Raw genomic sequence first — 72,089 nt, 5'->3', positions numbered from 1 at the left:
ATGGGTCTGGAGACTATCATGCTAAGTGAAATAAGCCAATCCCAAAAAACCAGAGATCTAATATTCTCTCTGATACCCAGATGCTAACACACAACAAGAGAGGGAGGAGGGAAAGAACATAAATTCAGTGGATTAGAGAAGGGGAATGAAGGAAAGAGAGGAGGATGGGAATAGGAAAAACAATGGAATGAACTGGACATAACTTTCCTGTGTTTATATATGAATACACCACCTGTGTAACTCCACATCATATATAACCACAAGAATGGAATTCTAATTGGAATAAGTTATAGTCAATGTATGTATATCATGTCAAAATACACTCTGTTGTCATTTATATCTAAAAAGAACAAATTTTTAAAAAAGATATATTTGATTCAGTTTGTGTATTCTAAAGAAAGATTAAATAATTAATAATATGACTTCTCAAGAGAATGAGAAAACAAGTCAAACTGGGAAGAAACATTTGTAAAAGATATGCCCAATTAAGGCCTATTATCCAAAATTCATAAAGAACTCTTAAAATTCAACAATAAGAAAAATGAACAACACAACTGAAATATGGGCAAAATACCCAAATGCATACATACATCACTAGAGAAGAGATGCAGATGGCGCATAAGCAAAAGAAAAGATGCTTCACAACATATGTCATCAGGAAAATGCAAATTAAAACAAAAATGAAATTACACTATATGCCTATTAGACTGACAAATAAAACACAACACTAAATGCTGCTAAGAATTCAGAGCGACAGGGACTCTCCTTCATTACTGGTGGAAATGCAAAATGGTATATTCACCATGGAAATTGGTTTGGCAGTTTCTTACAAAACTAAATAATACTCTTACCAACAGTGATGCTTCCTGATATTTACACAAAGGAGTCGAAAATCTACGTCCATGCAAAAACCTCAACACAGATGTTTATAGCATCTTAATTCATAATGATCAATACGTGGAATCAAGCAAAAAGTCTTTCAGTAGGTGAATGACTTGGTACATCTAAACAATGGAATATTATTCAGTGATAAAGAGGAATGAGCTATCAAGCCATGAAAGATATGGAAGAATCATAATTGCATATTACTAAGTGAAAGAATCTAATCTGAAAAGGCTACATACTGTATGATTCCAACTATATGATACTCCGGAAAAGGTGTAACTATGAAAATAGCAAAAAGATCAGTGGTGGCCAGAGTTTGAGGGGTGAGAGAGATGAAGAGGCAGACCACAAAGGATATTTAGAGCAGTGAAAACCATTCTGTAGGATACAATAATGGCAGATACATGTCATTATAAATTTGTCAAAATCCATAGCATATATACCACACCAAGAACGAATGATAATGCAAACCCTGAGTTTTGAGTGATTATTGATTTGTTAAAATCAGTGGAAGCAGAGTGAGAATGTAAAAACCTCTATATTTTCTGTTCATTTGATGTGAAAATAAATTGTTTTAAAAATAGTCTTTTTTAAAAATATGATTTATAGTGAAATTTTAAAATGTGACTTCAAAGACAGTACATCAGCAACAGCAACAATAACATAACGATTTTTAACTTTGCTTAAATGATTGATAAATATTTTTTGAGGCAGGGTTTCACTGTGTTGCCCAAGTTGGCCTGAACTCATGGGCTCAAGTGATCCTCCTGCCTCAGCCTCCTGAGTAGCTGGGACTATAGGTGTGTGCCGCCATGTCCAGCAAATACATATTTTTAAGCATTTGTATTCAAATTGTAGGAGATTTGGAGATGTATACAGGGAAAGACATTGTATTAGTAAATGTTACTTAAGCCAGGGATCTATGGCAGGCCCTTCTGGATTTAAAGTCATTAATTTCTATTATTGTCACAATGCCTGACCAAGAGCCCTTAATCTGATTATCTCTCCTGCTAGTCTAACCAAACCTATTCCACCTCTGTCTTTTATCAAGTAAAAATTAACCCCTAATATAAAGATAATAACTCCTAATATAAAGCTAATCATAAGAGCTAATAGAGTTTTAAAATTTTAAAAAATTTGTTTTGCTATTAAACTTTGGAGTACTTTAGAAGTTGATTAAGAAATCATGCTATTTTCCCCAGCTGTTTTCTTTGCCTGAATTCAAGTTATCATCCATTAATCCACAATCAACAATATCAGGACAGCAGAATTAAAATTAATGTCCTAATTATTTCCTAATTGAAAAGTTCCCCTTTGTAGAAAAGACTTTATTATTTGCATCTCATTATGAATGTTTTCCAAAGGGGCTCCAAATTCATAGCATCACTGTAACTAGTTGGTGATGTTATAATATGCTAGCTATGGTGCATGAATAACAATACATGGAATCTTTTACAAAGTACATAATATGAACAACGTATTATGTTTCCTTAAAAATGCTTGATACAATCAATTCACAAGAAAGGTTGTACAATAAGATAGTAAAGCTCTTAGAACTATCCTTTAAGCTATGAAAAGAAAACAAGAAAAATTATGATACAGACTTAAGTAATGAATAATTTATTTCTTGATGAGTGAGGGGATACAGCCCACAGGTTGTGGGTCACTTATAATCATAAGTAATCAAAAATAGCCTAGAGCAGTAATTTTCTTTCTTTTTATGATTGTGGAAAGAATATTCACTCAGCAAACTACCTAACACTCTCTATTGCTGCCACATTTTTACCAGATCTGAGGATAAATAGACTTTTAAGAAGCTGCCAAGAAAAATTCAAGTAGTTCACATTTGCTAAACAATTCTTTGAGTTAGACTGTACAAAACTGTGAGCAATAAAGGCAAATGTAAGAATGACAGCTGTACTAAAGGGCTAGTGAATAACACACTTTTCATACCTCAAGATGGAAAATATCTAGAAACAAAGAGATTTCATAGGTTTATATTATATTCAGGACATTGGAAAATAAAAAAAATTAGAGAAACAAGCAATCCAAAACTCTAAAACAACAAAAACTAAGCAACAATAAAAATGTGTAATCATGGTAGCGTACTTTGATCTAAAGATCACAGAATTTGCACAGTCTAAATAATAAAAATGTCTTTTACTAATTTTTAAACTTTTAGAATATCTTGATACAAAACATGGAAGTTATATTAATAGTGTTGATTATAATAGTAAAATAGAATGTAAATATTATATTGATGGTGTAAAATTAAAAATAAAGAAGCTAGAGTTGTAGCTCAGTGGAAGACCACTTGCATGTATGAGGCATGGGGTTCAATTCTCAGCACCACATATAAATAAATAAAACAAGGCCCATCAACAACTAAAAAAATATTTTTAAACATAAAATTATAGCATAGAAATTGGAAGGGGGAAGAAAAAGTAAAGAAAACATACGAGTATTTATATTTACATCTTACAGAATATGAGACCAAAAGATACGTCTATAGCTCGTGGGGGTAGGAAACACAGGTTTAAATATGTCATTTATACCTAAGGAAGGTAGGTGAGCATAACTGATCTGAATCCTTATCCGTATTGATAGGATCTTTTATAATGACTCAAGTTGGCTAATCATGGAATAACATGAAACACACATTTATCATTTAGAAATATAAATAATAGACTACCAAGGAATTAAGTATATTTGGAATATAAATTAGAGACAATCATAAGAAGTACAAGTGGAAACAGAAACGATTGCTTCTGAGAAATAACTGAGGATGGAGAGGAATGGAGTGACAGACTGTTGGAGTCTATCACAAGATTCTGTAACCCTTTTTGTGTGTGTGTGTATGTGCTACATTTGTATCCTGGAAGTCTTTAAGGTACTGAATCCTATAAGTCTATTCCTGGTGACAAAGAAGTCAAGTCTTCTAAAAATTTTCTGTCATCTGCTGTAATACCACCTGGATGACTCCTAAGAAACTGTACAACATGAGTTTTGTGTATAGAGAATATTCTAAACAACTGTCTACACTAGAGATTACACTACAAACCAGAGAGTAAGAGTAATCTTCTAAAAAAATAAGAAATGGGGGGAATATTCTTAAGAGTCAAATCAGGTGTAGAAGAAGTGTGAGGCATGGGGTTCAGAACCACATACTCTCGGCCTCTTATTTCAGTACCATGATGGATAGCTACACCACCACTGACAACATCTCATCTGAAGGTAATTTTGGCTACTTCTCTGTGTTTGCTGCCTCGCATCTGCTTAGCCTGAGAATTGGCACGTTCATCTCAAAAGCCAGCGCCCCAGGGTAGCTGATGAAATACAGAAGCCTGTAATCTATGCCCAGCCTCTCATACTCCAGATACAAGATTCTAAAAAGATTCCTTTTTTTTTTTTTTTGGTACTGGGGATTGAACTCAGGGCCTTGTGCATGGGAGTAAGCTATATCCCAGCCCCTCTATAAGGATTTCTTTATGGCCCTTCCAAGAATCCCTAGTAGATTTGTATTTGAGTAGTTCCTGCTGGTAACCAACCTAAAAGATTCCCCTTCAGTAGCTTTCCTTCTTTCCCTATTTATTTTCTTCATAAATTTACTCCAGATTGCTAGAATCAACAAACGTATCTGCATCCAAAACCTTGTCTTAGGCTCTTAAAGAAAACCCAAAATAACAAATTAGAGGTCTAGGAATCAGGGCTAATACTAAGATACATGGGTACTTGAGTAAGACCATTTATTTAGCACTCCTTAAACTACTGAGAAACATTTCTCTTCAGCATTTTAGAAAAATTCTGGGGCACCGAGAGGGGAAAATTTATAACAAAAGTAAGAATGTCCATTTTAGAATCCTAGAGCCATGCAATATTTCATTGTGATTACTTTCTTAGAATGGCATGTTTTATATTATAATGTACTTAATTTAAGTGCCTATGAGACTTTTATTATTCTTCTATAATATTCAGAATTCAGTGCAGGAAAGAAGGAAACTAGTGTTTTCAATCAGAGAGGGTTTAATAGAGGAAATTGTGTGCTTACATAATAGTGTTAAATTGGAAGAAGAGAAGTCAAGGGACTACCACTACATGTTGGAATCCATGGTACCACTATTTTGACTGAAGCCAGAGGTCAGGAAACTGTTGTTACCATCACTACCACCACCAATGATATCCTAGCTGCTCCATGTCAATGAGGATGATGATAAATGATAGGCATGGGATTCAGGTACTATCAATGTTAAGTCTGAGCTGTTTTGACTCTTTTCCCTCTGAAAAACTCACTCAAGTACATTTCACTGGTAGAAGACCCAGAAGTACTGAAGATCCAGGACTCTATCCTCAAGAAAGCCAGAAATTGTGTTTTTTAGCACACTAACTCTTGCAATAGATCATATGAAGGAAGGTATAAACAATGGAAACGGATGCCAGGTGCAATAGATAATATTGAATAGTCTGATGAGCAGCTACCCAGCATCCATAATCTGCTGCCCATGTTTAAATGCCAAACAAAACCCCCCAAAATCCCAGCCAGGCATGTTGTGGCACATGACAATAATTGCAGTAACTCAGAAGGCTGAGGCAGGAGGATCATGAGTTCAAAGCCAGACTCAGCAGATTAGCAAAGCCGTTAGCAACTTAGGGAGACCCTGTCTCTAAATAAAAAAGAAAAGTTTGGGGATGTGTTTCAGTAGCTTATCCAACCTCACATAATACAATGGGGGTTCTCACATAAACAAAAACAAGCTTTCTCCTTAAAAAAAAAAAAAAGGTATACTCAGAGGTTCAGAGTCTGTTTATTGTGTCATCTAGTGATACTCGTTTCACTTCTAATTGAGTTAAATCCTACATTAATATTTTATACTAAAGACTAAATTACAGATTTTACTATCATTAATATGCCTTTTATCAAATGAGAAAAGAGAGAGGGAGGTAACAACTTGTGGCTGACATATATAAATATGAATATAAAACAGGGGAAATATGCAAAACTATCCCAGACCCTATCACAGTAGTTATCCTAAACTGAGTAATATACATGAAGACAACTAAATGCAATAGGTCTGAACCTATTGCATTATTTCTTCTATTATAAAATAATTTTTTGTATATGAAACAATGTTCTGTGAAATACTATCACTAACCAAACCATTCAGTGAGTTCACAAAAGGATGATGTTGCCAAAAAATCCATTCCAGAATGAGCGTTCTATTAAGAATGAATCTGATGCACTCTACTATGATGGAAGCCACCAAGTGGCTGTTATTTCAAGTGTGGGTCTTATTCACAAGGTCAGCACTGGACTCTGCGGCGGGGCAGGAGAGGTGCTAGTCAGATCAGCCTTGCTAAGAAATCCATTCTGTTTGAGACCATATATAGCTTCCCTCCTTGTATATATTGTTTTTCTGTGACTGCTGTAAAAAATCACTACAAACCTGGTGACTTAAAACAAGAAAAATTTCTTCTCTCACAGTCCTGGGGTCCATAAGTCTGAAATAAGAAGTATTGGTCTGGATGCTTTCTGGATGCTCTAGCAGAGAACTCCTTCGTCCCTCCTCTCCCAGCTTCTGATGGCTGCCAGCATTCCTGAGTTGCACCACTGCATTGCTGCCTGTCTTTTCACCACCTCCTCCTCCTCCTCTCTGCATGTGTAGCATCTTGCTTTTATAAAAACACTTGGAATGGCATGCAGGGCTCGCCCAGATAATTCAGAGTTGTCACATTTCAGGACCCTTCACTTAATATATCTGGGTCATGTTCATAGGTTTTAGAAATAAGGCCCTGATCTCTTTGGAGCCACCATCCAGTCCACTGCACTGTACCTTGCCTTTTTTTTTTTTTTTTTAAATGAACCGTTAATCAATCATGGTACATTCAGGGAAAGAGACTAATTTCCATAGAATGGATCATCCTGGCCTTTTCGGCAGGGGTGTCTTTGGTGGGAATTTACATGAACACAACAAATGTCACTCAGAACTTTTCAGAATTCTTTGTCGCCACTCTTTAATATTATCCCAAGTCTTTGATCATTTGGCCAAATCATTACCAAATCCATAACTTTGTTAGTTTTCCTTCTAGGAAAAGTCAGCCATTAGATGTACTGCCTAAAGTCCTCTCATAGGGATTATTTTTCCTTCCACACATCTTTTGGGACCACTCTTAAGTGAAGCTGTAATGCTGCCCCAGTAACTTCCAGCTGGTGTCTGCATATTATATGGAAAAAGTTATAAACCAAGTTAAATTGTTTCCTTTTTCAGTTTCTCATGAGAGGCCCAGCATATATTAGAAGTTGTCCAAGACTTTAAAGACGCTTTGATGGAGGGACTGAAAATAAAGTGCAGACAGTGATCAATACCAACAAGGGGTGGTGAAGAAACTGGCAAGAGTATGCTGCTGTTATCATCCTTAGGGTCAAGGAACCAGGAAAGAAAACTCTTTGTGAGCTCAATGACAATTAGAACCATGAAGTGGCTTCCCAGCTGAGGCTGTGGTTGTGGAGGGAGCAAGCTAGATTTGGCAACGCAACACCAAGGCTGGGAAAGAGCATGGAAACATCCTAACCATTCTGGAAGCTTTTGATCTCTTGTTGGTATCTCTTAATGGTTAGACCAACTACAAGTCAGTTAAAGGGAGCTGGTTTAGTCCACTTTCTGTCGCTACAACTAAATAGTACTAGCTGGTATTTTATAAAGAAAAGATTCTGGAAGTCCAAGAGCATGAGATCAGCATCTACTTGGCATCTGGTGAGGTCAAGATATGGCAGAGGGCATTACAGGGTGAGACAGAGCAAGCCAGGTGGAGAGCTCCTTTGTATAATGAAGCCACTCTTGAGATAATTCACTAATTCACAGATAGATGAATTCGTTCATTAGGGATGCCCCCCATACAATTCACCTCTTAAGGTCCCACCTGCAAACACAATTAACACATGACTTTGGGGATTAAGTTTCCAACACATGAATTTTGGGAACACATTCAAACTATAGAAGGAGCCAGGACAATTTTGTCCATATGGTTCAGCATTTCAGGTCAAAAAACAAGGCAAAATAGGTCAGAGGTGAGCAAACAGTCACCAACATACAACATTCATGAAGTTAAATATGTGAGCTGAGAGTAAAGTGGCAATGCACCAAGAGCAGATGTGACAGTCATCCAAGAGCTGCTCTTGCCATTTACCTGTGTCTTCATAACTCCACCTGATGAGGGATCACTGTTGTTTATGCCCTAGTTTGTCACACAGGGTCAGATAACACCCAGTCCATGATGGGCAGCTCAGTTTACAAGATCATTTTTTATTCTGAGGTCAGATATACAATCTCTAGCATGGCCCACAGACAATCTGGCACACAGGATCTGTTTCTTAATGGCTATTTGGGGACAATGTCATGACTTTTCTCTAAAACTCTAAAGGATTTCACTGTACTTCTAAATAAAACGTTGTCAGATGCTGCCTACAGAATTGCTTTGTGCCAAACACTTCAAGAACCATTCCATTTGATGGATTTTATATCTCAAATAGCAGAGTAGCTTGCATTGTGATTCATAGTAGTCACAAATAATTCTCTTACTCTGGACCTAATTCTAAACCAGTAGTTTGATGGGTTACTTGATAAATGAGTCAAAGCAACACCCTCAAATGTGCATATGTTGTTTTGAAAGTCAACAAGATGGTAGCAATCACTGAGTCTGTTTAATAATGCTAGGTGGTAAACTCTTAACAATTTTCTTTCACAAAGGAGGAAATATGTCAACCTACTATAGACCACTGGACTATCATAAATTTTATTGATGTCATTGCCCTTGAATTACACCGTTTTTTCCCTAACACCTCTTGTACATAATTTCCTTTATCAAGGAATTCATTATACTTGCTACCTTCTGCTCCCATCAAATCACTTTGATGTTATCCATATAGAGGACTAAAGTAATGTCTTAGGGCATTAAGACAAACGAGAATACCATGAACTAGATTCTTACAGAAAACTGTGTGATTGACATGGTTCTAAAGTTAGATGGCAAAGATAGTAAGGATTACACTGAGTATTGAAAACAACTTACTTATCTCTACTTAAAAGGAGAAAAAAAAACCATTTAATGGATTTTAGCTAAATATTCAGCTCCAAAATTTTGTTGATTTGCTTCAATTAGCTGACTACATGTGGAACAGCTATTGAGCTTGGAGTTACATGGTTAGGTTAATAATGATAATAAATGTTATACTCCAAGTCTCTCCAATTTCTATTCAGGTTAAATGGGAGAGTTACATGAAAGTATAACAAAATGTCATCATCCCTGAATCTTTTAGGCCTTGAAAGGTGGCATTCACTCAGAAATGTGGCATTACCTTTGGTCATTGGTTTAATGAGGAAAAGACATTTTAGGAGCTTTAACTTTGTCCTTGATATCATAATAGCCCTCATTTAATGAGACCGCAAGGTGGGGGCCAATGTCAGCCAGAGGGTGTCTGATTTACCTTTAATTACAGGAACTGGGAAGTGTATATTTGGGGACTCACTGTGTCATTGTAAGCCCCCATTTTGACTGATGACCAAAGTAGTAATTTTGGTGCCTGATAATCATCAGCAGCTGAATCAGTGTCTTAGTAATGACCCCCACACTGTTTCTCTTCTCTTTTGGTGAAAGTTAGGAAGAAGATTTACATTTATATTTCTTGTAACATTATTGCAGGGAACTTCCTTAAATTAAATTTTCTTAAGGGAACCTGATGTTTCCTTTACACTGGGTCTATACACTGGATCTCATATGGGAATTTGTTAGGGACTGTGTCTTTCCATTGTGACAAATCAAGTCAAGCCTGTGTTCACCAGATTCAGAGTTATTTACTTATTACATAGGACTTTCCTAGGTTGCCCATCTATTTCAGACTTAGGTATAATCATAATATGATGCCATCTACCATAGATATCCACAGGCTAAGTCATTCTAATAATCACTGTGGCTCTGCTAAGCATGACTAAAATCATGGCCACATTGTCTCTGACATTTAATTACTGCAGTTTAGCTTCTCCAATCTGTGATGCTACCATTTCTGCTGAAGTTAGGTACCATTTCAGAGACAACCTCCTTCCTTTCTCTATTAGGAAACAGTCATTACAGAATTTCTCAAAGATGTTGGTCCTTACCAATATATTTCTCAGACATAGTGAGGGAATAGTCAAGTGGATAATACACAATAAGTCTCCAGTATTACTAGCTCCATAAACCTTTGATTCCTTCCACATTTTTCCAATTCTGAATCTTTTTTTTTTTTCCAATTCTGAATTTCTAACATACATCTCATTTTCATGTAGGCTATCCTTGAAAGTCCAGGTTTTAATTAAATAACTGACAAACCATTAAAACCATTCTTCACTGTTGAGCTCTGGCCCAAAATTAAGAATTTCTAGTAAGTGCGCCTATGTCAATAATTTTGGTGCGCTCCAAAGATATGTTTCTTCTTGTTTTTTTTTTTTTTTGTGTGTGTGTGTTGTTGTTGTTTGTTTGTTTGTTTTTTAGTACTCTGAAAATCTATTCCTATGCATTTCTGCAGATGAGAATTAGCCAAATCCTATCATTCTAAAATCTCCTTCCAGGATAGAGTTATGTATTTGTCCATCTCTGGGGCAGGTTATGAGATATTTCTCCTTATAGAAACTGACTGCAATGGCATGTACCTGTAGTCCCAGCTACTCTGGTGACTAAAGACAGGACAATCATTTGAACCCAGGAGTTTGGGTCCAGTCTGGGCATCAAAATGAAAACTGGTCCCCAAATAAATAATTAAAAAAAGAAATAATTCTCCATATGGATCCTCTGACATTGAAAGAGGAGAAAGCAGGTTTAGGAAAGACTAGAAATTCCTTGGAAGGGAACTACTTTGGTTGAGGTCATTACAGGATCTTAAGCAACACAGGACTAATATCACCTGAAATCGAGGATGTTCAAAGGGATCCATGTTCTCAGAGTCATCGGAATCTACCTGAATATCCCTATTCCAACTCTTTGGGTCCCAATCCTTCCATAGTCAATGCCACCACATTCTCAGCAAACAACTGGACTGAGGCTGTGAACTAAAGTTTCAGTTTTGAAACCCACAGGTCAAGCTTTAGATCTTGTTTTAAGACATTTTAGGTCTGCAGTTATGAGATACATGAGGTTTCACAGGGTAGTCACAGAAGCTCCCTTCTCTTAGGGAAGGCCTCTTACAGTCAGTCATAGAAGGACACAAATACCTCCTTGCTCTGAGTCAAGAATTTAAAACATGAACTAATTTTCTTTCTGTAGGCTCTGCAGTGCCATCAGAAGTAGCCTTGCCACTCCAGTCTTTACATTCCTCATTTGCATCATAATAGTGTCACTTGTCTGCCAAAGGCTTGCCTTTCACAGCCATTCCATTCCAGGTGACTATAGGTGATAATTTAGCTATTTGCTTCATAGAAAACAGAATTCCATTTTCCACTGAACATGAAGTTGTCACTGTCCATAAACTCAATTAAGTCAGACAGCCAATCCCATATTATTTTAGGAATCTGTTTCATCAAACTTCAGTGCGAAATGCTGCATTAAGCAAGGTTTAAGGAATGGAATAGTTTGCCACTCAAGGTATTTCAAGCAGTAAAATTTCTAATTCTCAGGATTAGATGCTTATAAAATTATCGGTCACTTGAAAAAATAAAAGTCAAAAAGTACACTTAGACTTCAAATGCTATTCCCACATGTGGCACAACTGGTATCACAATTATCACTGAATGCATTCACAAAATTGGTAAAATGACAGTAGTACATGCAGACCAGCTGTTGCCAACATTTTTACCTGTAGGAACATATTTATTGATTACACTACTACAGAAGATGACAACCACCTATTCTGCCTTCTTCAAATTTTATTTATGATTACCTCATGTTGACAAAAACTAGATTTGCAAGGGAATCACAAGCATGCAAGGAAATCTGAGAAATGTAATTTTTAGATCTCCAGATTCTAATACTGAAGGAGAAAAGAGAGAGAACATACTAGAAGAATGGTAAGTAATTCTTCACACCTATAAACTTCTAGTACATTAGCTTGAAGATGGTGCTGGATTTTTTTAAGTAGTAAACATTCAGGGTAGACCTCTAGAATGTATACTTCAAATCTCAACTATAACATGTATTAAAAATGTGTTCCCCAAATTCATCTGACAGTGCTCTTTTGCCCACAGGCTCATACACTTCTTTGCTTTATGGAAGAAGTATTAGATACCACTTTTACTAGGGCTGACCATAATAATTCTAACAAAATGAAAACATTTAAATGTTATTGACTAAATATAGCTTTGAAGAGCAGTCATTTGTTCTTTTGTAACCATGTAATGTCTTTATTAAACTTTTCTGACAAGAACTGAAATTTGAATACATTTGAAATTCAACTATATGTGAAGAGCTGGCACTCTATCATATTCTTATAAAAATGCAAATGTTGCATAGGATTCCCAGGTGAAGGAGATTAGAACATAAGCTGTGCTCAAAAGTGAGGCAAGACTGTTGGTAACATAATGTTACCTAGACTCATAACCTACCCACTCGCTCATTGCCGCACAGCTTGGTAGTCATTATTCTTGAAAGACTGGTTCTTAAGTTATCCTCCTCACAGGGAGGAGAAACTCAGTTTAAATATAATGGGTGACAAGGAATTTCAACTGAATACTTTCCTTTTCCCAAAATTAAAAAAAAAAAAATGTTTTTTTGTAAACTTAGAAAAGAAGCATCCCCCTGACTTGGCTAACATCGACAACAACAACAACAACAAAATGGATTCAAAGATACCCAAGACTGACAAAGTACCTGATATATGCTTATGGACTAATGATATACTTATTATTTATGAGTCATAGCATTGTATTTAAATTGAGAAATAATAATGTTGAGATCCTACCTTTTCAGAAATGGCTTTATTATTATTTAAACCTTCCAGGGATTTTTAAAATTTAGGATGCCTTTTAATTTGGATACATTCTCTGTGTAGATGTTTAGATATAATGGTACCTTCTGACAGCTATACCCCATAGTGTGCATTTAATCTCAACGGAGATACTAGTTTAAGACACACTCCCAGGGAAAACCTTGCACTTGAGAATGGGGAAAAAGAATCAATAACTCCAAAGTGAGTTTCTATTTAAGATCAAATAGGACTCCAAGGAATAAAGGTAAGAAGGAAAATTTGTTCACGTGTGGATGTGTTACCATGCCTTTACGTGGTAAAATGAAAAAGACAATAAACAAACCCCCTAAGGTCTACTATTTAAACAGAAAAAAAAAACTTTCTCAAAGGACACAATAAAATCTGTATCTGGAAGTTAGAAAGAACACCAAGGGTAACTCAATCACCTCTTGCCCACCTAAAAATTCTGTCACTTCAGCATTTGAAGTCAGCTATGGGCCACCTTCTTCAGTCACAAGGTTCTTCTGGTGATATATTCTAGAATCTGAATGATCATCAAATGGAAGTGGTTCTATATATTAATTAATTTTAATTCTTTTAATCTCCTTCAGGATTCAAAACATGCTATCAAATACAGTTTTTAAAACATGTGCCTTTCTTTTCACAGCTGTGCCTTCCCTCTGCCAACTGATATTCAGAAAGCCAACTTCTAACACTTATACGATTCGTAATGTTTTGAAACAAGAAATCTGTTTCTCCTGCTTTTCTTTTCCACAATGATTCTTGCCATTCAGAAGTTATCTGCATAGAATACCAAAGACAAAGCATGGATTCTACAATGTAGTGCTTAAACAATTGCTTTCCAAGTTTGATTGCCAAAATTACTTACATGATGAGTAGCAGGTGACGGATGTCCTTCAGATGGTCTATGGTTATTGCTCAGGTGTAGACAGCTCAGCCTCGTGGCGCCTCTCAACTCTGCAACTCCATTTACCACCCTGTGGGATGCTTTAATCTAACTCACCCAGGTCTAAGCTGAGCATGCCAGCTTATATCTGGTTATCTGTTGTCATCTTTTCCTCAATATGGATAGTGTTGTGAATACAGCTGGCTGGGATTATGGCTATAACAAGGAAAGAGTTGAGACAGTGTGAACAACTCAGTCTGGTGTCGCATCCTAATGAGGGTGAGATTCAAAAATTCTGCCCCAGTAGTCACTACGCAGTGCCTAAATTGTTGTATTAATAGATAACACACTGAAAAAGCACTTCTACCTCAGGATCTGTTTCTCATATACAGGGCAACTGAGTTGAATATATGAAACAAACCTGTACACTAAAATATTCCTAATAAACTAAACACTACTTGACTTCATATTCTAACATGAACATCATAATGCTTACTAAAATATATGAATGCCTAGAGTGTAGAATGAAGAAAAAAGAATAAATAAACTAATAACGTTAAAATCGAAACCAGTCATCAGTCAGTATCCATCAGCAAAACAGAGTCAAGATAACACAGAGAAGAGAAAGAAGAGCTGTAGTCACTGATATTATTAGGAAACTTGCTGTTCCAGATCACAGCTATTTCTAGCCTAAATGTACATATGCAAATATTTAATAAATTCCTGATTTCTGTTTAATAAAATGTTTAGTTAGTAACCAAGTTTTATTGCAAAGGAAATGCAATCTTTATCATGAATCTTAGATACAAGTCCTAGATATAAGTCTTAGAGATATTATGAAAGGTATTGAAAAAGGCTGTACTTATTGCATTTTAATATCAGCTTTGATAAAGAAATTTAAGAGTAAGGACTAAATGATGAAAACAAAAGAACACAAGAGCTCTCTATTTATGTAAAAATAATTTAGAAGAAAATACTATGTTTATGTCTGAATTCAAAGCTACTGATATTAAGTAAAAATATGCTGCCATTTTTACTAGAAACTACAATCAAGTTCTAGTTTTATTTATTTCCTATGTAAGACATTAGTAGCAGAAAAGAATTAAGAATATTAACCAATATTTATCAATATTAGTTATATAAGTAAACATCTAACAGATAATTTAATTATAATAAACTAACAAAAAATCACTTTTCCCATAGCAGTAGTATATTTATTGTGCTGAAATCAGGAGGCAGGGAATGGATAGCTCTGGGGAACCAGTACAGAATGTTCACAAAGATTTACAAATCTCTAGTCATTACACACTGAGGAGCAAAAACAAAGGTGTTGAATCTTCGTAGACCAAACTATGTGTGCTGCATATTTTCTGTAATTCTCATAACTGCATGCCTTTGGGGGAAGTTATATAATTTTAATGCACAATAAATATTTTATAGTTTACAAAATATTCTGAAATCGTTTGTACAAACAGCATACATCCTACACATGCAGTTTTGACATGTTGAAATACTTAGAAATATTCATGCTATATTTGTCACATTTTCTCTTTTCTATAATGATCCCTCTGTGACATCCTCTAACAATTTAACCTATGTAATGAAACATGGTACAAGTTTTCTTTCCCACTTTATTTCTAGTTTTTTTTCATTTCTACTGTATGAAATACTTCATTTGTAAATAGCAAATTTAACTCGATAGCTCTGACAACTCTGTTACTCATTTTGTGTTTTAACAATTAATACTTTATAACATCACGCACTGAATTTAACGATCTTTAGCACCAAGGAGTCAAGGATATTGCACCAGAATGGGTTTACACTTCATATTTTTGTTAATAAATAAGATTTTGCAACTTAGTCACAAGGGAAATATCACTCCAAAATTAAACACACTGAGAGAGAAGGAGAGTTTCACAGAAATGTCGGTGTATGCTATTTGTTAAAAAACAAGCAATACTAGTGGATTCAAAAGTTAAAATTAAAATTTACATTAGAGGACTCCTTGATTTGTTAATTAAAATTTATTTAAGTGTTCTTTCCAACAGAAGAGGTAGGTATATTTCCACATATGAAAAATCAGTTAACAGCTACAAATCAAAACAAGGAAAGCCTGATAAAAATCAATATACTCTCAGCTAACAGCACACAAATGAACTATCTTGTGATGTTACTAAGGACACGAGTTGCTTCATGTTTCAATCATACAATAATATTAGTTTTCATAATATGCTTCTGCTAGTAATAGGAGTACTCAAAGGCTGCCTTTTCATTACAAAAATTGTTTCCCACAGTGATTTGTGCTGAGAGTCATGGAGACTTTTGGGTCACTAGACAGGATTTTACTGTAATTCTTTCTTATTTTCACCAACACCATCATCATCAAGCCTCTAAGATTCTACAGAGATCAGCAGATTTTTTTTTTTAATTTAATTACAACCAAAAAGGTATATTCTGACTAGAGGTGGAGAGATTTGACCATTCTGGTCAACCAATGAATTCAAATGCACAAATTTAAATGTATCCAGATTTCCAGCTTTGGACAAGAAAATGTAAGGTAACTGATTTTAATCAATAGGTAACTGGTAATTGAGACAAATAAAAATTTTACAAAAACTCTGTGATTGTCTAAAATTCAGACTGAAGGACGAATGAATGTCGCGTACAAGAAAATTTCCCTCATTAGACAAGTGGATATGAACAGAGGGAGAGTGTCCAAAGTCACATTAGGACTGCTTTGGTCTGGACAACATCAAGGCTAATAAAAAAGAAGGTTTAAAATAAAAACTTCATAAATAAAACATCCGGGTATTGTATTTAACACTTTACTCAGTCTAAAGATTACTAGTACATAAAGTACATTTGCCTTTTCTCCCCACCCCCGACTCTCCTTTGCTTCTGTTTTCCCTGAAATTTTATATGACATTAGATTTTCCTCACTGTCAACAACAGTTAAGGCCCAGTTCAATTTACTCTCCTTTTGCTTTTCCATTTTTCTGATTTTTTCCATTTTCTATCACTAGCTGCTTTTCTGATTTGTTCACACCATTTGCTGAAATACCATTCATGGTTGTTTTTCCAGCTTTTTGTTTCTTAGGTTCATTGTATGTCCGAACGTAGAAGTTGAGAAAGAGAAATATGAAGCTGATTGCATAGGCAATTAGAGCCCAGTGCATCCATTTGGGGAAAGGGCAGTCAGTGTAAAGAGACAGAGCTGTGTGCCCAATGGTCACATGGAACTGAACCTGAAAAGCAAAAACAGTGAGTGATGTATTTAATCTGAATGGTAAACAACTTTTAACAACAATATCAGAATTTTCTACGTAGCTACACACTGCTCAAAATGTTTAATATTTCTGTAGTTTCATCTCATTCAGATTATAGCTCAAATACCATCTCTTCAGCCTGGGGTCTCTAAATCCTGTTACCCACAGGGTGTGTGTGTGTGTGTGTGTGTGTGTGTGTGTGTGTGTTTAGAGAAGAATGGTAACCATCTGAAGCTGTCTTCTATATCTGCTGGTTTCTTTACTGTCTACTTTTCCATCAGAATATAATTCCAGAAGGTGGGACTCTGTCTTGCTCAAGATGATTCCTGAGTTCTTGCCAAAGACTTCAGTGTTTGGACTATTTGAATATTGGTTGAATAATGTTATCTTATAAGAGGAAATCAATGGCCTAAAAGAGTAAAGCTGTAGTATCGGAGGCTCTTTGTTTCCCCCCCACACACATTTCAGACTGACTTTTGTCTGCCAAAGCATCAGCAAGCAGGAACGACTACTTGAAAATAAACTTATCAAATGGCTCATCATTTAACTCTTACAGAGTAGAAAGAAAAAATTTCTATCTGTATGAACACTATTCTTTAAAATCGAATGTTCTGATAAAATTTAATATTACCTGAAGTAAACATGAAAAGAATTAACTTCATTTTAATAGTTCTTCAAAAGAGAAAAGCCAAAACTCAGATCCTTAAAATAATTTTAAATTCTGGTATATTAATAGGTGAGTGGTTTGTGATGTAAGAGTTAGAAATTCTATGGTATTAACTTTTTATAAGATAAACTTAATTAACTGTTATGAGAACTTCTGGCTTGGAAATACAAATTGAACATTCTAGTTGGAATGGGCTAGTATGGCTTCTTTTTTAAGAACAGCATGATCAGTACTGTTATGTTAAATATTATTAAAATAATTTATTCCACATAAGCCAGAAATTTGTATCAATTAAACAACCTTTTCTAGTTTCCCATGGCAAAAATCCAAATATTACAAACTTTTGGTTTCATAATGATTCTTAGAACCTGCACTACAGAAAAAGGGTGTGTAAAAGGGCGTGAATTGAGTCTGGCATTACTCAAGGAGAGCAGGACCAGGCTCCAGCCAAATAGATAAAATACTTCATATGATTATGGTCATCTCTTCATTTTCCCAAGACAATTTATAAATTGCTGAGAAAAATGAACTATACAAACTGTATAAACAGCTTACACAAAAACTGGAGGAAGCTTCCTGTAGCATTTTGGTTACACATGAATTCTTTACACCCAGCATTCCCCAAAGGTTGTGCTTCCTGTTTGGTTAGGTAGCTGTTTAGCAACTTAAAGCAGAGATGGTAATGTTTCCAAAATGTGATTCCACTGATAAAATCGTGTACACTCTATGATTAAAGCAAATTATAATAAATTCTAAAGCTTGGAGATTAACTACCACTTTGGTTAGGGTTCTTAGTTTGATTATAGGCCAGTGCATAACTCTGGATGATGCTCTATGCGTGTACTCAGATGCTATAGGAAGTCCTACTGGGAAAGTGCTGGAAACTCTTCTGAAGACTAGCATTTGAAATGCCTGTCTCTGTTCTCTAAAGACAGGATTTTAAGAGAATTAACAGGTGTTCCCTGGTTCTTATTCCATTCCTTGGCTCTGTGTCTTCTTTACAATTTTACATTCAAAGTATGTGGGATCTGTTAACAAGAACTAAAAAGTGGTATAAAAATAAGAAAATTTGGGGCTGGGTTGTAGCTCAGTGGTAGAGCTCTTGCCTAGCACGTGTGAGGCACTGGGTTCAATCCCCAACACCATGTAGAACTAAAACAAAATAAAGGTATTGTGTCATCTACAACTAAATAAAGATATATATATATATATATATATATATATATATATATATATATGCAAATTTAAGCAGGACAAGATGAAGAGAGATAATAAATTTTTAAATTAAAAAGTCACTCAAGGGCTGGGATTGTGGCTTAGTGGTACAACGCACGTGCAAGGCGCTGAGTTCGATCCTCAGTACCCCATAAAAATAAATAAATAAAATAAAGATATTGTGTCCAACCAGACCTTAAAAAAAAATTAATTAAAAAATAAAAAGTCACTTAAGAGCAAGGTGTGGTGGTGCATGTCTATAATCCCAGCGGCTTGGGGGGCTGAGGCAGGAAGTTTGCAAGTTTAAAGCCAACCTCAGCAACTTACTGAGGCCCTAAGAAACTTAGATCCTATCTCTACATAAAATACAAAGAAGGATGGGGATGTTGCTCAGAGGTTAGGTGCCTGGGTTCAATCCTCCAAACCAAAAAAATAAAAATGAAAATTACTCAAGGAAAAAAAATACTATAACTTTTCTAGTCATACATGAATTTATGTACATTGTGGTATACTAAGATCTTTAACCATCCATTTCACAGGTATTTTTAAAGAATGTTTCTCTTAGAGGATAAGTGCTAGATGCAGCCTTTAAGGACTCTATAAAATAGGCAAGTAGTAGCCATGGCCAATAAACCTATGAATAGGTAGGTTAGAACCAAGCAGTCTCAATACTACAGCTAGAGGATAAAGTTAATTTTACAATAGAAAATTACCTAAGATGACTTAGCACTTTACAATGAATAATATTCAAACTCAGTTATGTATTTCAGCAGAAGAAACTGTAAAAGTATTTAACTCACCAGCTGCAACATAGTTAGGTATCGTTTCCACCAAAGATACTTCTGAATCCACGGGCCAAAGGCGGTTAACCCATAGTATGAGTACATAATCACATGGATGAAGGAATTCATCTGGGCTCCGAAAAATGCTATAGGAAATAAAAGGTAATTCCAAGATACAGAAAATGTTACTAGACAATAAACCATTGAGATAAAAAAATAAATGATATCACATTATTTTCTAACATTTAATTTTTGGGGACAGCCAAGGATTAAAAGACAAAGTAATACTAACAAAAAGTCCTTATCTCAAATTAAGGTAGACATTTTTAAAGTTTAGATTTAAGTTTTTATCATATAAAGGAAAATATGTGCTGCTCAGATGCAAAGGACTTTTAAAGAGGTACTCCAGTGAAAATTTACCTCTTTTGAAAGTCCTGACATAACACTATTGCCTTTAGTCCTTTTAATTCTAATATTCTCAGGTTAAATAAAAGGTTATGGTACATATAAAAAGTTTATGTGGACTTATAACTGTTCCATTGTTGTCTTTAGATGTACCAATTTACATCTCAACAACAAAATAGTATGTCTTAGGTTTCTATATGATTTTAAACATGACAGCACTACACACATTGAATAAACTGTTTAGTTTATTTAACTCTACAAAGATATCCCAGTTGGTCTAAATCAATGGCATTCTTTCTTTTCAAAATATTAACTATATCAGTGATTTATGGGCTCAGTGCAGTTACTAATTTTCTTTTTAAATAACAAAGCTGTATTATTTTATTAAATGGGCCCCCCAACAATAAATTATAAGTGTGAACTTCTAAGTTGCCAATCTCCATGTGGTCATGGAAAGAAAGCTGCAAGGTGAACTGTACTACAGCGACTTGTACCATGGTCTCCATCAGAGAAATGCTCTCTTTCCAGTTTAAAGATGTGAATTATCCTTACATTCCAGGCATTTGCAAAGACTGGAAACAGATCTACACTAAACTAAATTCATATCCTCATTAGCATTAAGGAGGCCATATTAAAATTTCACTTAAGTAATAACCAACAATGTCATTTAAAGCCTACATTAGAGCAAGAATGAGTGATGGGCTTGGATTGCAGATGAAATCGTCAGACTAAGAATTCTGTTTTTGTGCCTTTAGGGTCAGAACTTCTAGAACTATTCCACATCAAAATATTATTTTCTGAATTCAGGCTTGTTTTAGGCTCATCCCTGGGGTAAATCTTTAGGTATCAAAAATAGTCACAGATAAGAAACTATAACTTTACTTTCTTCCATTTAAAAAAAAAATGAACACAGAGATGACTAACCATTCAAGGTAGTGAAATAATATGCCAGATAAAATCACCAGTTCTTGGCACTTTCCACCCAACACATTTATATATTACTTAACACATGCAAATCTACTCCTGAAAATGCTCACCTTGTCCCCCTGCGACCCATTTAATTCCAATCCACCACAAGGTAAACATGGTACAGTGGTGATACACATGAAGGAAAGAAACCTGATTGTTTTTCTTCCTTAGGATAAAAAACACTGTGTCCAAATACTCAACTCCTTTAGATACAAAGTACCACCACAAAGCAGCAGCTATCTGTAAAAAGAAAGGAAAAGCATGTTGTAAATAACAAATGATACTATTGTGTGGGTTTCAATTCAATGCAAATAAACTTCAAATATATTACACCACATGTACAAGGCATGAAATAATTTATACAACTAGGTATCATCACACAGTGTTAAACTGCTGAATATAGAGCTGTAAACATATTCACACTGCTATGCTTTTCACCTTGGTAGAGAAACTGAGATTTTTACTTTGTAAAGACCCTTAGGTTTTTTACATAGCGTCTGCTACACTCCCAATAAACCTGCTGTAAGTTTATGCACCAATTGGACACTATCAGTGTCTGGCTCTCTCATTTTTTTAAAAATTTTTTATTAGTTGCTCAAAACATTACAATGATCTTGACATATCATACATTTGATTCAAATGAGGCACGTAATCTTAATCTTATTTTTCCACGTGTACAGATTGCAGGATCACATTGGTTATACAGTCACGTTAATACATAGGGCCATACTAGTGTCTATTGTATTGTGGCTCTCTCATTTTAATATGTACAACAAAGAAAGTATCCAATCATGGTGGCTTCTTATAAGGTAGTAAAACCTTAAAAATGATAAACTGAAGTGAAAAACCAAAAACAAATATTTCCTAGGTTATAAATATAATTCTGCTTACATGAATAAGTCTTGTGTTTTCCTAGGCTCTAATTAAGACACCAGATGGTGTGGAAAGATTACATTATGGGCTGAGATTAAGGATCCAGTAAGAGGTGACCTCTGTATAAAAGTTTTAAAACAGTTTAGAAAAATTCTATAATGATAACCACAATGACCTCTTTTGTAGACCATAACTAAAATTGATAAACTTTTGTGTTAGAGGCTTGAAAGAGTGATTCATAAATAGGCTTAGAAATTTCAGAATTGTATCTAGTGGATGTCATGGTGTTTGTTTTGTTTTTTTGCTTTTGTATGTGTATATGTGTGGGTTCTGTTTTTGTTTTTTTCCTTTTTCTGGTGCTAGGGATCAAACCTAGGGCCTGGCACATATAAGCACACTGCTTTACCACTGAATTATAACCACAGCCCCAAAATAACAACTTTAAAATGTAGGAAAAGAGGAAAGAGAAAGGTCCATTAAAAAATCTTGTGATTATAGATTAAGAATTTATTGAATTGGCTTGAACATATTGTGGAAAATGATAAAATTGGTTAAAATAGGCTTGACATGCTCTGCTCATAGCAATGCTACATTTACTATTCATGATCATGGTAGTACTTTAAAGTTACTATAATCATTATGACATAGTGAACTTCAGGAGGAAATAATGTCTTATTTTTCCTCGATATGGGTCTCTAAATTTGCCACAAAATAATAAATAAAATAAATTTTCCTTAGTTTATAAACTGCATTAGGTATCTTTGAAAAGATTGCACCAAAGTGAAAAGCAGGACTTCTTGGCTACATAACAAGGTATATAAAAATGAGTAAAATATTCATTATACTGCACCCAAACACTAGAGGAGAGCAGTAGGGGAAAGATTCACAATGCAATCTGTGCAAATCTCAGGTTCTTTCTCCCATATTACAATTCTCACAATGGCCATTTTTTTTTTTTTTTTAAAGAACTAAAGTTAATGCATGTCAGGAGGGCAGGTTCACAATTAAGAGTGGTAATTTTGAAACTCTATCCTAAAAATATTTATAAGTTGTGCCACTTTAAGGGTTTTGCCAAGTGTACTTCCAGGTAAAAGCCAGACATTGCCACCTCAATGGTAGCTGTCTACTGAGGACAGCATCTGGTAATGTGGTTATCAGAAGGAATTTTTTTTTCCTGGCCAGCAAATTCTCAGCTACATCACAAGTCTTCTCTTCCTCTTAACCACTTATTTACACGCTGACTGTCAGCTTCCCTACCCTCACTAGACTGCCAGCTCCACAAAGGGAGAGACCTCACCTGTCTCCACATGTGGTCCCAGAGCTCCCCACAGTATCTGCATACAGGGGATGCTTAGCATGTATTTTCTGAATGAGTAAAACCACATGACAATCAAAGGGATGATTTTTTATTAATCCATTAGCCTTTTACTAAGGAAATGAATATATGGACTAAAATGGTAATATATGAACATAAATTTCACATTAAAGCAATTTAGTCTTGAGTCTTGGTGAATATTGAGGTTTATGTTGTCCAAACTCCCATGATAGAAAGCTTCTTTTCTTAAAGGAATCTACTATATGTTATATATCACTTCTCTATATATATTATATATAAGGTAAAACAGAAAACATATGCTACATACATTTTATGTTATATGTAATTTTTCATATAAGCCACAGTATATAAAATAGTTCATTAAATACTTAATAATTTGTTGTTTCTCCCACTTAAGTTAAGTGGTAATTTGATTAATGTAGATGATTGAAAAATAAAATATAACATATTACTAGTGGTTTATTTTTCTACAGATGTAATAAAAACTGAATTCATATCTGTATAAATTGTGTTGTGCTTGTTTTCCTAAATATTATATAGCTCATAAAACATTTTCTTTTCCTCAGACTTTTTAACAAATGAATCAGACTCTATGAGTTTCTATTCTTGATCAAAAATAACTAAAATCTAAAATAATATCTTTACATAAAACGGTACCTTTTTTCTTTTTTTAATACTGCAGTCTAGTAATTCAGTTCTTATTCACTCTCACACAACCAAATTAAAAAAAAAAAACATACTAGAGGTATGAAAACCAATTTTCAATTATGTGCTTGTAAGTAAAAGCATAGCATTATTGACTTAGCACCCAGTCTAATTTCACTACCAAGCCATAGTACATTTTTCACTGATGGGGGCCTATGAAACTAAGCCACTCATATTAATTTTAAGTATTTTTAATGTACTTACCCTGACTTCATTAACGTTATTAGAATAATCCACAGTCTGGCAAATATAGCTATATCCTGCATTATATGATCCCATGAATAACTGGAAAAAAATGAAATAATATTTGAAGGAAAGTTTTAGTAGATTCAGCAACAAAAATAAAAAATTTGAGGAATAGACAAACTCTATATAGGGCAAAGGGGTTGGAGGGGAAGGGAGAGGGCATGGGGTTATTAATGATGGTGGAATGTGATGATCATTATAGTACAGGTATGAAGTACATTATAGTACAGGTATGAAGACACGAATTGGTGTGAATATACTGTGTATACAACCAGAGATATGAAGGAGTGTACTCTATATGTGTAATAAGAATTGTAATACATTCCACTGTCATATATAAATAAAAAATAAATTTTAAAAAATACTAAAAAATGTAACTACAAATAAAAAATTAAAAATCTGATATGTAACTTATCAAATTAATTTAAAAGCAACATTTTCTTTAAAAATGTAAATTATATTAAATACTGCAGTCTAAGTTAAAAAAACAAATGTAACCTCTGGACTGAAACATCAACTCTATTTACTTTGTAATATTAAGAAGTTTTAAAACCAACACATGGATCCAAGAGTGGTCCTGTCTTAATGGGTTTCTATTCTGGATCATTGTTTGCAGCTAACAAATTAGGTAAAAGTATCCAAGTAAAGCAAATGAAAGTGTTTATGAAGCTGAGACTCTATAGGCTAAAGTGACAATGAAGAAAGATTCTTTTTTTTTTAGAAGAATTACTGTTTGTTGTTGTAGCATCACTAGTCAGTTCTCTGGGATACCAGAGTTTCGTGAGTCTCTTAGGAAACAAATTCCTTACACTCTTGCAACTTAAAAAAAAAAATAGATGTGTCAATCAGCTTTCAGGATTTCCTTTCAAAAGTTCATGGAGAATTTGCTAATGCCCAGAAATGTACAAAATGATTAGTAGAAACAGTTGTATTCCAGGTAACTCATTTCAATTATAACCCAAAGTACATTATATGATAGGACTGAACTTCGAGTTGGTACTTATATCTATTTTGATCAGTTACAAAACCTGAAACTAATGAATAATAATTTAAGTAAATATTTACTGAGTACCTAACATGTATCAAACACTATGAAAAGGTTATCTCACTTAACTCTGATACTAACCCCAAAAGGGAGGTATTTCGTTCATGTTAGAAATAGAGGAGCCAAAAGAAGGGGGTTAAACAACTTCCAGTGTCAGAACTGTTAATAACAAACAGAAAGCTTAGAATTAACTCTCTGGTTCAAAGTTCATTTTAAACCACTGTCCTGTACTTCATGTTTAATATTTTATTGTCCAACTTTTTTCTAAGTGTAAAAAAATTTACTTGTAGAGTAGCTACCTTGAGGTACAAGATTTCAATGATGGCTTTATGCATTCTCATTTCTTAATTCTCTGTAATTCTGAAGAATTATTATAGAATGATCTTAATAAACCTACCTCTCTGAAGATGAAAAGGTTAAGCAAAACCATCCCAAAATTATAGAGAATGAGCACTAAGCGCATCTGAAATGGCTCCCGGTCCTTCATCCACTTTGGACCCAACCACACAAACAGGAGATAAAGAGTGCTTATGCTTAGTGTAGGCCATGGGGACTGCATCAGAGGCCAATCTTCCACGCGTTTATCTACAGAGAGAACACATAACAAAATCCACTAAACCATGCATGCTTTACAAAATAAAACTTTTAGGAATTAAAACGTTTCACCTTAATTTCCTAGTTGGACCAAAAAACATGTCCCTGTCTTTTGAGTCCCAGTGAAAATACATGGTATAAAAACCCAAGAAACAAGACTGATTTCTGCAGTAGCTTTTGAAAATCATTGATTGCTTTATGTTATACATTAAGTTTTATAGAGAACTTGAATAACAAAGTTCATTAAAATACAGGAGAAGAGCCTGAGCTGAAAAGATGATGAAAGACAAAGTTCATGAGGGAGTCTACTACCCAGGGAGTCTTGGCTATATCACTCACATCAAACCCACTCCAGAGTTCAAAATGAAATGAAGTCTCTGAAAGACAGGAGAGAGAACACACCTCACAAGGAGAAAATGACTTAAAAGGTGGTGTAGCTGGCTTCTGTCAAAAGGCCACTATGACCTTTCTGTGATTATTCACTTTTTAAATACTATTTTATCCTTCTATGGCCATATGTTCCCTTGCCTAAGGCCCCCCATAAAACACAGACCGTCTATCTGCATAGGTCTCTGTTGAATTAGACAAACTCATAATGTCTAAATGCCCTGGTTTTGGTCCCTAGAGCAGGAACTGCTGTGGTGTCCTTTCCACAAACACTAAGGCAAATACTGCTTTCAAACAGACTGATGCGAACAGCAAAAGCACTACTAATGGTATAATGTGGGTAACAAAGGAAGGGAGATAAATTAATCTGTCAGGAAATATTAATTTCTAACATCATGGATTATTTCTCACCTTTACTACACAGTGGAGTCCTATTGACAAAGAAAGTTCTGAGCAGCAAGTAGGAAAAAAAAATTAGAGAAACAGGTTTAAAATTTTTCCGGAAATTAAGGATAGATAAAAATATTCTACCTTTTTTATATTGGTGCCGCATACTGTATCATCCTCTCATTCAACAGAGAAATTGAGAGAGAACTTCCATAGAGCATGAGAGAGAGGCTGAAGATCTTACAATAAGAAATGTTAAGGGAGGCCAACAGAAGAGTAGAAAGGTGGGACAGGGCGGGCGGGGAATAGACAGGAAAAGGCACTACCAGTGGGCAGACTGGCTGGGTTCTAATGCTGGCCCTGCTACTGAGTGTAGGACCTTAGAGATGCAATCACTCTTCCTCTCCTTCATCTACAAACACTGAAGGGGTTAGCCTGGTGCTTCTCTAGCTTAAATGAGACAAAGAATCATCTACAAAGAATAGTTGAAATGCAGGTTCTGATACAGTAGGTCTGGGAGACAGCACATTTCTAGGAGAGTATATTTTCTGGGAAGCTCCAACTGAGGCTATGCCACTATCCATGGACCACAATTTAAACAGTAACAAACTAGATATTCCCTTCAGTTCCATTTAACTTTTAAAAACAGTAAGTAGAAGGAAGTATGACTTTAAAGTGAGGAAAATTGTAGAAAGGAAATTTTCCTTAGTTAGGGACCCATTCTACACTGACAAGGAACCCACCACATGTGCTTCTGTTCCATTGTGGCACTCACCACGTTACCCTGAGACCCTCCTTCAAGCTGTAACCTCTCTGAAGACAGGGGCTGGGGCCTTTGTTCTGTGTTGCAATGCCTATCAAGGAGCCTAAACATTTACTGGATTTAAAAAAAATAAAGAATGGATAATTTTTTCACAGTAGTCCTTTAGGTTCCATCCCTCCTGTCAAATCCAGCAGTATACACTGAATTCTTATAGTTTCTTCAGTGTCCAGCAACCCTTTCCTGCAACTCCTCTCTGATCCTCTTCTGTGGCAGCACAACTTGAACCTCAAACACTGCATCCCAGTATTTGGTGAGTATGTCACGCTATATGGTTCAGTGCCCTTTACACCATTGCTTACTCCAGAGAGAAAAAGCAATGCCTTGACTGCTTTGCTCATCAATGCAAGCATCATTTAGCAACCACTTAACAAATCCATTTTCAGCCTATAAAATGCTACATGAGATACCATACCCTTCTCCAAGGGACCCTTACAGTTCACAAGGGTCAGAGCACTCTCAAAAATTCCACCTCCTACAATTACTATGGACATGGGAGTAATTCTCAGCACCAAACCACAAATGTAACAATGCCCATCCAAATATTTGCATGAATTTTCCCCATGTCTTTACATGTTATTATACAAGTCATACGTGCTTTTCTGTACTTACTTGAATATTTCCTTTAGTGTTTCTGATGAGATTCACATGTCCTACGTGACTGCTATGTATTTTTGTATTAAAAAGGCAATTCCTGGGCTGGGGCTGGGGCTCAATGGTAGAGTGCATGCATAAGTATATATTTAAAATAAAGATCCATCAATAATAAAAATATTTTTTAAAAAAGCAAAAAACAAAACAACAACAACAAAAGGACAGTGCCATACAGTGACAGGTCCCTTAAGCCTTGAAAAAAACAAAAATTACAATCTAGTTTCAGAGGACAGACTGGTACCAGTGAGAATCATACAGTAATAAATTCCACCTAAATTTCTAATCACTGGATCTTTCCTTTCATATGTAGAAAGAATTGTCTTCTTTGGTAATAGGTTCCCCATCCTAACTGTAAATTAAATTTAAGTAAATAAAAGCCAAATATTACAATATATCAACTTCCAGAATAAAAGACTTTATTATAATAATGAAAATTACTAAGAAATATTGTCTTTTACTCTTCCAAATCCTTAAGGGTTAACTCTTTCTCAGGAAATAGTTTTCACTGAGAATAATTTGACTGTTTCATAAAGCTTATGACACACACGTTAAACTGATCTGTTTACAAACATTCATTTGGTCAGCAATCATAATTTTATTTATATTAAAAGGTCACATAATAGTTACACAACTGTATTTGTCAGAAATGGCAAAGTGTCTCCTAAAAGGAGTTAATTTACTCTATGAATATTATAATGTTTATAAAAGATGTGGACAAAATGGTCCATCTGAAATGGGACTTTCCTTCAATACCTTCCACCAACACATTTCTATTTCTAATCTGATTTGTATCTCAAGATCACAGAGCAGTGAAGTCAGACAGCTCTATCTCTTCAGAGCTAAGTGGTTTGGGGCAAGTTACTTTGTTCTTGGCCTTTCAAAGTTCATTATCCATCATAAGAAGAGACAGATGTGATAACTGAACAGCGATGCAACAGAATGAGTATCTGAGGAATGTTTTAAGTACATGGTAGCACAGGAAAGAGGACAAGACATGCTTCAAGAGCAGACATTTGAACTTTTTCTCAAGAGACATTTGCCAACAGATAGAAATAAAGGTCTTTTTTTCAGTGGGCAAAATTAGAGAAAATTACACAAGTTCCATCAGTAGAATGACAAGGGATACTCAAATGAGAATATCTGAATACCACAGAGAACAGAATGTATAAAAGCAGCCCAGAAACAAAAAATAAAACATTTTGGAACAGAAGGTATCCACAAGGGAAGTAGCATCAGGGATCCTTTTGAAGGTCTCACAACCTACAGGTTGTAAGAATTCCAGGAGGCTGGATTTCATCACATAGATCATGGAGAGATATGTGCTTTGTTTTGGCTTTTAAAAGATCATGTAGAGGCAGTGAGAGACTGAAGGGAAAGGGGATGTGTCAAGAGGCAGGGAAACCAATCAGATGTATAGTTCCCAAATGCCTGTCTTTGCTAGACTGCATACATAAAATGTGCATGCTTGTTAAAATATAGGTTCCCAGGCCCCACCCCGGATTAAATGAATCAATATCTCTGCAGGTGGGGCCCAACACCATGATCTACTATGGCGATTGCGATAGGCAGGGCAGATTCAGAGACCACTATTATGCAGGAGATGACACAGGGACTGCAGTGGTGACGGACAGGGCAGGCAGGTATGGATATTACAAGGGTCAAATCTAGAGACTCGCTATTACAGGTGTGACAGGTGAAAGTAAAAGTTTAGGATTACTCTCAGATTTCTGACCTAGCACCGATGGGGAAGTCATGATTCAGGACAAGACTACAACAGAAGAGAAGCAGATCTTGGAGGAAATGACCAGGTGAATGTTACACACGTCTTGTTTAAGGTACTCCTGGGACACCTGGGTGGAGGTGGTATCATCAGGCTCTGGAGCGACAAAGGAACTGCCAGGACAGCAGACCCACAGAGGAGTTATTGGCCACGAAACCGTACCAGAGTTTGAGGTCACAGGTAAAGAGCACACAGAGGGAAAGAATAAAAACGGAAAGGATTAAATCTGGGGACCCTTGAGGGGGAGAGTGGGTGAAAACGGCAGCAAATCAGCCAGAGAGGCAGGAAGAGGGGAAAGGATGTTTCAGAGACCAGGACAGCAAGAAGCTTCCAAAATGGCAGGGCAGGCAATGGGATCCACAGGGAGGGAATCAACTGTTCTCCACTTTTTCCATTTTAACGAGGGTTGATATGTGAAGATTAAATGAACTAAAGTTTGTAGAGTTCCCAGCCCATCAGGGACACCACCCCCTCCCTCCCTCCTCCTGCACCTTACCTTTTCCCTCCCTCACACTGGGTGCTCCAGTCAGGAATAATGTGAACCCCACCCCTTCAAGGGCACACCCTCTGTGTCTCCTGCACCATTTCTTCCCGGTCTATAGACTTCTCTAGGCCTTTCAACGTGAACTCTCAAATTGGACTACCAGCATTAGTGTCTTTACCTATCAGCGGAATAAACCTCAGGAGCGAGCCAATGTGAAGAGCTAAACCAAATTAAACAACTGAATCAGTATTTGAACTTTGAAGAGTTTACACTGACAAGACAGAACACTTCATAATTTATACACTGAAATGTCAACAATTTTATGACTTGGTCTTTATTTGGGAAATCAAACACAAAAATTCCCACAAATTGAATTTTTAATTATGTGGAATGGCTGTTTTTAATACTTCTCTTTAAAAGATAATATGTTATATTTTAATAACAAATCAAATGCTTGTAATCAAATGGTTTTTAAGTAGTCCTAGAAACTTCTACTTATATACAAGCAACTGTAATTCATACAATAAATTACCTTTGTATATTAAAGCAACTTCCTTAAAAGTGACAAATAGGCCTACTTTTTTGGGAAAAACTGGTATCTTTTCAAGCTTTTGGTAATCTAGGATTTTCACTATCAAAATGCGCTTTCCTCTCAAAGTAGTCTAATCTAGTAAAATTTACTATCATGGCCCAAAAGAAAAATTCACTAATTTAATTTTAATAAATTTTAAAAAATTAGAATATACAAGAGGAGTTATAATACAGAATTAAAATACTAGAAAAATTAAAAAGAAGGAACACATGTTGCAGTAGGAAATAATCTTACGTGACAGCTCAGGAAGTCACTAGGAGCAAAAGCAGCTTGGTACAAGGGCAAGGGACAAGAAATGAATTAAGAACTAGATTCTAGCTCTGCGTCTAGTCCTGTGGCTATGAACCTGAACTCTCTGGGCCACCATTTTGTCTTATGTAAATGGGGGTGACCACAGGTTTATCCAAATCACTGCCCTTCTAATTCAGGTAAAATGATCCACAGTTACTGATCAATATAACATGGTTCTAGGCATTATACAAAGTCCCTGCTAAGTACAATTAAATATTCAATAAAAATACATCACATCATTTGTTTTTTAAATTAACAACTTCAGCACATTTAAATTTTTTCTTTTTTCCTAATAGCACATAAAACTAGATGGCAAAAGAAACTAAGAATACTCCATTCTCTTGCTACTGAAAGTGTAGTTCTTGTACCAGTAGTTAAATTATCACTTGGAAGCTTCAAAGAAATACAGAATTCCAGGCCTCATCCCAGAACTACTCAGCCAGAATCCTTATTTTAATCAGACTGCAAGATAATTTACATATCAAAATCTAAGAAGAACTGCTCTAGCCGATTCAAGAGTATGAGCCTACATTATATATCATGTAATCATATTCTACCTGAATAAATCAGCCACCTTTTTTTCCTAACAGCATTTATATCTGTTTAATCTACCAGTAACAAAAGAAAAAATACTCACTAGGTACTAAACAGCTTCAGAAGTATATTCGGGCATCAAGAAGTATGTACTATATAGTACTCTCCAAAACTCTTCATTCTTCTTTAATAAGTTAAAGCCAATAGTTATGAATCAACTCCTTTTTTAAAAAAATTATTTTTTATTCTAATTTGTTATATATGACAGCAGAATGAATTATAATTCATATTATACATATAGAACACAACTTTTCACATCTCTGGTTGTACACAAAGTAGAGTCACACCATTCGTGTCTTCATACATATACTTAGGGTAATGATGTCAACTTCATTCCACCATATTTTTTACCCCCATGCCTGCTCCCTTTCTCTCTAAATCAACTCCTTTTAAAGGGGTATTATTAAAAGTTCATTTGATTTTACTGATTACACAAAAGTAAAGTTTACCCATTAGTAGTAAAATGTCACATTGTATATCAAAGGTACCTCATAGGAAAGCTGTCTTTTTCTTAAGGAACCAGTCAATCCCTTCCTCTATGCATTACAAATGTTATGATGGTCAAGGCCACAACCTTCATTCCCTGTTGTATCTTTATAACAATGCCTGGTATATAAGAGTACTCCTCCTTTTTGTCAAAAAAAAATAAAAATAAAAATAAATAAATAAATAATAAGAAGAATTTAATGAAAAATACAGACAACTGTTGTAAACAAGAGTTTGAGAAAGATCTTATTTCTATGACAGGGAGTAAACTATATACCACCTAAGACTTCTTCTGGGTTTTAATCTAAAATGTGATGCTAGACATATTCCTCAAGCCAAGGAAGAATATGTATACCAGTGTGTTGAAAAAGACAGAACTAATGAAGAAGCATTTTCAAATACTGGACAAAATGGGACCAGTAACAAGCTGAGATATACTTTAGAAATAAAGCACTGATTCTGAGTATGGTAGGTCAAGGACAGTCTGACAGCCTTTCTACTTAGCAGGGGAAATTTCTGTTCTAACTTCCACATACTCTGGAAAGAGGATGGAAAAGCACGTGGGTGGATTAGTTAAGGGAAGAGTAGCTTTTGTGGAATGAAGACGTGGATGAGGCAGAAGGTAGGCTAAAAACTGACAAAAGAGGTCAGAGTGGGATGGTCAGAAGGGAGGGAGGGAAACTTTGATAAGCAAGGGAGAGTCAAGTAGATGCCTGAGGTAGGAGGGAACTCACAGCCTGAGAAGAGTTCAATGTTATAGTTCGCTCAACAGAACAAAACTGCAAAGATGTTAGCTGTGTAATAGTCACCCAAGAATAAAAGAATGGAGAAAAGGGTTAAAAGCAGAGGAAATTAGAATTCTGGTTGCAGGAAGGACTGGGGATACAGCTCAGTTGGAAGAGTGCTTGCCTCACATGCACAAGGCCCTGCATTCAATCCCCAGCACCACAAAGAAAAAAAAAAAGAATTCTGGTTGCAAGCCTGCTTGAACAGAGATCATAAAAAGGCAAAAAGAGAGAAAAATATATAAAATTTCCAATAGAAAGTAAAATGGAATTGAAAGATAGCAAAAAAGAGGAGAATGAATCTGCGCATGATTCAACCTGAAGGTTGCTTACTACGGGTTTTAACTTGGGAGAGTTAAGTTATTAAGATGGATAAGATCCATTTTTCGGTCTACTCACCTGGAAAATGGGGCTAATAACAGTACCAACCTCAGAGAATATGATGTTTAAACATGATAATAAATATAAAGCACGGTATAATGTGCCTGGCACCTAGTAAGCACCAAAATACTGAATATTCATGCTGAGTAAATAGGTGGGCTGTGCTGCATTATAAACAGGTTAATTGTTTTAGGAAGGAAAAAGATCGTGGTTCTATCCTAGCTCTGTGACTTTCTGGCGGTGTAGTCTTAAGTCTATTTCTTCATCTATGGATGGTTAAATAATACCTAACTTGAAGGGATTCGAGGAAGACTAAATATAAGATGTACAAAATGTATTACTACAGTGTCACATAGTCTATAATAGGCCTATCAAAGAAGTTTCACAGATGGCAGTGAGCTTCACCTAGTGCAGACAGTTATCTGAATCATGATTAAAAGCAGACAGGGGCATTCGTTAAAGCCAACTCACAGTGGAAAGGGAAACATGAGAACAGGAGAAATACATATCTAGAAAGAAATTTGAAGAATCATGTCTCATATTCTAAAAGCCAAGATCAGAATAGCAGGTAAGCAGTTTCCCTTCCTTGTTTCCACATTTTTGAAGCTTCTCCTGGTAATAATATGGAAGTTCCAAGTGCAAACATGAACTCAGTGCTGTCACCTATCTCAAAGCTTTAAGAAAATTGAAATGCTATTTCCCTTTATTTTTTAAAAAAGACGATACCAATTGTGTATGTGTGTGTGAAGTGGACATGAAGAGAGAATGGGAGCTTTAGTTAAAATCTCTTGTCTTTAGCAGTTCCATAAGTTAAATATTTATTGGGTGAAATATTGTCAGTCCTGAATTTATTGTCCTTTCACTAATTAATCATATTTTCTAGGTCTTGTTTCATGCTATGGGAAAATACTTTCAAAATTCACTTTGAATATTCTCCCTCCACCCCAGTACTGGGGATTGAACCAAGGGGTGCTCTACCACTGTGCGATACCCCTAGCCCTTTTTATTTTTATGTTTTTATTTTGAGACAGGGTTTTGCTAAGTTGCTGAGGCTTGCCTTGAATTTGCAATTCTCCGGTATCAGCCTCCCAAGTAGCTGGGATTATAAGCATACACAAGACTTGAATACAATTTTTTATGATCCTACTACTTTATCACATGGAAGTGAATTTCACCTTCTCAAGCTAAATATCACTTCTTATATTTTATAATACATATTCATATACATAGTATAAATTAATATAAACATCAGTTTTTACCTTAATCTCACACTCCAGCCATCCTGCACCTGTGAGCATTTTAGATGTCCTTTTATCTGTTGGTATAACTTTGTTCAAATTTAGTATTCTAAAAGGCCTATGTAGATAAGGTAGCAACAGAAGAAAAATTATACTAAGGTAGCTGCACAGGTCAGAGGCCTAGCTGCTTCTTACCCGTTTGGCTAGTATGAAGGAAAGACAAGAGTACTGGACTAGAAACCACGCATTTATACCCATTTCCACTATAGTGACCATTTTCAAGTATTTAACGTCTACCAATCTCAGGGACACCTAAACATAGGAAACTAACAATATTTTAGGCCTGTCTCCCAGAGCTGTTGTAAAACTGTTAAGCAAAATACAATGCCAAAGCTGTCTTCCTTGTTGTTTGCTATTTTCTAGTCATGTGGGTTTTTTTTTTTTGTTGTTGTTGTTTTTTTTTAAGTCAACACCTTGGATTCTCTTTAAGGAGCCATTTTAAGATGAAAACAAACAAAAAAAAAAAAAAAGGAAAAAATCAACTATCTTGCCACTGACTATGAAGAAAGATCATTTATAGAAGTTCTGTTATATTAATTGTATAATATGTGGAATTCTTTTAAAAATTGTGGTAAATAGCAAAATTTACCATCTTAATCATTTCCTAAAAGTGTACATTCTAGTAGTATTAAGTATATTTAAATGTAGTGCAACCTCTAGAGCTTTTTGTCTTACAAAATTGAAACTTCATATCCATTAAACAATTCAGTTCTCTGTCTCTTCAGCCCTGGCAACCACTATTTTATTCTCTGTTTCTATGAATTTAACTATCTAAGAAAGTCCATATAAGTAAAATAACACATTATTTATCTTCTTGTGACCAAATGAATTCACTCAGCGTAATGTCCATAAAATTTAGTACATTGTGGCATATGTCAAAATTTCTTTCCTTTTTTTACATTTCAATAAAGTTTAATTGTTTTTTTCAATTTGCAGATGATGAAAGTAAGTGAGCATCTATCTATATGGATGGTTAAAACAAAATGATTTATCAGATTAACAAAATCAGTTTCTAGCAACTCTGTATCAGGTAACTTTTTATCATTTTTTATTTGTTCTAATTAGTTATACATGACAGTAAAATGCATTTTGTTACATTATACATAAATGGAATGTAGTTTGTATATATATATACCACATTGTTTTACTCTTCATTCATCAAAGGACATTTCAATTTTTTTCTACCTCTTGAATACTGTGAAATGCTGCTACAAACATGAATATAAAAAATATGAAATTTTTCAATATACATCTCTGCCCAAGTTTTAATTTGATAAATAAAAATAAAAAGAGAAAAACTTATTCCTTCAAATGCTCTATTTCCAAATCACAAAGGCTTTTATGTGATTACATCCAACAGTGAGTTACAGAATCCTTCAGGAGATTAATATATTTGTATTGCAATCCCAAGACTTACATTCTAATAAATCTGTAATCATAAAGTGCCATACTAAGATGTTTTAAGAATGAAAATATTCCATGAAAAAAATGACAGTGGATTTAAGAAATTGATATATTGATTAATTAAGGAACATACTTATATAAAAATAATTTATTCTGTTTTCTCCTTACTGTAAATACATGTTTTTAAAAATTTTACAAAAATTTTAAGCCACATTTTCAAACTTAAATTAGAAATAATAAAAGATAAAGTGCCTATAGTTGAAAACTTTTGGTAATGCTGCATAATAAAATTTAACATTTTGGGGGGGCTGGAGTTGTGGCTCAACAGTAGAGCACTCCCTAATACATGCAAGGCTCTGGGTTTGATCCTCAGTACCACATAAAAATAAAATAAAGGTATTATGTCCAACTACAATTAAAACAAAATATTTTTTAAAATTTACATTTTTATAAAAAATTAAGTAAGACTGAGTTTACATTGACAACCTTTGTTTTAGGAAGTATGCAAATTCGATAGAGTGGCTTTAAGGATTATACAGTTCAAATCTCTTATGGTACAGGTAGGAGACCCAAAGAAACATTAGTAACTTGCCCAAGACCACATAACAAGCCAACTTCAGAAGTTGTCTGTCAAATAATAAATGTTGCATGCTAATTGAGACAACTTTATGCTTTCCTGTTATTGTTCCTGGTTTTGACAGAACAGTTAACTCTTGGTAATTCAAGCAATATTGAGATAACAGGTATAGTGATGTAGCAACACACAGTGCTGTTTCAAAGCAGGTGTAAGTACTGATCCCCTATGTTCCTCTACTCCTCTACCAATTTCTTGTGCAACAATAAGAGAAAGCAACAAGAACTAAACACAAATCTGCTATTTTTACTATTTTGGCAGTCTGATAACAGATCATTGTTGAAAATTATTTCAATTACTTTATAGAGTGAAGCTTTTGAATTTCTGATCAAAGCATTCACCTGAAATAGCTCTGGATATGAGATCTATATCCAGAACTTTCGAGCCATGCAGGACCTTAGAGATTATCTATTCAACCCTATTAATATACAGATGAAAAAGTTGAAGATTGGATAAGCAAAGGGACTCGTTCAGACTTTTACAGCTAATTAGCAGCAGCCCCACCACTAAAGCTTGGGCCATCTAAACCTCAGTCCAGAGTGCTTTCCATTGACTATAAAATGCTGCCCTCCTCACTTCCACACAAATTACAATGCTTCTGCATAGAAAATGAAGAGAAAGGAATAATTATATCTGATTTTATATGCTTTGTGGTACTAAATGACTTAATGGTTCAACCATTCATTAGATTTAGTCAACATCAATTGAATTTATGACTGACATCTGATAGAGGTCATTTAAAAAAAAACTTGTTCTTACAGGGGTCTAAAGTTTTATTAGCACTTAGCAACCACAAAATATCACCATGCAAAATTATGCTAGATTAAGAGGTATATGTTGGGAAGAAAAATATATAGAAGTGAAGGAGTAAATAATAATGAAGGTGTGTAAAGAGTTCAGAACTAGAGCCACAGGAGGAATGGCACAAGCAAATGAACAAGTAACTGCTAAAATCAACGTGTTCAACAAATAAACAATTAATGAACGGGCAAATTAACTAAACACATATGTCAAAACAAGAACTACAAATGGCCAACAGACACATAAAAAATGCTCAACACCTTAGCAATCAGGAAAAAGAAAATCAAAAGTACACTGAGATTTCACCTCCAATCAGAATGGCCACCATCAAGAATACAAATAATAAATGCCAGCAAGGATGTGGGGAAAAAGATAAACTTAGTACATTGTTCTTGGGGCTTCAAATTAGCACAACCACTATGAAAAGCACTACAGAGATTTCTTAAAAGACTAAGAATGAATTCATCCTATGATCCAGCTTTCCCATTCCTTGATAGTTATCAGAACTAAAATCAACATACTACAGTGATACATGCATACCAATGTTTATAGCAGGATAACCCACAATAGCCAAGTTATGGAACCAGCCTAAGTGTCCATCAACAGATGAACTAATACAGAAAATGTGGTATAATACACAATGACATTTTATTCATCTACAAAGAAGAATGAATTATGTCATTCAGTGGAAAATGAATGGAACTGTAGAACATCATGGTAAGTGAAATAAGCCAAACTCAGAAAGTCAAGGTCAAATGTTTTCTCTCAATTGCAGAAGCAACAGAGAAATAGAGGATTGAAAAGGAGATGGGGGTGGGGGGGCTCTCATGAAAATAAAAGGGAAATCAACAGAGTTAAAAAAGGGGGATTGAAAGAGGAAAGGAAAGGAGGGCGCTAGTAGTGCATGTCCATATATGAACATATCACAATGAATCCCAGGTTTTTTATTTTTTACATAATGCATTTGTTAATATAGAGATATATATGTATATATACTTAAGCGGAGTAATTGAAATAATAAGAGTAGGCAAATCAGAAGACTAGAGCAAATAGATGGGGGAGAGAGGAAGGAAGGGAAAGGAAAGGTACTGGGGAATAAGATTGACCAGATTTTGTTATTTAAGAACAAATATGGCTCAATGAATCGCACTCTTATGTCTAATTATAATGTGCTAACAACAATAAATAAAGACAATGTGCTCATTCAAGGGAACCAACTATTTCAGGCGACCATGATCAGAGAAATGGTTTTATGAGGCAGGGATGAAGGGTATCTGGAGAGAGGTAAATGGGGGCAAAAATCAGTAAAAAATCAGGGCCATGGTGTAATGAGACACATAAAGGTACACATGGACACATTTTACTGAAGGGCCAGTGAATTACCCAAGCTGGTAACAGCAGCAGAACTATGGGCAGGGGAATGCCAAATGACCCAGTTAAGAAAGTTCATTTGAAAACTGGTTCTGAAAGCCAGGTATTTCTTCCCTTCTATCTTCTAAAAGCCCAAACCCACATGGTTGTTAAATAATATACTCTAATACATTCTTATTCTGAGGGAAAATAAAACTATAGCACCTTGATTTGTTACAGGCATAATGTCCTCATAATGAGATGGAAGAAAGAGGCATGCAGGATGAGAAAAAACATACTACACAACTCTTCTCTGTGTGCTGACATATACCTGATTCAGAATAAAAGTGGCTCAATCAATGAGGGATAACCCTTATGTTAACAGTGTTAAATCATTCACAGATGACATTATCATGTGACCTGAGGGAAAATAAAACAAACTGACCAAGTATTTTGTGGCTCATCAGATCACAAAAAGCACTGTCTGAAGTATGCAACACTTCTGAAAATTCTGCCTTCTGAACCCAAAGATTTTAACAGCATAAACTGTCCTGGCACCAGTTAGAATCTTCATTGTTTACCCTCCTAGAATTCCACTGGCAATAGTATATTTTGCTATCTATGCTACTGTTGAAGAGTAGATAAGCACATTAGTCGTTCAAGTCCAGGAGCCTGCAATCTCAATTCAGACTGTGGTGAAGGAAGAAAACCAAAGCCACTACCAAAAAACTAAATTGGTATTGTGGCTGGTTATGAGATAAGACCTCACTGAAATCACTGACCAAGGGAGATACCATCTTAGAACTGGGTAATGTTCCACAAATTTGTTTTTAATAAGCTGTTTAGAACTTACCTCTCTTTATCAAAGAAGCATTAAAAATGGTAACTGGGTTCCCAGGCATAGTCAAACACAGCTTATTAAAATAATACTGTGACAAATAAAGCTAATATAATAAACATGCTACACAATATTTAAAACACGTACTTCTCAAGGCCTAGTGATCCAGAGGATAAATCTGTTTTTATTCCATCTTATTAGAGTTGAACATCCCCTCCTATATCAAACCTGGAAGATTCAGTGAGCCTTACACACAATCCCAGGTTCCCCAGTTTTAGTCACTGTTCCCCTTGTCTTTGATACCCTCTGCCCTAGTTTACACATGCAAACTTCTGATTGTTCCTTTCAATGGAACAGGGGTAAGGAATCTGTGGGATAACTGATAAACTGATAAACATTCTAAAACCAGGGCTGTCTATTGTTTCGACAACTCAAGACTGAGGTGGTGGTGAATAAGCAGAGATGAGAGGAGTAGAGAAGGATAATTTTGACCTTCTTCAGGCCCAGCTAGGCCTTACTCTGTCAGATCACATGGCTGTCAGACAATGATATCTAGGAAAGGTGAATGATAGTGAACCAGAATGACTGTAGGCTGCGACATACAATGACAAGTGTTCCCCACCTCTCTCCAGAACCTAGAACTGTGCCTGCACATAGCAAGCACCTATGGAAAGAATGAATGATAATATAAACCTGGCTTCCAAGTTTTGTCATCATCTTATGAGAGTCCTCCCTCCTTCTGTACCACTCACCCTTCTCCCTTCTAATCCTTCCAAAGTGAATTCAAGAACCAGCCACTCTGGCCTTTTATAGTCCAACTTCAACCACCAAGTAGATAAACATTTTCTGTAGGGTGTTGTCACTACTCCTGAACAGAGGTGTAGTGACAACAACCCCCAACACACACGTGCACCTGTACCCTATGCACAAATGATTCCCCTCTATAACCATGTGGTCAGAAAGAAATGTAGTGGCTCAGAAGACATGTGGTTTTACTGAAAGCATCTACTAACTTTTGTGTGTGTGTGTGTGTGTGTGTGTGTGTGTGTTGCTGGGGATCAAGCACAGGGCCTTATGCATACAAGACAAGCACTCTACCAACTGAGCTATATCCCAAGCACCCTACTAACTTTTTAAGATATTCATATGCTAAATGTTGGGTACACATAAAACTATTAATAAGCATTTATTAAAAGAATGTAGTAACAACTTATTTAATGAACAGTAATGAATAATATGAAAAATTTGAGTATTTGTATAATGGGAAATATTTAAATTCCTCACTTATTAAAATGTATGTATAACTTTCCTTAGTTAGATATACCCTTTGAGCCTAGGATACCAGTCCTATCATTTTAATGAACTCATAAAAGTAAAGGAATAGAAGAAATAAATAAACAAAATGTCATGAGAATACATTCTCCAATACCATCAACTGATACAAAGTCCCATACCAGTCTACACTTTTTTTCTAATGTAAATCAACATTAACTTCCTTATCCTAGTATCTAAACACATGATAAAGGAAATTAAAAATTATTTTTATTGTTTTCTAAAATAGTTCTTTCAGAGTTTCAACTCCAATGTATAAAATGTTAATGCTATACTAAAAGTAACATTTTCAGTGTTAACATGTTAACAACCACATGTATTGCTAAATATATGCCTTTGAAAAGCCCAGTTTCTATATGTTGCTTTTGATATGCTTTATTAAATAGCAGTATTTGATATAAAAACTGAAAATGAGATTTTTCCAGAAACTGCCCTAGGGCAAAAATCTCTTGGACCATCAAATGAACTCCATAAATCTGTAACTATTTCTGTTATGATAATGCAAAGTAGATAAGTTTATTTGAGCTTTGGTAGAAACCTCAATGGAGAGACATTTAATGAGGTAATAAAAGGGAAGAAGCACATAACCACGGTCAGGAAGGAGGCGCTCCAGGGCAGGGGCCTGCTCATTTCTTGCTCCTCCTGAATAACGTGCATCCTTTCATCACACTCATCACTATTTCTCAAGACCATCTTTCTCTACCGCCCATTTTTATTTCCCTCTTTCCAAACATCTGACTCACCAACTTTTCTTCAACCTCATCTAAGAAGCCTCCTTTTCTATTTTGAAGCCCCCTTACCCATATTTTCATGAAATTTTGCCAAAAAGAAATGCCCTTGGTATCAAAACACTGATGGGGGTCTCACAAAAGGCACACCAAGAGCAGAGAAAGGAGGGGAGTGCCTAAACCTAAAAAAAATGCTCCTTGATACACAGCAGCAAGGTAGAACAGACTGTAGCCACTAAGCCTCTCTGTTGGTTAAAAAATACCTATACCTACACAAGGTAGCTCATTACAGAAGGCCAGGAAGCAGTCTCAGGTTTCGTAAGTAGATAGTCAAGAGCACTGACAAATATCTTCCCTTTGACCTCCCACTGTGTTCCAGTGGCTACCACTTCTCACTTTTGGTGCACCATATTATATTATTCTGCATGCCCTCCAAAGCCCAGTGGCAAGCTTTCAGCAGGTGAGTACACTAAACTTCCTGTTCCACTCATGGTCTCTTTCTTTCCATGAGTACAGAAAGGAATTAACCATCACAGAAAGCTGTATCCTATCTTTGTTCCCAATTTTTATTTCTGAGACTCAGGAGATAGAAAGCTCCAGGATAGGAAGGTAATGAGAACTCTTGAGTGTGGTCTGGCTGTAAGGACATTGGAGAAACCTGACAATGTCTAACTCCAAATATGCAAAGCACAATTACCTGCCAAGAGCTGGTCTGATATTCAACTGTGTAATGGGAAGTCTTGATGCCATGTTAAAAGAAGCTAAATCACATAGATGAAGGAAAGGGTCTGCCTCCCCAGTTTTTGCAGGTACAACATAAGGTCAATGTGATAATACATTGAAGAAAGACTTCAAGAAGAAACGCTCCATTAAAACCTGCCTTTTAACCATTTATAGTTGCAATAGCTTACCAAATGGCTCACTTTTCCAGTGAGATCTGAAAAAAAACACTTTTCTAAAGAAGTCAATGCTGTAATACCAAAAGCAACAAAGCAAATGAAGAAACAGTGAAATGGAAAAATGCCTAATATCACAGTTGCTTCTGTTAGGAAAGCAGAAATTAATCAAATGACACTTCTGTCAAATAAGCTAACCAAATAAAGGAAGTTTGCTAAGAAAACCGTGTGTTTGTAGATATCTGGGACAACCTCTAGGTGCTGCTGTGGAGACCCCCTTCCTAAAGACTCATTTCCTTCCCGGTGTTTCGGCCTCCCCCTCCCCCTGACAACACTGCAGTGCGCAAAGCCATTCTAGACAATCACTTCAGATAGATTTGCTATTGAAAAAGCCTCAGAAACACTCTTCAAAGAGTCAAATAATGCTATTTTACTTTTAAGTCTAAATTATACTATAAATGGATGAGCTAGATAGAAGAGAATATCTGCAAGGGGTTGTCAAAGCAACCAGGAGGGCTGAAGTAGAGAAGAGCTACAGTTGGAGCCCTCCTCCCTCTCCAGCTCTCTCCCCACACGAATATTACTAAAGGTTAAAACAATGCTGTGTACAGGGCAGAACTGTGAGATGAGCTTGAGAGATTTGGGAGTGTAGGGTGGGGCGGTTCCTGCGAGGAGCTCTTGGACGCACAGGCTCCATCTAATGTCAGCTCCCGCATCCGAGGAGCTGATGAGAGATGGTGGAAGCTCTGAAGAAAATCGAGCAAGCGTCTGGGAGGGTTAGGGGGGTGGGGGAGGCCCTAACGTTCGGATCAGATTAACCAATGCACAACCGTAGTGCCCGCGCCCCTGCACCTGCGCTGATCTGGGGCACCCTAACAGCCACAGGGTAGTGGGGGTTGCAGGAACAGGGACCCAGCTCTGAGATCTGGGCTGGCGGCTCAGAGGAAGGAGCCAAGACAGGCAGCGGCCCGCAAGACCAAGGGAAGATGGAGAAGTCAGTGCTTTTACCTGCGATGGACCAGGTCCAGCGGTAGAACTCCACGGTGTCGTTGAGCGCCGTGGACACCACGTTCAGGACACTACCTGGCTCCGAGTCCAGAAGCCCCATCGAGGCGATCAGAGGGAGCTGGAGGCGGCAGGAGAAAAGCGGAGACCCCGCTAAAGGATTGACCTCGGAGGCTAAGGCCGAGGGGGCGAGCTGCGCTGGGGACCCTTCTAACGGCGGGGCCCAGCTGCGTCTCTCCTCCTCCTCCCGGCGCCGCTGCGGTAGGGACGCGGCGACAGCGGAGTCAACGAGCTGAGCACAGCAGAAGGTGTCGTCAAGGTTCCCAAGAGGAGGAGGAGGAGGAGGAGGTCCCGCCGCGAGCGCCGGTGCTGCACCACTCTGCTGCCTCGCGTCGCCGCAGCTCCAATCTCCTCCGCTGGCGTCACGTGGCCGCGCGCGGGGGCGGGGGGCTGGAGCGCCCCTCCTCCCGCCCGCGCTCTGGGAGTCAATTGCGCAGGGGTGCTGCGGTCGGCGGGTGGCGAGTGGCGAGTGTCACGCTCGCGCAGGCGCGCGCAGTCCTTCTGCCTCGCCCCCCTCCTTTTCCCTTGCCCTCCAGAGCGAGACACCTGGGTCCTGCTTTCTGTTGCACCCCCACCCCCACCCCCCAGTGTCTCCATCCTCCTCCCCCGCCTACCTCGAGGGCATCAGGCTCTTGCGGAGGAGTAGGTCGCCTTTCCACGGGTGACCTCGTATCCTCCCCGATGCGTCCTGGCAAAGAGGACGGGGAAAAACATGGGTGTTTTTGTGAGCAAGATGAGGTAGGCGAGGTACCTGTCGCTCACCTCGATTTCACTTGTGTTATTGTTTCCTTCTCCTTCCCCAGCACATGTTCGTCACCCTGACAAGGGAAAAGCATGAATTTTCCCTCTAAATAAGTGCAGGGATATTTGTTTTTCATGCTACAGCGATGGACTATAGGCTTTATGGTCTACTTATTTGCAAATGAACAAACAATTGAATGAATGCTTGCGTGTGCTCCGTAGACTTTTTTATTGTACCTGAAATGATCAAAGTAATACGTTCGTGCTAAATTAGGCCACTAGCAGTTCAGAGAAGAGGGAGAATTGAGAAGAGACTTAAGGTTAAGTTTTCTGGGATCTGATGGAACTGAAGTGAATCTTAAGGAAAATGCTTAGGAGACAGGGTAATCTATTCAACGGAGAAAAACAAATTATTATTTTTTTAAACTTGTTAAGAAAGTAGGAGTCAATAAAAGAGACTACCTCTGAAACATAGCAAAAATACACTACATTACAATTTGTAATTTGATAGTAACTGACATAAAAACATCTTTGAGAATCATGCAACAACCAACTCATCTGCTTGGTATTTAAATGTGTCACCTACATTTTGTTTAACCTTTTCTCTACTTGTTGATTTAGGATGTGTCAGTTTAAAGAACACTGAGTCAACTGTGATTTCTTCAGCCTTCTGACATTGTTAAAATAATGTGAATAGTAGCTTTTATCACATTTATTTTATTGATTTCCCAGTTGTCCCGGTTATATATTTTTCATCTTTATTTCATATTAGAAGCATCCTAAAGGATAACAGTTCTTTTTGGTTACCTGATGAGCCCCTAATCCTGTGCTATAAGTATCAAAATATAGATAACGAACGACATATTATAACTTACACTTCTTTCAGAGCATAATGGGGATTAAGTGGCAGGACCTTTAGGGAGATAAGGTAATTAAAAGTAATTGATTTATTGTGTAACTCAAGCAACCATAGTCTTCTTTAAATGTTTTTTTCTTGAAATTCACCAAATCATCCAAGATGTAATTTATTAATTTGTCAAATATATATAGTTTTGTGGATTGACCTTAACCTTAAGTTATGTGACTGATTCTAGTAGCTATAGAAAAATCTAGTCAAGTTTCTCCATTTAGAGAGTAAAGATCAACTCATTTAATTTGATGATTTAACAAAGTACAGGATAGTTTGAACTTTTTGAACAAAATTGATTGCTACTTTTGTACTGTAGAATACTGCATGTTTTTTAGGGAGAACAGATTCCTACCCTCATGGCCATTCACACAAACAAAACCTCTTCATCTTATTTAATGCGATGTAAAATTGTTAAACCAGTTTTACTTGGCCTCTCTTCTACAGTAGGGACCAGTCTAAATTCCTTATTCACTAGGGGGCGCCAGTCACATACAACAAAATCATAGACAAGAGATGGTAAATATAGAGAATGGCAGTTCTATCTGTATCTCCTTGTGCACACTCTACCTGAAAGCATAGTATTGTTATTTACATTTATGAGCTGTCCAAACATACACCAAGAACCAGGGCCACAGAATTTACCCACTCTGGGGGTTTTATTCAGCAATAAAGAAGAAATTATGTCCTTTGCAGGAAAATAGATAGAACGGAAACCATAATTTTGAGCAAATTAAATTAGACTCAGAGAAAAAAGTATTTTATATTTATCCTCTTATGTGTAAGCTAGAGGGGGAAAATGGTGGGAGGGGATGCCATGAAATTAGAAGGGTGGCCAGTATCACAGAGGAAGGAGAAAAGGGGGAAGGAGAATGGAAAGGGGAAGGTTGCGTTGGGGAGTAAAATTGATTAAATTGTGTTGTTTATATATGTGCAAATATGCCACAATGAAACCACATATTATGTATAATTGAAGTGCACCAAAAATTTTAAAAAAAATTTAAAAAGGAAAAAGAGCCCAGCAACTCTAGAGTTCTATTACCTGGCATGAAGTCTAAAATCCGGTATTCAATTCACAAGTGGTTTACAAATACTAATGATGGTCCAGAACCAACACCTGCTGGTTTTTAATGTGCCCCCCAAAGTTCATGTGTTGGAAACTTAATCCCCAGTGCACCAGGTTGGAAGTTGGGGTCTAATGGGAGTTTTTTAGGTCATAAGGGCTCCACCCTCATGAATAGATTAATGCCAATTATAAAAGAACATGAAGCTGTGAGTTTGGCTTCTCATGTGTGTACACTCTTTTACCTATCCACTTTTTACCAGAGGATGATGCAGCAAGAAAGCCCTCACTAGATGTAGCTCCTTGATTCTGGAATTCCTAACCTTCAGAGCTGTAAGAAATAAATCTGTTCTTTATAAATCATCCAATCTTGGGCATTCCTAAGATGCCTAAGCACAAAACAGACTAAGAGAGGAAAATGGGTATTGAGAAGTGGGGCTGTTGCTATAACAAATATTTGAAAATGTGGAAGTAGCTTTGGAACTGGGTAAATAAGTAGAGACTTAATACGTCTCAAAACATAGACTAGAAAAAGCCTAGATTGCCCTGAATTAATTGGTAAAGGCAGGAGTGATGAAGGCTCAGAAGAAAATTGAGTTGGTGGGGGGGATCCAAATCTGCTTAAGGATTGCTTGAGTCGTCACAACCAGAATGTTATTAGAAATATGGACAGTGAAGTCCATTCTGATTGTGCCTCTGATAGAAATGAGGCACAAAGTATTGGCAACTGGGGTAAAGACCACCCTTTGTTACAAGGTGGCAAAGAACTTTACTGAATTGTGTCCATGTCCAAGGGCTTCATGAAAGGCAGAATTTAAGAGCAAGGAACTAGGATATCTGATAGAAGAAATTTCTAAGCCAAATAGTGAAAGGGCCAAATACTTTTAAATGCATGCAGTAAGATGCAAGGGGAGATATTTGAAAACTTTGCTCTGACTTAAATACTTGTGTCCATACCCAAACCAGCACATGGCTCGCTCTTCCATTTTGGAACCTGTGGTTGCTTACTAGAAGTAGGACTTCTAAAAGGCAAATGTTTCTGGAAGGCTGTAGTACAAGGTCACTTTTACTGGTGATAAACAAAGTCTCTGGAACCAAAAGAAGCACACAACTCTTCTTAAAATTGAAGGTGTTTATTCCCAAGATGAAACTGCATTCTTATTTGAGTAGGAGATGTGGTTATGTATACAATGAATGACACAGAGGCACAGTGCCTTCTGGAAGCAAACCATATAAAACTAGAGTAATCTGGAGAAAGGTTAGCTTGTATCCATGAAAATAGTGGCATGATTTGTGCCAAATCACAAAGCAACCTTTGTGCTAAGATCACTGGACACAAAATCTGTGTGATAACTGCACTCTCCAGGATTTAAATTAATGAAAAATAAATAAAAATGAATTTATCTTCTTGGATTTCTTTTAACTGCACATGGATGTTTATAGCATCTTAACATAGTCACCCAAAACTGGAAGCAACCAAGATGTCCTGCAGCAGGTGAATGGATGACTGTATTGTTGCATATTGTATAATGGAAAATTATTCCGAAATTTAAATATTGAACTATCAAGCCATGAAAAGACTTGGATGACATTTAAAAGCATATATTCAGAATTCTGGGTTGGGTTTTGGCTCAGTGGTAGAGATCTTGCCTAGAATGTATGAGGCACTGGGTTCAATGCTCAGCACCACACAAAGAAGGAAGGAAGAAGGGAAGGAAGGAAGGAAGGAAGAGAGGGAGGGAGGGAGGGTTAGTTATTGTGTCCATCTACAACTAAAAATATTTCAAAAACAAAATAAATACATATTTCTAAGTAAAAGAAACAAATCTGAAAAAGCCACATACTATATGGTTCTAATTATTTGACATTTCTGGAAAGGCAAAACTATAAAGATAGTAAAAATATCTATGGCTGTCAGGTTCTCCAAGGGAGAGCAGGTTGAACATGTGAAGTAAAGATGATTTTTTAGAATACTGAAACTATTTCATATGATACTGTAATAGTGGATGACACTTGTGCATTCTTCACAATGCATAAAACTTTACAAGCAAAGAGTAAACACTGACATATGTAAATTTTTAAAAATAACATAGGATGGAGATCCCAAGATAGAATACCGACTGTCACTAAAGAACCTAACTGTATTTCAAAAACATACAAAACCTCACGGAAGGGGGTTGAGGTAAAATTTGCTGACCTAAATGCATTTGAAAATGAGTAATCTCTAAGATTAAGGCATCATGAACTACACATAGGCAATGTACTGTAGTCCACAGGATTATTTCCCTCGATGGAATGAATCAACAGTTCTGATACTGCTATGTGTGTGCGCTGAAATTGAACATTAAGTAAACAGATGGCAGATGGTAGAAGACAGTTTCTTACTGTTGGAAGTGTAAGTTCATAGGTAGGAAAAGAGGAGAGGCTAGAATGGTCCATGTGGTGATAGAGTTGGATATACCAGTATGAACTTATTTTTGGCTTAATGTCGATACTAATGGTTACGTATAGATGTATTTATAAGTATGTATGTATTCACAGGTTAGTATACTCACATTATTTCCTGCTCTGTGGGTTGAGAGGGCTTAGAAACAGTGGAATTCTTCTAGCAGCAAGCACACCTAGTGCCCAGATTTGGGTTTCTAAGGCCATTTTCCAAAGTAACCAAAGATCCTTTAAAAAAAAAATATTGGTTCTAGAACAGGGATAGAATATGTATATGATGAGCCTACAGAAAGAAAATCCTTGTATGGGCCTGGCAGAGGGACACAAGAGCCAACTGAAAGAGATCCCAGTGCCTAAAGCTGTAACATTTTTCAGTAATGTGTTAGATAAATACTATTGTATTATAACCAAAGCATAGCCAGTTACAGTGACATACACCTATAATCCCAGCACCATGGGAGGCTAAGGCTGGAGGATTGCAACTTCAAGGCCATCCTCAGCCACTTAGTGAGGCCCAAAACAACTTTAGTGAGACCCTGTCTCAAGATTAAAAAAAAAAAATTAAAAAGACTTGAATGTAGTTTAGTGGTAAAGCATTCCTGGGTTTAATTCTCAGTACCAATAACAACAACAAAATACATACATAAATATATGTGTGTGTGTGCACACACACACACATATGTATACATACATGCATATTTATCACCAAATTATAAAATAAATAACCATGAGTCTGTACTAAAGTAAATAAATAAATAATCTTTGAAGACAAATCCCAAATATTTTATGTAAATCTCTGCCTTTAAGGAGGAAAAGCATAACACCCAATTCATTAAATGTGTGCCACACATAGTGACTTCTTTCCAAAAAAGTGCATAATAGAAAGAGGAAAAGAAGAATAGCTTCACAATGGATAAACCTCACAAACACTTCCTCAACCAGATTACCAAGATCAACATTGATGGTGACAAGAAATGTTGATAATATATATCTTTGTTCTAATGCAATGAAAATGACAGTTTACCTCTATGGTCTTGCTCCCCCAAACTCTACATGTGAAAAATATCAGACAGGTTCCAATCTGCTAAGAGCCATAGCCAAGTAGTAATGATGCATGGCATTTTTGGTTGTAAGGTGACGCCAGCAAGCCATTGAGATAATATGATTATGTTAAGATCTGCATTCAAATGGATATTAGACCCCTGCTGTCCACCTTGGCCTGCTATGGGACTCCTGGAGAGTTCCCATTGGTTGGGGAAGTGCGGTAGGAGGGAATTCTGGAGGAGGGATTTCCTGTTGGTGTGTGGGTCGGCATATTTCCCGGGAGCATACAGGGCATTGGCAGGAGTTTCAAAAATAAAATTTGTTCCTGTTTGAGTGGCTCGTGATTTTTGTGCCCAGCCAGACTGCGGCACCAGTCAAGTGACATTCTATAAAATATCTAACTGTTACTTCTCAAAAGTGTCAAGGTCATCAAAAACAAGGAAAGTCTGACAAACTGTCATAGCTTCAAGAAGAACCTAAAAGACATGAAAACTAAAAGGATGTGGTATCCTGGATGGGATGCTGGAATAAAAAAAGGAGCATAGGTAAAAACTAAGTAAATCTGCATAAAGTACAAACTCCATATTGGTTCTGTCATTGTGACAAATGTACCATACTAATGGGAAAGATGTTAATAAGGGAACTGAATGTGGGATTTGGGAACTCTGTATTGTCTTTACCAATTCTATGTATATCTTAAACTGTTCTAAAAGATGAAGATTTTAAAAAATCATAAATAATAATTTTAAAGTAAAAAAAATTATAAGCTCTGAAGTAATTTCAATTTTAGGAATTGAAGATATAAAGTAAGTTTGATAATAGTACCTACAGTTCAGTTTGTTTTAAATTAGGTTTGATGATAATACCTATGGTATTAGCATATTATGCTGCTTAAATGAGGTCATTCATAGTAGTATGAGTATTCAATAATTGTCAGTAACTACTGTTCTTTTAATTATTCAAAATTGAATTAGACACAATCCTCAAAGAACTGACAATGTAGTAGACATAAGTAAAAAGGTGAGCAAAATGGAATGTAGCAATTGATGATAAGCAGCTCTTTATTTAATGTGTGACCTTGCATAATGAGTTAAGCCCGCTGTATCAACCTCCAGCTAATGTAGCAATAATGATGATACTGATGATATTAACCTCAACAGCATTGATGACAAGATGAAGACAGAAGCATGAAGAGGTATGATGATATGAAATGAAAGAATCTCCCAACTTTGGGGCTGTCTATGATGCATTAGAAAAGGTATTTGCTAAAGTGTATGTCATGAAAAAAATCTTAACTAATGAATCTGTTCATTCAACAAAGATTCATTGAGTTTCTGTGTATGTTAGACACTGTCTTTGTCTTGAAGATTTCCACAGTTTAGGGGGAAAGATAGACATAACAATAGTACAATAATTTCAACACAATGGAATAAGTGCAATGATTAACTAAGAGCTTAGACATTACTCTTCACAGTCTAGCCAATGTATGGAGGAGGAACCATGGAGGTCTTCCCTAAAGAGATGATTGGTGTGTACCAACTCAGGACAGATTGGTAGTTCACATGGTGGACAGTTAAGAGCAAATCTTGCATATGAGAAATAGCACGATGTATGTTCAGAATAAGAAGTAACTGAATGATGTTCAAGTATTGAGTTCAAGACAGGGAGTTTCAGATGAAGGAATTCAAGGACAAAGGCCTTGGGACATCATGTTAAGGAGCTTGGAGTTTTCCTATATGCAATCAGTGTAAAGGGTTATAAACATGAAATAACCAGATTATATTTTAGATAATTTTCTTGATTTGATGTTTGAAAGATGAATTTTAGGGGTCAAAGCTCTTCACAAATAAACAAGTTTTGCAGTAGTGTAAGGAAAAAATGAGTTTGAGAAGAGTGGCAGCAGATGTTGAAATGGAGAAGAGGCAGATTTTATAAAGAAGAGGCAGAATTTGAAGAAGGAGGAAGAAGAAGTACTCAACAGGCAGCTCAAACGTGTGTCCAAAATGTCCCTGTTGATTATTCTCCATATATGTTCTGACAAATGTTTAAATAGGTCTGGGGATGGAAGGGATGGAAGCCCTTATATATAGCATTTGCCAACTTCCATGATGCAAATACTCCCTCCATGACTGATTAAGCCTAGTGATATTTCATCACTGATTGCAGAGTTTGTAGGAGATGCTCACCATCAATCCACATGAGTTAGTGAGAGTATGGTACAGCACATCACTGATATGACCCCATCCAGTATATTACTCAGTTCTACCAATTACACTTTCAATATATGTCACATCTCTTGCACTTCTGTAACAAGAATCGTCAACTCCTCCTCCTCCTCACTAGAAATACCTTAGTCTTTCTGCTCAATCTTGCTTCCCTTCACCAGTGCAATCAGATCTAGCCAATGCCATACTTATATGCTGCAGATGACTTCCCAACATTTTTAGGATAAGATCCTCTCTGTTACCAGCTGGACTATACATGCATATATTGGGTCTTGCCTATTAACACAAAGTCTCTCCCTAGGATATTTTTCAAACACAGATTTTCCCTCCTTGGGGTCTTTAATTCATCATCCTATCTTCCTGAAATGTCCTGCTCCAAGCTCTTCTGTTTTCAGCTCATGTGTCTACTCAGAAAGGCCTATTAAGAATGAATTCTGTCATCACTCAGTTTATTTCCTCCACGGTGCTTATCATTAGCTAAAAATTATCTAACTGATGAATGGAAATTTCCTTGTCTGTAACTCCTCCAGTTCTCCTGTGCCTAGTATACCATCCAAGACATCATTGGAGCTCAGCAATCATTTAAAGGATGAAAGAATAAATAATATTTATGGGTAGTAACTTGGATGATGGATAGATAGAGATATAACCAACTGAAGCAGAGAATGGAAGAAGACAACTGAGTTTAGAGCTTGCAAAGATTGAATTCTCTTAGGACTATTCAGGTAAAGAGTCTATCATACTAAATTTGTATTTATATCAATTTTCATATACTATATCATATATACTAACATTTTGTGTCTCAGGGATATTTTAATTGAGAATATCATCATTTTTATGATAGCCAAATATAGTTTTGAGCCGAGAACAAAAGGAGGAAGAGATGGAACTGATAAGTACTGTTATCCTTCAGATTTGACTATTTAATTATATAATTGGAATTTTTTTCCTTTTTCCACTGTAAAATTAGTGAGTAGATTTTATATTGTACTGAAAACTTATATCCTTAATAATTTTGAAACCTGTCTTACTAGCTACTTGGGTAAAACCCTATTTTAACAATTATGGAAACTTTTGATTATGTCCAAGGAACATTAAATTTATTCAAAAGTTAAAATATAAAATTTCAATGAAAGGATTTGCTTTATTCTATGTATATTGCTATCTATATTACTATATTCAAGGAAATTAAAAGGAAGAAAATTATCTAAATGTCTTGTAACCTATTATAGATCTAATAGTGATTTTTTTCACTAGAAATACCTTAGTATATATACTGTCTAAGTCAGGTCTCTTTTCTACTTGCATGTATAGTTCCCAGATACAACCCCTACTCCTATCACTACCTATTTCCTACAACTCCAACATTTTCTGAAAATTAGTCAAGAGTGATTTCTCTACCACAAAGCTGTCTTTTTATTTTTACAAGTAAAATCTTACTTATACAACTTTTACTTTTTGTTTGATATCAGTGACATCAGTCAGTTTCATATCTGAGATCAGTGAGTATTCTTTGGAGGAAAGAAATTGTTTATAGATTGGAAAGTGTTGTCCTGGCCAGGGGACACATAGAATTAAATTTCATTGGTTTGAAAATGAAATTGTACCTAAATGATCATGAAATTTTTCTTAGTTATGAAACCAAAGTAGAAAACAAAAGAAATATCATACCCTTATTTCTTACTGAGAATACTATCTGAATGAGAAACGTAATCAATTCTGTAAGTAATGAGATCCCAGTCACACATTTTTACTACCAAGGATGAATTAGATTCAGCAATATTCTTTTATTATAAGTAAGGCTTTGATCCAGAATAATTAAAAAGATTTCTATATAAGGAATGACACATGAGTTAATGTTTGGCACAAAATTGTGTAAGAATTGATCTCTTAGTAAATTTTGGTGGTGGTGTGCATTTATTTATTCCTTTTTATTTGAATAAGTAAAAGTAAGCCTAAAGGAAGATGTTGTATTTTGGATGTTAATGTGCCCCCAAAGCTCATGCCTTGAAGGCTTGGTCCCCAGCTGATGGTGCTATTGGGAGGTGGTAGAAAATTTGGGAGTTTGGGTCTTGTTGGAGGAAGTAGGTCACTGGAGTTGTGTTCTTGAAGGGTATAATGGGACCTGGCCCTTCTTCTCTAATTAAAATGTGAGCAGCTTTGCTCCACCATACACTTCACAACATGATATTCAACTTTGCCAGAGACCCAAAGCAATGGTGCCAGCACCTATGGGCTGAATCCTCTGAACTGTGAGCCAAAATAAATCTTTCATCCTTTGAAGTTGGTTTTCTTAGATGTTTCACCACAGCAACAGAAAGCTAATAAAAAAGCAACATATTTTGAGCACATTTTATAAGACCCTACTTAGTAGGCTGCTTATTTTACACATAGAATTTTCCTTTAGCATTTTATCTGCAGCAGATCATAGATTTTTATGAAGAGAAACTAGGAAAGTACTGTATTATAATAGAAAGCATCTTGGGCCAGGAATCAGGAGGGACCTCAGTTTTGTTTTTATCTCTGGCCCTAAAGTATGTAGACATGGGCAAGTTACTAGTCTCAATCACCTTATCTGATAAATGAAGATGATGCATTCTCTGTCTACTTCATGAAGTTGTTGTATGGGTCAAAGAGATAATGGATAGTTAATGCATGGTATTTTTATTACTGAAATAGTTCACTACCAATAAATCCTTAAAAGATATGATTTCTCTTTGTTATTAATTCAATTAAATAACAATATACTATTTTAAATTTACTTAGCACAAAAGGGAAACAGCTATTTGATAACTATTTCTTTTCATGGGGAAAAACAGTCATTTAGGTATTTTACAATACATTCTCATTTTTTAAAAACTTCCCCCAATACCAAGATAATATAAAGAGATTGTATACATTTGGCCACCACAAATCTAACTTAGGTAATTTAGAATTGTCTGTTGTTTTTATGGTTCTTCAAAAAAACAAGTTGAGCTCTATTATCTAATCTTTGATTAGATATTGGATTAACATTTCCTTTACATAGAGTTATCAAGGGGCACACTGGGAAAGGAGAATATAACTTTGGCTCAGAAATTTAGTCAGTCCCTTGACAACAAATGCTTCTCCCTCTTGTTCCTATATCATGTTTTCTATTCAGACATTTTGGAGCAGGTGAGGAAAATGTATAGTTCCTCCAACAAGTAGTCTTTTTTAATTTTTTATTTGTTCTTTTTAATTATACATGACAGTAAAATATATTTGGACACATCATACATATATGGAATATAACTTACCATTTTTGTGGTTGAACATGATGTGGAGTTATACTGGTCATGTATTCATATAAGAACGTAGGAAATTATGTCTGATTCATTCTATTATCTTTCTGATTCCCATCCCCCGTCCCTCCGTTCATTCCCCTTTATCTAATCCAGTGAATTTATATTCTTCCCTCCCCCAAATCCCTGTTTATTTTGAGATAGCATCGACATATCAGAGAGAATTTTGGAATTGACATATTTCATTTGGCACGATAGTCTCCAGTTCTATCTATTTACTGGCAAATGCCATGATTTCATTTTTCTTTAAGGCTGAGTAATATTCCATGTGTATATGTACCACATTTTCTTTATCCATTCTTCTGTCAAATGGCACCTAGGTTGGTCCATAGCTTAGCTTTTGTGAATTGACCTGTTATAAACATTAAAGTGGCTGTTATCCACTATACTTTGTTGATTTTAAGTCCTTTGGGTATATACTGAGGAGTGGTATAAGTGGGTCAAATGGTAGTACCATTACAAGTTTTCTGAGGAATCTCTATACTGCTTTCCAGAGTGGTTGCACCAATTTGCAGTCCCACCAGCAATGTATGTGTCTATCTTTTTCCCCCATATCTTTGCTAACATTTATCATTACTTGTATTCTTGATAATTGCCATTCTGACTGGAGTGAGGTGGAATCTCAGTGTAGTTTTAATTTGCATTTCTCTTGTTGCTAAAGATGTTGAACATTTTTTTCATATATTTGTTGACCAATCATATTCTTTCTTCAGTGAAGTGTCTGTTTGGTTCCTTTGCCCATTTAATAATTGAGTTATTAGTTTTGGGGGGTTACGTTTTTTGAGTTCTTTATATATCCTGTAGATTAATGTTCTATCTGAAGTGCAGATGGTAAAGATTTTCTCCCATTCTGTGGGCTCTCGCTTCACATTATTTATTGTTTCCTTTGCTGTAAAGAAGCTTTTTAGTTTGATACCATCATTTATTGATTCTTGATTTTACTTCTTGCACTATAGGAGTCTTGTTGAGGAACACCATCCCTAAGCCAACATGATGGAGAGTTGGGCCTACTTTTTCTTCTAGTAGGTGCAGGGTCTCTGGTCTAATGCCTAGGTCCTTGATCCACATTGAATTGAGTATTGTGCATGTAAAAGCTAGAAGTCTAATTTCATTTTGCTACATATGTATTTCCAGTTTTACCAGCACCATATGTTGAATAGGCTCTCTTTTCTCCTGTGTATGTTTTGGGTGCCTTTGTCTAGTATGAGAAAACTGTATTTATGTGGGTTTGTCTCTGTGTCTTCTATTCTGTACCATTGGTCTTCATGTCTGTTTTGGTGCCAATACCATGCCGGGTTTTTGTCCTAGAACTCTGTAATATAATTTAAGTTCTGGAATATTGAAATTCTGGCTTCACTTTTCTCACTAAGGATTACTTTGGCTATTCTGGGCCTCTTATTTTTCCAAATGAATTTCATGACTGCTTTTTATATTTATATGAAGAAGGCCATTGGAATTTTTATAGGAATTGCATTAAATCTGTATAGCGCTTTTAGTCATATTGCCATTTTGACAATATCCGAGAACATGGGAGATCTTTCTGTCTTCTAAGGTCTTCTTCAATTTCTGTCTTTAGTGTTCTGTGGTTTTCATTGTAGAGGTACTTCACCTCTTTTGTTAGATTGATTCCCAAATATTTTTTTGAGGCTATTGTGAATGGGATAGTTTTCTTTAATTTCTCTTTGAGTTGATTCATCACTGATATAGGAATGCAATTTGACTTATGGGTATTAATTTTTGCTGGATTCATTTATGAGTTCTAGAAGGTTTCTGGTGTAGTTTTATGGGGCCTTCTAGATATCAAATCATGTCTCTGGCAAATAGGACTAGTTTTAGTTCTTCTTTTCCTATTTGTATCCCTTTAATTTCTTCTGTCTAACTGTTTTGGCTAGAGTTTTAAGTACTATATTAAATAGAGGTGGTGAAAGGGCATCCTTGTCTTGTTAAAATTTTTAGGGGGAATGCTTTCAATTTTTCTCCATTTAAAATGATGTTGGCTTTAGATTTAGCATATACAGCTTTTACAATGTTGAGATATGTTCCTACTATCCCTAGTTTTTGAGCATGAATGGATGCTATATTTGAATCCTTTTTCTGCATCTGTTGAGATAACCATGTGATTCTTGTATCTTAAGTCTATTGATGTGATGAATTATGGTTATTGATTTCCATCTATTGAACCAACCTTGCATCCCTGGGTGAACCCCACTTGCACTATTTTTTAATATGTTTTTGTATGTGATTTGCCATTATTTTGTTATGGATTTTTGCATCCATGTTCATTAGGGATATTGGTCTGAAGTTTTCTTTCCTTGATGTGTCTTTGGTTTGGGCATCAGATTGATACTAGCTTCATAGAATGAGTTTGGAAGGGTTTCCTCCTTTTCTATTCCATGGGAAAATTTGAGGAGGATTGATGTTAGTTCTTCTTTGAAAGTCTGGTAGAACTCTGTTGAGAATCCATCTGGTCCTGGGCTTTTCTTTGTTGGTCAGCTTTTGACGGTGTCTTCAATTTCATTGCTTAAATTTTATGTGTTTAAATTTCCTATGTCAGGGGCTGGGGTTGTGGCTCAGTGGTAGAGCGCTCACCTAGCATGCACGAGGCACTGGGTTCGATCCTCAGCACCACATAAATATAAAATAAGGATATTGTGTCCATCTAAAACTTAAGAATAAATATTTTAAATAAATAAATAAATTTTCTATGTCCTCCTGATTCAATTTGAGTTGGTCATATGTTTCTAGAAATTTGTCAATGACTTCTAGATTTCCTATTTTATTAGAGTATAAATTTTCAAAGTATTTTCTGATTATTGTCTGTACTCCAGTAGTGTCAGTTGGGATATTTCCTTTTGCATCACAAATTTTAGTAATTTGAGGTGGGAGCGAAAGGGAGAGAAAAGGGAAATTGCATGGAAATGGAGGGAGACCCTCAATGTTATTCAAAATTACATATAAGAGGTTGTGAGGGGAATGGAAAATAAACAAGGAGAGAAATGAACTACAGTAGATGGGATAGAGAGAGAAGATGGGACGGGAGGGGAGAGGGGATAGTAGAGGATAGGAAAGGTAGCAGAATACAACAGTTACTAATAGGGCATTATGTAAAAATGTGGATGTGTAACCGATGTGATTCTGCAATCTGTATTTGGGATAAAAATGGGAGTGCATAACCCACTTAAATCTAATGTATGAAATATGATATGTCAAGAGCTTTGTAATGTTTTGAACAACCAATAAAAAAAAGCACACACACTCACAAAAAAAAAACCCAAATTTTAGTAATTTGAGTTTTCGCTCCCTCTTTCTCTTTGTTACCTTGGCTAAGTGTTTATTGACTTTATTTATTTTTTTTCAAAGAATGACAAGAAGTAGTCTTAAAAGGAAAGCCCAAGAGGGCACAACAATTTTCAGCTCCCAGAAAAATTTGACATGGACAACACCTCCACAAAGGATCCGTCTGCACCATCATTAAGAATGATAACACATGGGGCTGGGGATGTGGCTCAAGCCGTAGCACGCTCGCCTGTCATGCGTTCGGCCCAGGTTCGATCCTCAGCACCACATACAAACAAAGATGTTGTGTCTGCCGATAACTAAAAAAATAAATATTAAAATTCTCCCTCTCTCTCTCTACCTCTCTCTCTCTTTAACCAAAAAAAAAGGATGATAACACAAACAGGTATTCACATTTTGGAGGAAATTACTAGGTAAGGAAGGAAAATAGGACTTAGAGGAGGATCAGTTCCTATACAGTAGTAAGAGTTGTTGAAGGGTAGGGATTATATCCTATTCCTCTTTATATCTGTGGTCCTAAGAACAGTGCCTGCTAATGGTAATGTTCAATATAGAGGACAGATGTTGAATGAATGGGTAGATGGGTGAACATGAGGACACAATAGACTTATGTAGAATCAGAGTTATCTCTGAAAGAATTTTTATCTTATAACTGGATACTTTAACTACTTTGAAAATATTAGGAGATTAGTATGCACTTTCCAAGTCATCAGTGTTTGTTATATGTGCTGTTATATACTCATGCTCTTAGACCTAGCCTATCCATTTATTTCATTCTTTGTAAGTTATTATTCCTCCTGAAGATTCACAGTCCAGCCCATCTATACTTATCCAGCATAATCCTGAGAGGCCTGCCCATCTTGATCCCTTCCTGTTCTAATGAGCTTCTAGAAAATCAATCTAGACTTGGGTCTGCCCTTGGACCTCCCTCATACCTGGGAAAGTGCAGCCTCTTTTGTAGGCCCTGATTGACAGAAACATACTGACAAATAAATTGCAAACACATCGGCAGTTCTATTACTCATTATCTGGTGCTCAGTGCTGCACCATAGTGTGGCCTAAAATTCTTAAATATACTCTATCATGGCTAATTCCATTCAGGCTCCATTGAAATACTTTTCCAAACATCTTTGTGTCCTTTGAAACAAAAACCACCTGCATCTGTGAAGGCTTATCAACTGTACCACTGCTAAATCTAGAGATGGATAGTGCTTCAGAAGATTAGAGTGGCAAGAGTGCCAAGGTAAAAGAAAAGACAAATTAACAGGTCTAGCTCTTCCTCTCACTGTCATTCCCAGTAGTATGGAATGTTCATTTTCTTGTTTCTCTTTGTGTGTTAATTTATGGGTCTGAAGATCTTCACCAGTTAATGTGGTGTTTACATCAGTTGCACATGACAACTGAGGAATACTTGCCATATTAAGTAATTCACATTGCTGTACAATATATTAACCTTAGCCACATGTGGTAATTGGGTATCTCAGTCCAACTGAGAGGTATGATAGTGTAAAATACACTTTTGTATATTTATTAATTTTGAAGATAGTATAAAATATTATAAAAGCCTTTATTAATTGTTTGCATGTTGAATAAATGTTGAAATAATATTTTAGTCATATTGGAATAACTAAAAGATTAAAATTAACTTTAACAATATTTGAAATGTTTACTTTAAAATTTTTCTAATAGAACTAAACATAAAAATTAAAAGTTATACATGTGGCTTTCACTATATTTGTATTGAACATCACTGATTTAGACATAACAATATATGATGCTGATTTTTATATTGATAGCTAGTGGACATTCATTGCTAGAATTATGACAAGTTTTATTTTTATGAATAAACCTAATGATTTATTTAAATTTTTAAAAAATGAATTTAAAAGTTTATTTCAACAATTTTTCATTTTCATTAGAGTTTGTATTTTGATTTTTAATTTTAATAGATAATTTTTAATATTTTAAGTGAAAAAATCACTCAGGAAACATGCATGTAAAATTATTTTATGTTTTAATTTTTGCTAAAAATGTGTTCAAATTTTGTGCTCTTTGTATAAATTGGAATTGATTTTTTTGATTTATTAGTTCAATACTGCCAAGAAAGTGTAAATTGTGTTAAAATCTTAGAGCAACAAGTGATCTTTTTCTAATGAAAATGAGAACAAATTTATAGAATAAATCAATTTATAAATAACTTATAATTTATGTACTTTCATGTTTTTATTCATGAAAACATCACTGACTCATTAACAAAACCCAAAAGTGTGAAATAATAATTAATAATGTCTTTTATATTTCACCATATATCAGTAATATAAAACCATAGCTTTAAACGTGTATTTTAATTTTGTTATTTTAGATGCACTCTTGTTTCAGTAAGAGAGGAGAACATATTTTATCTTACAGCTTGTTAGTCTGACATTTAAACATTGAAACAAATGGTATGTGGGTCTCTATTTATAATCTCACCCTGGATCTCCACAAATATTAGCTCCTGATCATAAAGGAGACCCAGGATAACCAGAAAGTTCTAAGCTAAATAAGATATTCTTCATGGAGTTGCATCACATTTGAAGCTTCCATGGCTTCTGGGGATACTTCAGAGCTGACAATGTTTGCATGGCCTTTCAAGGTCTATGCAAACCAAACCAGAGTCTCTAGCCTGGATCATCTGCATATTTACTCCTGGGGCCTCAGTATAAAGGCATGAATCTAGGAAATAAGTGGGCAAGAGAATAAGCCTGACAATGTCTTTGCATGTTTCCCTCCTTCTACCCTTTCTAGGATGAACTACATAATCTGTTGGGAAATTGCTGGGGCAGATTTAAAGCAAGCACAAAGCTTCTGCAATATGTGCAATATAACAGCAGTGATGCCAACTGTTGGTAGAAACTGGGTCAAAGGGTGGAGTAGGTAGAAATGATGCTTCTCAAAAGGTACATCTGGCAACTAAACTATGATTAGGGAGTAAGTATCTTGGAGAATCCAAAAGAAAATTGTGAGCTGTTTATTAGATTGATTCACATATTATTTTAACAGTACATTAAAAAAGGACTGCCATAAAATACATCAATCCAGCATGGATAGTACTGTGAATGACATCTGTCTATGGACAAGCTTTCTTCATCTCTGGAAATTAACAGCTATTTTCAGTGATAGCATCTGAAGAGCTATGGATGATCTTTCTATCAGAAATAAAAATGGACTGAGAAGCAAAAGTCCAGAACTCTATTCCTCACTGTACAATCCAAAGCAAGTCATTAAACTGGTCTAGGTTTCAGTCTCCTACCTGCAGGAGAGACTGTACTGGTGCGGGGAGAACTGTACTGCCTATCTCATAAACCTGTATGAGGATAGAATGAAACCATTTACGTGAAAACACTCTGAACACTGTCAAGTGGTTTGTAAATATAAAATATTGTCATTTTTTGTTTCAATCTGTAGTATTTCTTTCAGAAATTACTATTATCATTTTGCATTGACATGGGTTTATTTGATGTGATTATATAATGTTAAATTTCTTTTTCAAATGACTACAATTCAGAATTCTGAATCACCAAAATCAAATATCAAAACAATTAAAGTACTATTCCAGAGAACTTCCTTTTTAAAGAAATCTCATCAGTTTAACTCATTCATAGGGATGCTGTGTTTTTCTTTTGAAATCCTCTTACCCTTCTCTGTGGTTTTTTTTTTTATTTTTTTGCACCAGGAATTCAGGAATTGAACCCAAGAGCGCTTATCCACTGCCACACATCTCTAACCCTTTTTTATGTTTCATTTAGAGACATAAACTGAATTACTTAAGGCCTCACTAAGTTGCTGAGGCTGGATTTGAACTGGTGATCCTCCTGCCTCAGCCCCAAGATACTGGGATTTGATGCATGCACCATTGACCTGGCCCTTCTCTTTTGCTTTTCAAAAATAATGGTTTATTTCTGTAAGAGAACTATGATGTCAAAATAAATGTTAGCATTTTACTGGTGCCTGCTTTTCTTCTGTACACCCCCATCCTGCACTCATCTATTATGTTGGTGGGGAAGGAGCCTCTTGGTTTTTAGAAGCATCTGTGGATTCTGACAAGACTAGTCAGGCTGCTGGACACTCCCTACACAACCTTGCCCTATCAGATAAAGCAGGGAGTGAGCCTCTGACAGGTGCCTCACTCACTATCCTAGGTCTCTGTGGTGCAAGTGGAGCTCTAATCAGACCTGTGTTGTGCAAGAGGCTGTGTGTGGATAACTTCTGTCCTCCACCCTAGAGGAATGACTTCCTGTAGCTGTGTACTCATAGTGAAGTAAATCCATATGCAACTTTAAAATTAAAAAAAAAAAAATGAAAGCATTAGGACAGTTCTCCTATGATTAAAATCTGCACATTTCAATATATAAAAAGGAAACTTCAGGCTCCAATATGTTAGAATAAAAGAATGTAGTTTTTTAATAGCTAAGTGAGGAAAGGCTTTTTGGGCCTTATGTTTTCAAATATCAAGTTAGTTCAGGACGCTCATAGACGACACAATGAAAGATAATTTTCTTTCTGGGGGCTTTTAGAAGGCCATACCCTCACTCCAGGTACTAATGATTTCAGTGCCCTGAATGTAGACAGCAGTAGCAGAGACCCTGGAGATGTTTTTTGGGCACTTCAACTTAAACCACTGTGAGCAAAGACTGGTGGCTGGGGCCCTCCCAAATCTTAGTGATCACAAAGTGAAGGAATAGCTTGCATGAGTGGAGTTACTGAATTTCCCAGCAACTTATTATAATGGGGAGCTGGATTTCAAGTGATTTATAGGTTATAAACAAATATAATTCTTGTACTTTTGAATTTGTGAACTGTTAATCTGCTATTTCTTTGTTTTTTTGAACAGAGTCTTGCTATGTTGACCAGGCTGACTCTGAACTCCTGGCCTCAAATGATCCTCCTACTTCTGCCTCCCTCATAGCCACAACTACAGATGCATGCTATAACACACAACCAAGCCTGCTATTTATATGTAATGACTTTTAACACACGATTCACTGAGTGAGGTATTAGAATTAATTATTAATTTGTGGTTTGAAACAGAGAATATTGCTATGCTGATGATCCTAGGATAATTATATCACAAATACTTAACAGCCATTTTTATTGCTTTCCCTTGTCCTTTAACTGTGAATTAAATATATAAATAAATTTTTATTTAGAAAAAGTAACAATCCTATCATCAAAACTTAGCAACTATTTTAATGATGTATATATTCTTCTAATCTGTTATCTTTTACGTTAATGATTAACCTTTGTTCCCAATTCAAGGAGTATATTAAATTCAGCAGAATTGATGGAAGTCCAAATTTCTTCCTGATCTTAGTAGAATATCCTGTGGGGTGATTGGCTTCTGTGGCCTTTAAGTTGCACTTACTGCCACCTCATGGCCTCTGTTGCTGCTGGTGTCTTATTGTTAAGGGTGTGGGGAGGCTTTATGTGATTTGAAGCTTGTCACTGCTGAGTTCATTTGAAGACTTTCTTGTGCATCAGGATAGAACTGTTTCAGTTTGAGTCTAGACTAAAGCTCCTGCAGGTAGAGGCCTGTCTCAGCATGTCTGGGGAATTTGTGAAACCAGCATGTTTTTCTGAGGCTTGAAGAGCCCATGGGAAAGAGCTTGAGCTTTGTCTCCTGCTTGGGCTACTAGGCATTTTGCATAAATTGTGAGATAATCTGACCCAAGTTGATTAAAGAGTGTGATGGGAGAGAGCTCATCAAGGACAAAAGGAGGGCGGCATAGGCTCCTCAGTATCACCCTCTAGCCATCAGAGGAGAAAAACAGCTTCTGAGTATAACTTTGTGATGGCCACTCCATCTGTTCCCAGCCCAGCCCATATATTCATGTCTGGGTACCAGGCAAAGTGAGGGCTGCAAGTAAAAATGGAAAGAGCATTCACTGAGCACTCTAGAAAACATTAAGACACATGTACATGCATCCTGCATTGTTTTCAAGCCCTCAGATCTAAGATTGCAAAGGGCAGAGAGGTGTTAAAAGAAGAACTCAGACCAGTTCAACTTAACAAAGTATAATTAAGTAAGGAAAAGGTTCTAGAACAGTACAACATTATGGACCAAATATGGTTCAGAATGCCCCACCCTACCACATGTATAGGTCATATTTACACTCAGAGAAAAGGATATGATGTGGAGAAGCAACGTAATTGGCTGCATATAATATTTTCCTCCTCTGGACACAGTATGATCTGTTGGCCTGTGATCAGTTGGTGCTCAGTTGACTGAGACTCAGTTATTTCATTTGTGTGCACATTAAGCAACATTTCAGTTCCTTGCATGTGGAAGCTGCTATGGGGCAAATTTTATCACCCAAATATGGAGACATGTTTAAATCAAATTTAGTTTAACAGAGGTAACCTCCAATTTACCACAGATCACCAAACTTTGTTACTATGAACCTTTAAGACACACATGAAATGTGGCAAAGTTCTTCATAGACAGTGGAGTGGCAACAGGTTTTGCTAAAGAGTGAGATGTTTGGAAGAACCAGACCTGAGGAGCTGTGGTGACCCTTGAGGAGAATGGGATGTCTACAAGGCAGTGGAAGCATTAGTAAGGATAACTCCCTAGGGACTCTCACATATGCCAAATGGGAACATCTCCGGGGCTCAGGGAAGAGAGGAAAAATAAGTCCTGAAACCTGGATAGACTTCACATGACCTTGAACACACCTACAGGTTGGTGAGATCTCAGACAACTTGCATTTTACTAGTGTTTCCTAGGTCCCCCAAAGTTAGATGCAGGCGGGGCTGGGATTCTCTCTCAGCGGTAGAGCGCTCGCCTAGCACGTTCGAGGCCCTGGGTTATATCCTCAGCACCACATTAAAAATAAATAAATAAATAAAGATATATAAAAAAATGTGCATTAAAAAAAAGTTAGATGCAGGCTTATTGAATCCACACATGAACAATGTTGCCATAATTAATTACTATCTGGTCAAAAGGGTCTGATCTTTTTAGTTTTTTACAGTGTCTCTTGCTTTGTAACTTGACTTATTTTCTCCTTAATTTTTACTTACATGTTCATTAAGTACATCCTCCATGTAGTAATGAGCAAATAGAAATTCATCCAGTTCTTACAGAACTCAGAGCCTGGTGTACAGACATACAAACTAATTCATTCATTCATTCATTCAACAATTTGTATTAACTACCTACAATATGCTAGATGCTATTCCATGTCTTAGGCATAACAATGAACAAGTAAGCAAGGATCTCATGGTAAGGGGAGACACATAACAAATACATAAATAAATAAGTGAACAAAATAACTACTGATAGGTACTATGAAGGGAATAAAGCATGGCAATATGATGAAGAACAATAGAAGGAAATTGGAGATTACCTAGGTAAGGTAGTTATGCAAGGCCTCCTTGAAGAGGTGACATTCGAACAGGTTATTAAAAGTGGAAAAAGGACAACCGCTAAAGACTTGGCATTGCGTGTTCCAGGCAGAGATGACAAAATGAAGGGCCCTTAGGCAGGAAAAATTTCATTGTGTTCAAGGAACTGAGTGGAGGTCAGTGAGCTAGAGCTTAGTGAATAAAGAGAAAGTGGAATGAGATGGGCCTAGAGAATTTAAAAGTGCCTGAGTTATCAGGGCCTTAGAGACTTTGGTAGGGCACATGGCTTCCCATCTAAGTTACTAGGAAGGTAACATATGCTTTAAGCAGGGGCCCATGATGGTCTGAGAAGTTACATCATGATCAGATTTTTTCTTCTTGTTTTCCAACCACTCTTTCCTCCCCATTCTCAAAAGAACTCAAAATAGTTGTCTTAGATCTGGTCTTGGGAAAATGTCAAGTAGCACTACTCGGTGATCTACCACAAAGTTCACTTTACACACAGATGAATGACATCTCTGCATTGACTGCATTGTGTAGTTATATACACAATTAAATATCTCAACTCCTGCCTACTAAAGTAACATAAGATGGACACTTCTAGTTACACTGGGGCTTTTGTGTCCTCCTTTCTCTGGAGGATTTCCTTACTAAGACTAGCAGTCCAGCTATCGCCTCTCCCATGAGGTTCTTGGAGGTCAAACTTATGTTGCACTTTCTTTCACACTAGAGCTAACCCTATGTTTATAACTTTACATACCTACAATGTGTGATTTCATAGTCTTAAAAATAGTTATGCAAGGGGCTGGGGATGTGGCTCAAGTGGTAGCGCACTCGCCTGGCATGTGTGCGGCCCAGGTTCGATCCTCAGCACCACGTACAAACAAATATGTTGTGTCTGCCAAGTACTAAAAAAAAAAATGTTAAAAAACTCTCTCTCTCTCTCTCTCTCTCTCTCTCTCTCTCTCTCTCCCTCTCTCTCTCACTCTTTCTAAAAAAAAAAAAGTTATGCAATAGGAAAAATGTCAGAGATGTCCTGCAAACCTAACAGGACCCAGAAAAGAACAGTTTAAGCTATGAAAAGAATTATCATACTATTTAGCAGCTGCAGGTTCCTGTAAAAAATACATCTGAAAAACTGTAAGAACTCCCAGAAATATTGGGGGAATGTGAATTTTTCAAAGAAATGGAAAACTGCATTAGCAGATAAGATAGAAAGAGTCACAAACAGGCTAAAGTACAAATACCATTTCATCTTCAAAAATGTTTTCTGAATATGTTTGAAATATTTAGGGCTTCACAATGGGCTTGCCCATTTGTGCATATTTCACTTTTGTTCATTCACCAACCACTGAAGAAATATATATGTGTGCATATAATATATATATTGATGTAGTTAGTTACATGTGTAGTTATATACACAATATTTATATATCCACACACATATTATGTAAATCTGTTCAGAACTATGTCAGTCACACACACACACACACACACACACACACACACACACACACACATATATACTTTAATATCAATATAACCACTGGAGATTTGTTTAATAGAACAAAGTTTGAGAACTAACATTACCTGATTTTTATAAAGCTACAGTAATCAAAAGATGATGATCTTAATATAAAGACAGAACAAAAGAAAAATTACATAAATAAATGCATATGAATATGGAAGACATATTTAGCAAAGATGCAAAAGCAACGCCATGGGGAAAGAATTTTCAACAAATAGCATTATATATATATATATATATATATATATATATATATATATATATATGTGTGTGTATATATATGTACACACACATATACACACATATGTGTATATATACATGCATTCACACACATACATACATATGTATAATAGCATTATATATTATATATAATAGCATTATATATATTATAGATATTATATATATTATAGTGTATGTATGTTATAGTCTGAATATTTGTGTCTCCCTAAAATTAGTATGTTGAAATTAATCGCGAATGTGATGGTATTAGGGTGGTTTTAGGAGGGGAGGCTTTGGGAAGTGATTGTCATAAGGGTACCACCCTCACAAATGAGATTATTACCCATGAAGGTGTCTCCAGAGATCTGCCTTGCCCCTTCCACCAAGTAAGGACAGAGAGAAGGAACCATCTATGAAGCATGAAAGGAGTCCTCACCAGACATTGAATCTGCTGGTATCTTAATCTTGGATTTCTCAGTCTGCAGAATGGTGAGAAATAAACTTCTGTTATTTATAAGTCACCCATTTTATGGTATTTTGTTATAGCAGCCTGAATGGACTAAAATAACAAATTATTTATATATATATATATATATATATACACATATATATGATATATAATTATAATATAATAATATATGTATATAAATCCTCCTCTAAATATTTCCCTTATTCTGAAATCTACTTTAACATCAATATAACTATTTGAGGCTCTTCTTAATAGAACAAAGTTTGAGAACATTACTTGATTTTTATAAAGCTACAGTCATCAAAAGATGATGGTCTTAGTATAAAGATGGAAAAAAAAGAAAAAGTACATAAATAAATCCATATGAACCTGGAAAACATATTTAGCAAAGATGCAAAAGCAATGCCACTGGGTAAGAATTTTCAACAAACAGCATTAGAGAACTGTATTTTCAAATGCAAAGAATAAATTTGAATCCTTACATTATACACTATAAAAATCAGTTAAAATGTATAATTAACTTAATTGTAAATATTGAAACTCTCAACCTTATAGAAGAAAAATAGGAGGAAATTTTTGTAAAGTTGGATTAAGCAAAGACTTCTAAGATCCATGAAAGAACCATTCAGACTTAAAAAAGACAAAACAAAACAAAACAAACAAACAAACAAAACTGCTACTCTTCAAATGATCCTGATAAAAGAATAAAATCCAGGCACATGCCAGTGGTTCCAGTTATTGGGCAGCCTCAGACAGGAGTTCAGGGCCAAACTGGGGAACTTAGTGAGTCCCTGTCTCAAAATAATAAATTAAAAGAGGGGAGTGGGAATGTAGCTCAGTGACAGAGACCTTGCCTCGAATTGTGAGGTCCTTGGTTCAACCCCCCGTACCAAAAAACAAACAAAAAAATAAATAAATAGAGAATGAAAGACAACCACAGAATGGAGAAAATATTGTCAAATCACATATCTAATAAGTGCTTTGTATCCAGGACATATGAACTATCAAAACTTCACAGTTAAAAAGCAAACAACTCAGTATTTTCAAAGTGCAGAAGTTTTAAAAGATACTTCACCACACATAAAAATGCAGATGAAAAATAAGTACTTGAAAGATACTTAGTATCATTAATCATTAAAATTAATTAAAACTGAGTAAATTAGGATTAATTAAAGCCAAAATGATTTACTATACACATATTAGGATGGCTAAAATTCAAAAGATTTTGGCACACTGAGTATCTGAGAAGATGTAGAGGACTGTAACTCTTATTCACAGTGCTGGTGGGTAGATGTTGAATGGTCACAACCACTTTGGAAAACACTGTGTCAACACATACACCTATCATATGATGTAGCCCAGGAATTTTATTCAAGAGAAAACTAAGGGCATCCGGAACAGGCCCAACGACCCGCCGGCGTGGTATCATGTCACCCCAACTGGAGTGGGGGCCGGACAGAGCCGCTGCCGGCGCTCGGAACATGCCCAACAACCCGCCAGCATGGCAGTCACGTCACCCCATTTGGAGTAGGGGCAGAGCAGAGCCGCCGCCCAAGCCTGCAAAGTAGACAGACCTGCGACCGACCGGCGGAACAGGCCCAGCGGTCTACTGGTGTGGTAGACACGTCACACCAACTGGAGGAGGGGCAGAGCAGAGCCGCTGCTCGCATCCGGAACAGGCCCAACGACCCGCTGGCATGGTAGTCACGTCACCCCAATTGGAGTAGGGGCAGAGCAGAGCCGCCACCCGCGCCCGCAAGGTAGGCAGACCCGCAACCGACTGGCGGAACAGGCCCAGCGGCCTGCTGGTGTGGTAGACACATCACACCAATTGGGGGAGGGGCAGAGCAGAGCCGCCTCCCCAGCCCGGAATAGGCCCAGCGGCCCGCAGGCATGGCAGTCACGTCACCCCATTTGGAGTAGGGGCAGAGCAGAGCCGCAGCCCGCGCCCAGAAAAGGCCCAGCGACGTGCCGGCGTGGTAGTCACGACACCCCAATTGGAGTAGGGACGGAGCAGAGCCGCCACCCGCACCCGCAAGGTAGGCAGGCCTGTGACAGACCAGAGGAACAGGCCCAAGGGTCTGCCAACATGGTAGACACATCACCCCAACTGGAGTAGGGGCAGAGCAGAGCCGCCACCTGTGCCCGCAAGGTAGGCAGACCCGCGACCAACTGGCGGATCAGGCCCAGAGGCCTGCTGGTGTGGTAGTCACATCACCCCAATTGGAGTAGGGGCAGAGCAGAGCCGCCGCCCGCGCCCGGAACAGGCCCAGCGACCCGATGGCGTGGTATCACGTCACCCCAATTGGAGAAGGGGCAGAACAGAGCCGCCTCACGCGCCCGGAACAGGCCTAGCGACCCGCAGGCATGGTAGTCACGTCACCCCAATTGGAGTAGGGGCAGAGCAGAGCCGCCACCCGCGCCCGCAAGGTAGGCAGACCCGCGACAGACCAGCGGATCAGGCCCAGCGGCCTGCTGGTGTGGTAGTCACGTCACCCCAATTGGAGTAGGGACAGAGCAGAGCCACCGCCCGCGCCCGGAACAGGCCCAGCGACCAGACGGCGTGGTATCATGTCACCCCAATTGGAGAAGGGGCAGAGCAGAGCCGCCTCATGCGCCCGGAACAGGCCCAGCGACCCGCAGGCATAGTAGTCACGTCACCCCAATTGGAGTAGGGGCACAGCAGAGCCGACGCCCGCGCCTGCAAGGTAGGCAGACCTGCGACCAACTGGCAGAACAGGCCCAGGGGTTCGCGGGCGTGGTAGACACATCACAACAATTGGAGGAGGGGCAGAGCAGAGCCGCTGCCCGCGCCTCCAAGGTAGGCAGACCTGCGACCGACCGGCAGAACAGTCCCAGAAGCCCGCCAGCATGGTAGACAGATCACCCCAATTGGAGGAGGAGCAGAGCCGCCACCCGCCCCTGCAAGGGAGACTTTTCAAATACACAAGAGCAATATAAATATATAGGGGGAAAATTTCAAAAACACAACAGTTTCACCAAGCAGAAAGAAACACGAGCAATATGAAAAGACAAGGAAAGAAAGGACCACAAGCAATGCAGGTCAACTCAACTTTAGAAGAGGTAATAGCCGCAGCAGATGGAATGTCAGATAAAGAATTCAGGATATACATGCTGCAGATGATCTGGTGTCTCAAGGAAGACATTAGACAGCAAAATCATACAATGAAAGATCACTTTGACCACTTCAACAATGTATTACATAAACAAATCCAAGAAGCAAAAGATCAACTATACAGGGAGATAGAGGTAATAAAAAACAAACAAACAGAAATCCTAGAAATGCAGAAAGCAATAAACCAACTTAAAAACTCAATTGAGAATACTACCAGCAGAGTAGAACACTTAGAAGATAGAACATCAGACAATGAAGACAAAGTACTTCAACTTGAAAAGAACATAGACAGCTCAGCAAGACTGTTAAGAAACCATGAGCAGAACATCCAAGAAATATGGGATAATATAAAGAGACCAAACTTAAGAGTCATTGGGATACAGGAAGGTATAGAGGTCCAAACCAAAGGAATGAGCAATCTATTCAATGAAATAATACGAGAAAACTTCCCAGACTTGAAGAATGAGACAGAATCCCAAATCCTAGAAGCCTACAGGA

At 36.6% G+C, this 72,089-nt stretch overlaps 1 protein-coding gene across 1 annotated transcript; it reads right to left on the bottom strand.

The window, feature by feature from the left end:
- Nucleotides 1–16,687: 16,687 nt before the first annotated feature.
- Nucleotides 16,688–43,851, bottom strand: Elovl4 (ELOVL fatty acid elongase 4). Its single transcript, XM_076859984.1, has 6 exons — nt 43,752–43,851; nt 25,625–25,812; nt 24,141–24,221; nt 21,091–21,262; nt 19,667–19,794; nt 16,688–16,963 (listed from the first exon to the last, which is right to left on the bottom strand). The coding sequence occupies exons 1-6, from the start codon at nt 43,849–43,851 to the stop codon at nt 16,688–16,690; spliced, it is 945 nt and encodes a 314-aa protein (XP_076716099.1).
- Between the last annotated feature and the right edge of the window lie 28,238 nt (nt 43,852–72,089).

Source organism: Callospermophilus lateralis, chromosome 6 (assembly GCF_048772815.1).
Source record: "Callospermophilus lateralis isolate mCalLat2 chromosome 6, mCalLat2.hap1, whole genome shotgun sequence".
In the NCBI taxonomy this organism is placed as follows: domain Eukaryota; kingdom Metazoa; phylum Chordata; class Mammalia; order Rodentia; family Sciuridae; genus Callospermophilus; species Callospermophilus lateralis.
Note: the sequence above shows the minus strand (reverse complement) of the source record. Positions and strands in the feature narration are given on the sequence as shown.

Bases quoted from the DNA above. Each gene is read 5' to 3' on its own strand.
- Elovl4 (XM_076859984.1), bottom strand. From the start codon at position 43,851: ATGGGGCTTCTGGACTCGGAGCCAGGTAGTGTCCTGAACGTGGTGTCC. The intron at 25,813-43,751 runs GTAAAAGCACTG...TTCTCTCTGTAG, and splicing joins CTGGACCTGGTCCATCGCAG to ATAAACGCGTGGAAGATTGG. The intron at 16,964-19,666 runs GTGAGTTAAATA...TTTGCTTTTCAG, and splicing joins ACCTAACTATGTTGCAGCTG to GTTCAGTTCCATGTGACCAT.